The sequence below is a fragment of the Spermophilus citellus genome, assembly GCF_964194105.1.
Source record: "Spermophilus citellus genome assembly, chromosome: 13".
NCBI classification, from domain to species: domain Eukaryota; kingdom Metazoa; phylum Chordata; class Mammalia; order Rodentia; family Sciuridae; genus Spermophilus; species Spermophilus citellus.
Genome location: NC_138193.1, coordinates 107,779,523 through 107,846,679, shown reverse-complemented (window position 1 = coordinate 107,846,679; position 67,157 = coordinate 107,779,523). Strand labels below are relative to the sequence as shown.

Genomic DNA, 67,157 nt, shown 5'->3' with positions numbered 1-67,157 from the left:
TGGGATGTAGGAGAAGAACATTAACAAGCCTCTGTGAGTGAATTGCCTGTGGCTGGGTGATCTTAAGAAAGTCACTTTTTGGCCAGGTGCAGTGGCACACGCCCATAATCCTAGCAGCTCAGGAGACTGAGGCAGGAGGATGGTGGGTTCAAAGCCAGCCTCAGCAAAAGCAAGGCACTAAGCAACTCAGTGAGACCCCATCTCCAAATAGAATACAAAAGAGGGCTGGGGATGTGGCTCAGTGATCGAGAGTCCCTGAGTTCAATCTCTGGTACCTCCCCCCTGCAAAAATGAGTCACTTTCCTCTCTGAGCCTCTGTTCAGCTGTTTAGCAAGAATGATGATGAAAACCATTTATAAACTATAAATGCAAGTGCTAGGTCAGTCATGCATAATGTCCAGGCAAGTCTCTACTCTACATAAACAGCCATAGGGAAATGCAGTCCTTACTTTAATGAACTGACAAGCTGAAAATGGGAAGATGCAGAGATAATTTCAATAAAATATGGCATGGCTAAGATACAGATAAACTCATGGGAAAAACTCTTAGCTCAACACAGGATTTCCTGAAGGAGCTGGTACTCAAGATGAATCTTGTATGATCTGCAAGATTTATGGAGCTAAGAAGGATGTCTTCCAGCAAAGACCATGAACATTCGTCACTAGAGAACGTGATGCGTGGTACAGGGTCAGGAAATAAAGCCATATGTATAATAATTACAATATTAGTCATTCTTACTACAGCACCCATGTTTCACAAAAATATTTTTTAAAAAAAAGGATTTCTGGGAGAGCAAGTCCTGTGCTATAGCAGCTGCAGCTCATCTCTTCCCACTCTTATGACAACTATTGTGGCTATCTCCATGGGAGACTGTTAGCTATAAAATGTTAAATTTACCAGAACTGGGTGGAAAGCCATTCTGCTTTACCTGGATGCTCTTCTGCATTCAAATTCCTAAAGAAAACCAGTCAGCATCTTCATTCTTGGAGAAGCAGCGTTGCCTTCCATACCCTGATGAGGTTCTCCATGGTCTCTGTGCTACAGTTTGAAAAATGAGGGATGAACAAATTCTTTGTTGCCAAAGATGAAAGGGGCTTGAGTATCAGGAAACCTAATGCCCTTATTTCATAGACAATGTGATTGAGCTCTGGTAAGATCAATGAACTTGACCACAGATCCCTAGAAAAATATTGAGTGAAAACAGATATAAGGTGCCATGAATCACAGCTGAGGGCTCTCAAAAGACCTAGATGGATTCTCACCCTTTAGGACAGAGGTAATAATTTCCTAGACACGGCCCTTGTACCCATGGAGCTCCTGATTCATTGAGAGGCAAGTGAAGCTTTTTCAATGACAGAGGAATCAGAGTTCCCTATAAAAATATCATTGCCTGAGGCCATGCATATGAGGAAGGAGATGTTCCCTTAGCTGGACATACGAGAAGATGGAGGACCTGAGATTTATTCAGTCTGTTTAATAAATACCACCTCACTGTGATCGCTGCAGGAATCTTTCTTTCCCACTCCTCTGGGTAAGGCTTCCTGGAGGAACTGACTCACAAAGCAAGTCAGTGTGACCCTTCATTGTTGCCGTTGGCTGTGCAAAAATCAAACCCAGCTCTTACTGATGGGAAACAACCATCACTCTTTAGCTCATGACAGACAGCATGACTGAGGTCATCTGGTGGTGGCAGTTTGTCAGCTACTTGTGCTGTCGAGAGAGACAACACAGCTTCATTCTTGTGCCCAAAGCCTTTCCAGTTGGTTGGAAGGTTGGGTGGCACTGGACTCTCTCCTGTTCCACATACTCGTGGGGCCTTTCCCTGTGGTTACCCCAACAGGTTCGTTGGTTGGACTCATTGCATGCCAGGTCAGGACTCTAAAAGAGAAAGGCAGAAGCTTTCAGCTCCCCAACGCAAGATCTAGAACTTACCACATGCCATATGGTCCATTCTCATTGGTCCAAGCAGTCTCAGGCTAGTCCAGATTCCAGGGGATAGAATTAGCTCTACCTCCTAACAGGAAGCATTGAAGAGCTGTGGCCTCATCAACCTGGAACATTTCTCTCTCTACTTTGGGTCACTTCAAGTATTTAAGAAAATCATCTTGATTCATGACCCAAGAAATAATGTGATGGGAAAAGGAAAGAAAAAAATCTCAGATGAGAAAACAGTGTAGTACGCAAAAGCTGCCATGATACCATGAATTCATATAGGATCTGCTATCCTGTGCCAGCCCCTGGCACAGTGATTAGCACATAGAAGGTGATCAATCGGCAGAACTGAGCTAATTGACAAGAATTTCCTACTATATTTATTTTTATGTGAATGAATTTCTCACACTGAACCTCCCAGGAAAGGTGCCAGGGGAATCTTATTGCAAAACTAGCAGTTTATTGGGTTGACAAAGAACATTCAATTAAGGAGATTCTTTCAGAACAATGGAATCAATTTAGTTATGAAATGTGGACTTAAAAAGTCATCATTTAGGAATATCCTGCAAGCATTTGAAAACTGGCTGGCAGATGTAGCCCCTCTCACTCAGGCACAGACTGAGAGTCCTTGGTGGGCACAGAAGGGCAGAGGCACCTGCAGATCTGATTCAATCCCAGGATCCTTTAATCCCTGATCTGATTAAGCATCTGCAGATCTGATTCAATCCCAGTCCAAACTCTGTGTATGGCACCAGACGGCCAAAAGAACGTCATTCAGATCCTTTCATCCAACAAACAAAGATGACAACCAGCATGTGCCCGTCACCATCCTGAATACTGAGGGTATAGAGGGAAGGACTCAGAACTTCCTTATCTCCAGGTTAGGGCAATATGCCCATTCTTAGAGTCCAGGGCTATCCTGAGATGGTAGACTAAGATGGTGGAGGATAGAAAGACTCCTAGACATGGAGCAACCATGACAGACGAAAGAATACTTGAAGAATGTCAAAGGTGTGTCATGCCTCTCCATGTATGTCAACAATTTTTAGTTTTTTTTTTTCCTTTCCTGTTGAATGTAAGAATTTCCACCCTAAGATTCTGATAGGCCACCCTAAATAATGTTAGGGTAAGCAACTTTTGAAAATGGCTGCCCATGATCTCTGTCTTCCACCCTCTGTAGCGCCCTCTTGTTGCATTTGAAATGGCTCTGATCATTCATTTCCAATGAGTAGAGCGTGGCCAAAGTGATGTGGCTGCTAAAGACAGACTGCTGTCAGGCACAGACATGCTCCCTGGCTTTTCTCACAAGCTTGCTCTGCTGAAGCAAACTGCCATGTGGGGAGCAGCCTTATGCAGCAGCCCCTGTGGCTGGAAACGGAGGGTGCCCTCCTGTCAACCTCCATGGAGGAAATGAGACCCTTGGGTTCCATAACTTCAAAGGACCTGAGTCTAACCAGCAACTACACGAGCAGCCTTGGAAGTGGATCCTTCCCCATTTGAACCTTCATATAAAACCACAGGCCTGTCCTATACCATGATTATACACTTGTGAGTGGCCCTGAAGCAGAGGACTCAGTTCTGCTGAAGCATATCTAGATTCCTGATTCACAAATGTGATAAATCTGTGGTATGTTAAGTCAATAAATTTGGAGAGGTAATTTGTCATGCAGCAAAAGACAACTTATATGTGCATAAATGAGGAATAAAATTCTAAATAGTACAGCTACAAATGCCATGCAGTTTCTACTACACCATGTGATTCCTGGTCCATAAGAATCTCTCATCCAGGGGCCAGGGGGCCATCATCACATGGCCCTGTGATGGGTATAGCTTCCCCTTCCTGCAGTCTCTGCCTCAGGACTAAGCACAGGACCTCCTCTTACACATGTTCTTCTTTCAACCTGTCGGCTCAGATGCTTTCCTCGCTTCAGGTACTGATGAAAAGATTCTTCTACTTCTCTAAACACTCCAGATACACACATATATACATATACACACATTCCATATATTTGTATGTGTTTGTGTGTGTGAGTGTGTGTGTGTGTGTGTGTGTGTGTGTGTGTGTGTGTGTGGATTCCCACTGCTTTGCACCAAGGACTATTCTAAAGCATAAAATGATAAGTCCTGTGCCTTTATTTACTTTACATTTGATAACTGCAGTTTCTACAGTTTGATTGGTGGTAAGGTTAGTTGGTGTAAATCTTGTGCACCTCAACTCTATTATTAATTCTGAGGTCAGGGATACAGCCCTTTCTGTGATGAATATTATAATAAGGTCCCAAAGATGACAGCTCTCCATTGTGGACAGAACTGTGACCTCCTCAAAATTTGGACATTGAAACTCTCACCTTCAAAGTGACTGATTTTGGAGATAGACAGGACCTGTAAGGAGGTAATTGAGGTTAACATAGGTCATAAGCGTGGGTCCTAATCCAATAGGCTGGTGTCCTTCACGAAGAAAAAGAGATATGAGAAATGAAGAGAAGAGAGGAGAAGAGAAGAAAAAGAGAAAGAGAAGGAGATATGGGGATGCACAAGCACAGGGAAAAGACCAAGCAAACACCGAGAGAGAGAGAGAGAGAGAGAGAGAGAGAGAGAGAGAGAGAGAGGTGTACACGAGAACAAGCAGCCATCTGCAAGCCAAGGAGAAACCTACCCTGTCAACGCGCTGAACTTAGACTTTCAGCCTCCAGGACTGTGAGAATGTCTGTGTATGTTGTCATGGCACCTCAAGCTGACTAATGCACTGTCATTTGACGGGAACCCAGTCAGGCAGTGCCAGAGAGTGAGACCTGTGATGGTATGGAAAGGTCACGGGCAATGGGTTCAGACATGCCTGAGGTTGAATCCCAACTCTACCCTCTATTAGTTAACCAAAGCAATTCTTCCTGATGGAACCCCAGCTTTTCTTCTGCAAAATGGGGTCCATCTTCTCTATAATCCACTGTTACCTTAGGAAGATGTGAGGTAGTGTTTGCAAAGCGTTTGCCATGAACTAAATGCAGAAGAAGGTATTATTTCATTCCTTCTTTTCTTTTCTCCCCAGGGAGAGAAACAGGATGGGTAACAGAGCCCAACTGGTGATGCAGAGTCTGAAGCAACAGGATTCAATAGCACTGATTCATTCCTTCTTTAAAATCTGGAGACATTCTTTATCACAGATACTTTTAGCATTAAATTTTATTTTTAAAAGTTATCTTAAAAAATCTTATTGCCCTTAAATACTGGTTTGGGGGCTTTCCCTTAGAATTTTTGTGCCAGAAACAAGGGTTGCCCTCTCCATACCCACATCTGGACTCCTCAAGAAACCCTTTTTGGCCAGAGTGTAAAGCTGATATTCTTCTTAAATATCCCCAACTTCAAAATAGTCTTGTACCCTAAGTTATGGCAAACTGTGTATAGAACCCTTTGGTCTCCAATGCAAAATGATTTTCTAGTCATTTGGGTATTTACAGCATCTTATAGACAATCAGGGTAACATTTTTTTTTCCTGAAAAGAACTTGTATAAAGTGGCCCCAGCAAGAGAGGAGATAAACTAAATAAAGGGCTTCTGCAATGTGATCTTTGCCAGTTTAACCTGTGTTTTGCCTATTTCCTTGAGAAATTTTAGTGAATTTTGTGAAGGAATATGTCAGACACACCTGGATTTGACCCGACTTTGCAAATGGAACCCTGGAGAGACCCCTATTTTCCTTTCTTTTTAAAAGTTTTTATTAGTGCGTTGTAGTTATCCATAATGGAAAGGCTCATTTTGACACTGTCATAAATGCATTTAACATAATTTGCTCCAGTTTGAACCCTAGTTTGACTCCCTATTTTCTGGCTGGGAATCCCAGCTGCCACCCTTGTCTTATACACCAGAATGTTGAGGTTCCTGCCTCTCCCCACCAGGCTGAGAGCAGCAACAGAAAGACATGCAGCATCTTAGTATATATTTAACTTTCTTGCCTATCACAGCATCAGTGTGAAGAAGAAAAAGGAAAGATCCAGAGGGAGAAGCAGAGGGAAGAGGAGTGGAAAGGAGGAGAAGAAGGGAGAGGAGAAATTCATACCAGGAGCACTCGTGTTGGTTGTAGTGGTGGTAAGAACTGATGCCCACTACCATCCATGCACTGAACAGAGAGCTTCATGAACATGTTACGTAAGGCTTAGAACTCAATGAACTCCACATTATCATTGTGCCATTTTGGAAAAGCAGAAACTAAGGTCTAAAGATATTACATAGTTCACCTAAAGTCACAGAGCTGCTAGACTTCAGAGGAAGTACTCAGTCACCGATTCTTGGCCAACTTTTGCATTGCATTTTCCTAGATGCGTTGCCTCAGGGTCTATCAGGGATTAAGCCCTGGAGTCACTGAGTGGTGTGTCATTTAGAAAGCTGTTTACTTCCTGGAATCAAATCCCTTTTAAGTCATATTTGCTAGGACACTCTTTCTTTGATTGATATAAAATTTCATGTTGTCCCAAGTATGACAATTATACTTTTACATATTTCTTGTTGCCTAAGTGGAAAAAAATTATGCAAGCAGTAATTTGTTTACACTTTTTGCATTTTATTAACTGCAAAAGCACTTGAGTTTATTTGCATATTGAAAAGAGAATCAGACTTACTTCTGATTCCTTCCATAGTCCCCTGAGTAGATTGCCTCCTACAGAGCTGAGGGGCTATTCTGTACTTCCTATATTCCAAGCCCACCTGGGGATTCAGGGCTCACAGTTTATTCCAGAGTTATCCATAGTTTTTGTTTAGAGACATTTTCCTGTTTTTCAACTGTGAATACTGCACTTAAATGAAATCTTGTGCACAGGACCCCCACACATGACCTCCAGATTATCTTAAATTTAGAGTGGCTTTCAGAAGGTAATAGAAAGAGGGGGAAAGGGACAAAAGGCAAAAGGAAAGAGGACAAAGGGAAGTAGGGGGGAGAACTGTATCATCAAAGGATTGCAGGAAGTGCCAACAGAAGTCCTGGATGTGTGCTCCTGGGCTAGCAACCTCCTTCTACTAAGGATAGTAATGAAGCCACCTTGAAGATGTTCTTGTGAGGATTACATGAGACAAAATACAAGAGTGCTTTGTAGACTGGCCAGCCCAGTACATATGCTAAGCCTTATAAACCTTAATCTAGGCTCTTGGGGCTGTCATTGACTGTATTGGAACCAGAATGTGATGGATATTTCAATTCATCATGGTCCAGGCATTGATCCACCTGGGAGATGACGATTTTTTTTCCATACCAATATTTGGATTCTAAAAGGCGAATCTTTAGTGACCATTTGATGGAGCCTATTCCCTTTGTAAGGAAGGTCATCCCCATTCCATTTAAGAAGAAACGGAGGTGGGGAAGTCATTGCATTAGGCTCTGACACTTGAGAAGAGGATGATCTTGACCCAGGAAAATCTGCCCCCTAAAGTCTGTCTGTAGGCAGGGGTAAAAACACACACTAGATTTACCAGAACACCCTTCAGGCATAGCCTTTTTACAGTAACCTTGCTCTGTAGATATGTAAATTTCTAGGACTTCCTGGCTAGCTGGTTCCTCTTACCTGTTTTCATGTTTCTCTATTGACTGTTCAGCAATCCTCCACAGGATGGTAGACCATTTGCAGTAGCCAGAAAATTCTCATAGATTGGGGTTCCCACCCTCCTCTAATTGAAGAACAACAGAAATTCTCTTGCATCTCACTCAATTGCGAGCACTCCACAACTACTATTCCTACAGGAGAAGAGGTGTGAAACCAAAGCCTGGAAAAGAAATAGTTCAAACACAAAAATTTTTTCTGCATTTATAAATTTGTCCAAAGAGAAAAACTCATCCCCTAGCCAGCCATGGTAAAACCCACCAACAAACAGTCAAACACACACCAAGTGACTGGTGCACTAGGAATCAACTTGGAAATAAGAAGCAGCTTCCCAAACAAGAGCTGTTTAAGAAAAGAAAGAAAGAGAAAATGACCAAGGAAATCACCGTTATGGGAGGATTTTAAGTGGTCCTTAAGCCGAAGGCTTAGTCAATTCTAGAAAACCTGATGACAGGCAATGTGATGTAGTGAAATATCTTATAGTTTCAGAATCAACACCCTCTCCTGCTCCCCCTTCTCCCCAAAACACACACACACACACACACACACACACACACAGCCTCCAAGGCTGTTGAACATGGGTTAAGACCACGGAAAGAATCCATTACTCTTCTCTGGGTCCTTGTTCTTTCATCTGTACAGTGAGGATAACAATTTGAAGTGTTGCAGAAAAAACAGAGACAAAGACCTGACTGGTTCAGCACCCCAAAGGCAGAATTAACATCTCAGTATTACTGAAGTTAGTGAAGTTAGATCTCCAAACAAATGGATCGATTTGACTTGGAGCTAACAGAGCCAACATGGCCAAAGACTAGAAGCAGGACACAGGCCTCGTCACCACGTGAAATGCATCTTTTTTTTTTTTTTTTTTAAAGAGAGAGTGAGAGAGGAGGGAGAGAGAGAGATAGATAGAGAGAGAGAGAGAATTTTTAATATATTTTATTTTTTAGTTCTCGGCAGACACAACATCTTTGTTGGTATGTGGTGCTGAGGATCGAACCCGGGCCGCACGCATGCCAGGCGAGCGCGCTACCGTTTGAGCCACATCCCCAGCCCGTGAAATGCATCTTGATGTCTTGCCCCTCTGCGCAGCTCAGGGTTACTGTGGGCCTCACCAAGGGTAGTACTGCTGTGAAGGTGATGCACTCTTCCTTCAGCCTCTTTCAGCTTTTTCTTCATAGGTGGAGCAAAGAAACTTTTTCCAGAGTTACTACAAGGCTTAAGGAAGACAACAAGAGAGCATGAAAATCAATGTGACACTAATGGTAGAGCCCAAGGTGACAGTGAAGAGTTCAGTTTTAGACAGAGGAGCCTCCCAAAAAGTGTTACAGTGCTGGCTGTTAGAATGCTATCCTGCCTTGGTTTCCCACGGACCCACAAGTTCACTCTTGCCTGAATAAGTAGAATCACTTCCCTTCTAGCTGCCTTTACCTATTCGGGCACTAGGTTATCTTAGACTTCCTCATTGCCAGTATGTGGATTGTAACTCAGGCATTAATACCACAAACTTCTTCCTATTTACCATGCACACCCCCCAAGGCACCTTGATTTTAAACATGTGTTTAAAACTTCAGGAATCTGCAAAGCCAAATAAGAGAACTTGGAAAAATGCCCTTCATGTGCGGGAGTAAACAAGGTAAAGGGAACATCCTGGAAAGAATTCCAGGGAAATACGGAGTCACCAAACAAGGAAGAGAAAGGGAGCCACATCCCAGGCAAAGAGGGAGGCCTCTGGAGTGGCCAGAAGCTAGTAGGTGTGTAGCCAGAAAGAGTGAGAGGAGTCCTCGGGAAGTTCTGGAATTCCAGCCCAGTGACTTAAGCCCAAGGCTCCACGTATGGCCAAGAAGACTGCGGCTATGGCCTGGATGCCCAGGTCCCTCTGAAATTCATATGTTGAAAGTCTAATCCCACCACGATGGCATCAGTAAGTGGGGGCCTCTGAGAGGTGACTGGGTCAGAGGACAGAATGCTCATCAATGAGATCAGTGCCCTTACACAGCAGGCCCCAGAGAGCTGCCTTCCATCCTCCAGTCTGTGAGGACACAGGGTAAAGGCGCCATCTATAAACCAGAACTCCAGCCTTCACAAGTCACCGAACCTGCTAGAGCCTTGATCTTAGAATTTTCAGCCTCCAGAACTGTGAGAAATGAATTCACGCTGTTTATGAGCCACCCAGTTTATGATATTTTGTTATTGCAACCCCAATGGAAAAAGATGACTGCATTTTCTACAACTTCAGGGACGCCATCCACAGAGGCAGCTCAATGGGAATAGAGTAGTTGAGAGCTGAAGAGGCCATAATCTAAATATCAGCACAAGCACGCACATCAGGCTACTGACCTGAAGCAACTGGATTTGACTATCCTACTACAGAGTAGATTGCTTAAAAATGTATTTCTTTAGGGTTATATGATTCTCATTTTAATTACCACATATTTTCTCATAGTCACACACACACACAGTGGCAGACTCATCTTACTCAGGCCTGGATCTCTAACACCCAGCTCAAGGCCCAGCTTAAAAATTGTCCCTCCTCTTAACAACTTCCTCATTTCTTATTGATGTTAGACTCTTCCCCTTCTCCTTCTTCTTCTTCCATGTTGGATTGCATTCTGTGGATTGATTACAACAACCACAACACTAATGGCAACTATTTAGTTTCTATTTTGTACTGGTCACTATGCTGGTTGCTTTATTTGCATCTTCCATGATTTTCATGTTGGAAAAATTCTGATCATAACTCTACTCAATAGATTGAGATATTCTAAATAATCCAAGATCATATGGCTGAAAAGGGAATAAATGAAGATTGAAATTCACCTTTTTACCATATTTTTTTTTCAACTTGAGAAGATTTTCCGAGTCAAGAGGCAAAGCAAATTGCCTAGTATAAATTATCTCATTTATCTGGCTCTACAATAACTTCATGAATTTGATCAACCAGCATCGCACTCAGCCACAAATTTAGCCTGTAAGAAGGGGCAGGGTTACGGCGGCTGTATAATTTCATCAGAAGTAATAGATTCACTATCAATCATGGATAGCATCAGTCACAGATCACTGTCAACTTAACTTCATTTGTTCAGTTTAAGCTCCAGTACTTTCTTCCCTCGGAAGTACAGTGGTTATTAATGACATGTGACCCCAAGCATGATCTTCATAAAACCCCAATACAATCATGATACTTCCCATTTTAAAGTCAGGGTTGAGTCCACCTCTTCTGTACCATACATATATCCATCAGCCCCTTCCCAATCCAGTTTGTGGGCCACCTGCCTGGCCACTGCTATCATGCTATCAACAGTGAAGCTGGGTGAGTTACTACAAGTTCAGAACAGCCCACTCCTTTGCTTTTCACATTCCTTCTCTCTGCCTGAAATGCCAACAACCATCTCTTATTCATATTATTTTATGACTCACAGGACTATTTCAAGGTCCATGAAGAAAGGAAATATATTTTTTAAGTTGATGTATCTTCATATCCAGTGTTTGGCACATAGTAGGTTTCAATAAATATTTGCTCTGGATTAATTCAAGGTTAAACACACACACACACACACACACACACACACACACACACACACATTTTCTGGGAAAACTCCCTGAAGTCCAGGAAAAGTTGTCCCTCCTCTGTATTCCCTAGAGGCCCCGATATTCTAATTGCCACATTGTTATACAATGAATTATTTGTTCCCCACTCTTTCTCCAGGGCTAGACTCTGAGCTCTTGGGTGGCAGACTAATCTTACTCATGCCTGGATCTCTAACACCCAGCTCAAGGCCCAACTTAAAGTAAGCCCTCAGAGAGTTCCTGGTACTGCAAACACAATCATGAAACAATCATGTGAGGTGAGCCAGTCTGTTATGCTTCTCATTTTACACATTAGAAAAAAATATGTCGGGACTCAATTTCCATCTGAAATCAGAGGCCAGTACCAAAACATAGATCTCCCAAGCCCTTGACCAAGCTCTGTTGGTGGCCATCAAACTGAGACCAGGCACCTCTCTTTCTGTCCCATGAGCAGAGGTTGCCTGGGGGCTGTTGCTGGTGCTGGTCAAGTGTTCCCATGGGGTAGACTGGATTAAAGGCCCCAGCTCTTCTGTGGTCTCCACAAGAGCCTAAGGGAAACTATCTTTTCCCTGGGAATCAGGAATTGAGTCCTAGGCAGGTTTCTGGGCAGTAAGATGTAAGATGTGCCAGGAGGCATGGGGCCATCTTACCTACTTTACAAACTATGCTCTAGGATGCAGGCAGTGTCCTCCCTCCACCTCTGGCCCACCACCAGGAACTCTTGATCTCTGCAGGAACCCTGACGTCCCCGGTGGGTGGGCATAATTATAAATAGCTCTCTTTTTCATTCAAATGCATGCTTCTGTGGGCTATTAATTATGTGGTCCCTGTGCCATGAGAAGATGTCCAACGTGCATGCAAAAGCACAGAGGGCTCCCAGAGTTCTCTCAACACCCCTTTCCCAGGATTTGGCCTCTTTTTAAGTCCCCTCTAACTACATTGCTTCTTATATACCAGGATACATTAGGTAAATCTGGGGTGTCCAAAATCTGAACAGGCCCCTTCTCTTGTGTTCTTTCCCAAGCCAGTGGTCTGGAACCTTCCTAAAAAGTGAAAAATAGTCTGAGGGTGAAACTACAGCCTTCCCCTGATGACAGCATTGAATGTGTTTGTGGTCCACGTGCCGGGGCGTAGGAGGACTTCTGAAACTCAGCAATCTGGCTGGGAGCCAACAGCGTTCACTAGAGGTGTGGGTGCAAAGGTGGGTTTCCCTCCAAAGCACTCTGGGGACCGTCCAGGGAAGGAAGAATTACTGATTAAAAATTTTTAAGCCAAAAGGTGCTGAAAATATTCGAAGCTCAAGCTGGGGAGTTGGGGAGGGGTGGGAGGCGTTGACACAAACTAAAAGCCAGCAAGAGATTTCAGTTTAAATGAGGAGTGTTGGGGAGAGATAATGAAACTAATTCTTGATATCTCCGGCGACAATACTGGTGCAAGTACATTCTTAAGAAACTGAGGAGCTGCTCAGTGAGTGCAACATCGGAGCAGAGGGAGCTTGATGCTCAGAGGATGCCTGGCTTTTCGTGGAAAAAGCGGGGGATATGAACTGGATCTGGGGGAGGACCAAGGGTATCAGAGTCCAGGCATCTCCAGCCCAGCACCTTCAAACTAGTGCGCAGCAGAGCCAAGCGCGCGGCGGCACCCTGGGCCGCGGAAGGATATTGCACTTTGTTTACCTCGTCTGGGCAGCGCGAGGGAGCTGGAAGGCCAGCTCAGGCGCCCCCGACCGGGAGCTGCAATGGCTGTGGCAGCCGCCGCTCCGCCGACTGGCGCGTTAAGCCGCCCGAGGACTGGCAGCGGCGAGGCTGATTGATGGGCGCTGGGCTCAATGAGGGGACTCGGGCAGGGGCGGGGCGGGGCCGGCTCCGGGCCGAGCCAGTCGCGGGTGCGGCTGGGGGCGGGGGTGGGGGCTCCGTGGAAATGTGTCGGTGACATTGAATGGGGAGACCGAGCGCGAGCGAGGCGCGCGCGCGCGCACACACACGCGCACACATAGCCGGCTCGCTCCGAGATCCCCGGCCACGTAAGTAACTATTAATACCGCCTCGCCGGGAGATGCGGGCGTGCTGAGCGCCAGGATTGGCCTCGGGCACAGTCGGCCAGCCCCTTTAATTTTTAAATACACAGTCCTCTCTTACCTCTGGGTGGCAAGAAAAAAAAAAAGAAGAAGAAGAAGAAGAAGAAGAAGAAGAAGAAGAAGAAGAAGAAGAAGAAGAAGAAGAAGAAGAAGAAGAAAAGCCGTCAATTTTCTCCAAAACAAACCCCGCCGAGCAATTTGGGTTGAGGGCAGTGGGAGACGGAGTGGTTGCAAATTATTCCAAGGCTAGATCCAGTTCTCCAGCTGGAAAGGAACGCCGCGGGTTGGCAGAGCCGGGGAAGCTTTCCCTTCCAGTTCCCGCTGGACCCCCGGAAGCTGGTGCCTGGGAAATCGGAGACCATTGATCCTCCTTGGTCCCCGCCCGCACTTCTGGCTTCATTCGGAGGAAGATCCGGAACGCGGGCAAGTGGCGACAGCATGAGCCTGTTCTGACCTCCGCGCCGCGGGCCAAGCCCTGGGCTTTGTCGCGGTACCTGCGCCCGGCGGGGAGGCAACTCTGCCCAGCTTTTGCAATCTTTTGTTGGCAGCTCTGACCGCTCCAAGTTAAATGATCCCTTGCTATTTTTCTTTTTTTGTGTGTTTGTTTAATTTTTTGGAGAGCTCTTGCGATCTTGGAAAAGCCTGAGACGCCATCTACAGTTAAAACGTAGGTAACTGCCCTCTCCGGCACCCCCCCTTCCACGCCCCCCACCCTTTCCACCAAAAAAGGGGGTGCAGCGCGGATTCTGGCTGCCGTGCGTCGCGAGCCGGTAGACCCGTGCTTATTTCCTTTTTTCTTTTTGTTTGGTTTCTAACGCGTGGAGACTCAGCCTCCGCCGTGCGCTTCCCGAAGACTACACAAACTACAGCCGGGCTTCTCCGCCCCGTCTGCGATTCGGAAGGCTGCCTGGGGTTCGCTTCGGGAAACCCGGCGCTGCAGCTCTCCACCTTAACATTCCGGTTACTCATCTACATCCAGTTGGGAAAAGAGAGAGAAAAACTAAAAAGTGAGGCGATTCTGCACATCGCTGGCTGCTTTGGGGTAACAAAAGGACCCGGGTTGCCTTTCGACGGAGCACCCCCCCCCCCCCCGGGAGCCCGGCTCTGAGCTGACGAGGTGCTCGCGGAGCCCATCGGGGCTTCCAACTCTTTCTCCACATAACCCCTCTCCATCCCCTCCCCTCTGGTTCCTTTTTTTCTACCGGTGGCACCGAGGCGCCTGCAGCCGCACTCGCCTGCGACTCCTCTCTCCAGCGGGTTTTTTTGTTTGTCGTGTGCGATCCCCACACTCATGAACATACACAGGTCTACCCCCATCACAATAGCGAGATATGGGAGATCGCGGAACAAAACCCAGGATTTCGAAGAGTTGTCGTCTATAAGGTCCGCCGAACCCAGCCAGAGTTTCAGCCCGAACCTCGGCTCCCCGAGCCCGCCGGAGACTCCGAACTTGTCGCATTGCGTTTCTTGCATCGGAAAATACTTATTGTTGGAACCTCTGGAGGGAGACCACGTTTTTCGTGCTGTGCATCTGCACAGCGGAGAGGAACTGGTGTGCAAGGTAAAGAGCCCGGGGTTTGGTTTTGCTTTTTGTCTTTTTTTTTTTTTTTTTTTTTTTTTTTTTAAATTATTTTATTGTTGGTTGTTCATTGTCTTTTGAAAAGGTTTCCCGGCCCTTTGGAAGTGGCAGTCGGGGGCGGGAGGTCGCCAAGCCTTCGACCCTGGGGGAGGGAGATTCGCGGGATAATTATCCGTGGCCTCGTTAAATGGTTTTGTTTATTTATTTGTCCATGTTGGACTAGTTGAGAAGTTTTTAGACCATTGCAGACAATGGAGCGTGCTGCAGCGGGGGCGTTTTGGGGAGAGCCCGAGGTGGGGAGGGCGGCGAGACTGCGCGGGGGCACGGACGCGCGTGCTCCCCGAGGCTCGTGGAGCTCGGTGCGCGGGGCCGGCTGCAGCTGCCCAGGGGATTTCTCCCTCTGTCGATCCCCCTCCCCTCCCCACGCGAATAGGGAATCCCCCGCTCATTTAAGACACTGAGGACTTGGTTCCTTTAGCAGCCATTGTTCTTAGGAGCTTGCAGGTGTTAAACCTTTGTTCCAAAGGTGCCCTTTAAAAGCGACACAGAGAGGTGTCCCTTCTGGCTGAGCCCAGGGCCCCAGCGCGGAGAAGGAGTTTACAAAGATCTTTCTTTTGCCTGGAGCTTGGAAATGAGGATTGGGGTGGCAATCCAAGCCGCCTGCTCACCTTGGGTGAACAGTGAATCCTTTGGGTTGGTCTAGTCTTTTTTCCTCATCTCCAGACTATCTTGCCAGCACGTTTTCCTGATCCTTATTCCTCATCCCCCCTCCACACACCTTTGCCTGCAAGGTTTTGAGGCTAGCATTTGGAGCCCCTTGGAATTGGGGTGCTGATACAGAGATGGATACTTCAGTTTCCTTTTTGTCTTTGACCCTGAACAGTGACTGGCTTGTGTATGCATGTGTGTGTCTTTGTGTGCACTCAGGGCATCAGAGGAGGGATGAGAAGGGGAATTGTTGCAAAAAAAAAAAAAAAAATTTTTTTTTTTTAAAGACTCCAGTGGAGCATAATGCTACCCAGAATTGGACATAGATCAAGAATTCATTCTCACTTAATTTTGGATTTGCTCACTGTTTTTTTTTTTTTTTTCCTTCGGGTGGGGGTGTGCAGTGAGGATACCGTGCTGCTTTTGAAATGGGCGCTGTCCTGCACATCTGTGTTACAAATAATGCATCACACTTTTCCCATTAACCAGAGTCTGCTTTGTGGAATAACCTTATTTCGTACCGAACTGGAGTATTCCATAGCAAAAATTGAGTTAGTGGAGATCTCTAGTTAGTTTTGTGATTGTTCAGTTCAGACCTTAGGTGAAATCAGACTCTTTAAATATTGCTCTTTGCTTGTACCAAACATTTGGTATTTTGCATCTTTTCCGTTTTATACAGACTCACTGCAACTGTTCCCGGTTAAACAAAATTCAGTAGGTGGCTCAGAGCTGGATTGAATTCTCCAAGTCCTGCAAGGTTGCACAATAGGCTAGGCATCCTCTGAAATGAATGAATTCCACAGAGCTGCCACTCTGTTCTGAAATATGCACATCACCCAACAGTGAGTGTTTTCGCTCCTTTTGCTCAACTTCAGTGAGGCATTTTAATATTTTTCGAAGGCTGGAGATGCTTTGAAGTAAAGAGACTGTGCAGCCAAATTCTGCAGGAACTTCTTGCTGGTATTTCTTTGTTTAAAATCAGAGAAGTCTCTGGCCTCTGCTTGCTCTTTCTCCCTTCAGGTCCTTCAAGAGATATTTCACTGTAGGCTGACCTTTCAGTGTCATTTGCACACTTGCTCTCTGGCCTAAAACTGTCCTTAATCTGCTGGTTTAGTTATTGCAAAGATTGGATCAGCCCCTCACCAATTACAGTGTGGCTGCAAGTGGATTTAAGTGCAGTATCATTGTTCTGCTTGACAGAGGTCATCCCTGGGAGGCACAGCAGCGTCTGTTTTCCTGCCTTTCTACCAGAGGTGATGCGGGTGACTTCTGCAGACAGAGCTGTGTATATCCTAGGGAGCCAAGTGAGTTTTATAAAGCTGCATCTATGAACTGCCTTGAGAGACACATGGAGGGTTCTTAGATCACTTCAAGGCTCAGGGAAATCTAATCATTGAATCATATTCCTTTTGATGTTTCAGAACATGAGGTTCATGTTTCTTAGCTCTGTGCTGACCCAAGAAAAAAGTCTTTAAAAACAGAATGGAAAGGTGCTATTCACCACAGAGGACTACATAGAGAATTCTGTAGGACACTCTGGGGATAGGGATTCCAGGGACATTTAAACAAAATGATCCAGCCTGTTTATTGTCTCCCATGTGCCTACTTTGGCTAAGCAAGTGGAGGAAGGAGCTTTAGGGGGTCTTTAGCTGTATCATTTTCATAGAAATGCTGGTAGCTACTGTGCAGACTAACATAAGTACTGTCTTGGCAGAAAGAGCACTTTCTTTTTGCAAACATTATTAATGGTGGCCTAATCTCACAGCCTTATCTGAACTGTCATATTATATAACTAAGGTTCCAAATTAAACATTTGAAAGAAGCTGGCAACCAGGCTTAAGGCTTGATTTTGCACTTGAAGGTGATGGTTTAAATACCAATCCAAGCCCATAAATGCCTGTTACAGCCACTAATAAAAGTTTGGCTCCTTCCCATTGGGAAAGCATAAGTACTTCTTTTATTTTTCATTTCTGTCCACCATCTTGGAATTTGGTATCTTCTACAAAGGGTATAGCTGCATTTTGAAGCTGCCACTAATGTGTTAGATTGTTGTTTTCTTTTTTGAATTCTATGTCCATTCAGTTTTTCAGTATTGAGCAAGGATAATAGGCTAAACATGCTAAGTCAAAAGCACCTTTTATTTTTTAAAAAGGCAACTGGAAACAGGAAGTATATTGTAAATAACCATAACTCGAGGCCCTGGCAGCAAGATCCTGCAGCCTGGCTCTTCAGAGCAGATCAGGCTCATTATATAATACAGTGTCAGTAGCCCCTGCAAAGCGTTTATTCCTGTATGAATTTTCTGAGGCTTTCCCGCATTCTGTTGCCTGCAGTCTGGGTATTGAAGTTGACTCAAGCATTTCAGATCCTAATTGAACGGGCCTCTGAGGTCACTGCTCTGAGGTCATCATTTGACAGTATCAGGGTGTGATTTGTGGTCTCTGGAGAGGCTGAAGTATTCATTCTTAAATTCTAGGGTGCAGTGGCAGCAGCTGTGTGCTTTCCTCAGCGCCTCATTATGGTTCATTCACAAGGATGCTGTTAACTTTGCTTCCTCAGCCCCAGTTAGCACCAGCCCCCTTGAGGTTCTTATTGTCCCCGTTTGACTCACAGATTTTTTTTTTTTTAAATGCTTAGAGTGACTGAACTCTTGGATTCCTAAATGGCAGCCTCTGTCCCTGAATGAGCTCCAGAAGGCTTGGGATCCCTTTACAGGAAATCTAATATTGTGCATGTATTTGAGCTGGGTGCTGTCAGCCAAGAGGGGCAGTTTTAATCAGATTCCTGGGTGGAATCAGGATCCAGGAAAGGTTGATGGCATTTAAGTCGGCGTCTTCATTTGGTAGAGAGGGGGTGTCTAGTGACCCTGTGCTGGTGGCTGAGCCAGGATTAGTGTCCAGTGGTTCACACTCCTGTGTTTTCTCACCACATTGCAAAATGGTGATCATGGACAGTATGTTCTCACTTAATAAAGCCATTTAAGAAGCTCAGTGTTTGCAAACTGATAACATAAAGGGTGCTGTTGGCGTTCCTCCTGTGGATTCTCTTGAGCCATGATCCCTTTCACCTGCCCTCATTCGTTACACCCCTGGTACCCTCCTCTCACCCTGGTACCCTCTCTCTCACCTCTGTCCCTGTCCTGGGAAGCAAGGACAGCCAGGTCCAACCCAGGCACTTGTGCTGCTGATTTAACTCAGGTCTTGAATGAAAACTTCCTTTCCAACCTCGGAAATTCTCTGTAGTGTTCATTTCAGTTAGGTCTCTTTCGAAAGGTATTGATGGTACATTTTCTTTTTAAGCAACAATGAGGTGGCATTTCACAGGCTAATTCTGATTCATGGAAAATCATTGCATAACTGGTTCATTGAGTTAGATATCCGTGGAGGGAAGAGGGATGCAGTCGGCTTCTCCATTGACAAGGCCTGCGGCCTGTTCTCAGCTCTGCCACTGGGGGCACGAGTTTTGTCTTCTTTTTTGAGCCTCAATTTCCGCCTCTGCAAAATGAACATGCTGAATTTAGAAAACCATTAGGCATGGTAGGGGGTATTAGTTGTTGCGTTAGGATGCTTATTGATGTGCATTTCTTTATTTCTCTTTTCTTTGAAGGAAATAAGATATTGTCCATGCTTCTTGGGGTGTGTCACTTTCTGATCTTGCCTTAGTACTTGGAAAAGCAGAGGCAACTGGGCTAAAGGGGACAGTGATAAAACTTAACATTTGTATGCTGCCTTCGCTTTCTCTTATAATCCTCCCAACACCAAGTGAAGAGTGATTTGCTTATTTTTCACATGACAGCTTGGAGAATCAGATAAGTCAGAGCACTCACTTCTTCAGTGCCCCAGAGCTGACAGCAGACAGGTCTGATACGATCAGGGTCCGAGTTTGGTGTACTGTCATATTAAACACATGCCTGTGGGAGGTGTTAGTGTTGTGAGCTTCCGGGGTGTAGGAGGAGCCTCTGATTTGCTCTTGTTACTCCTGTTCTAGGTGTTTGAGATCAGCTGCTACCAGGAGTCCCTGGCCCCCTGCTTTTGCTTGTCTGCCCACAGCAACATCAACCAAATCACGGAGATCCTCCTGGGTGAGACCAAAGCCTATGTGTTCTTCGAGCGAAGCTATGGGGACATGCATTCCTTTGTGCGTACCTGCAAGAAGCTGAGGGAGGAGGAGGCAGCCAGACTGTTCTACCAGATCGCGTCGGCCGTGGCCCACTGTCACGACGGGGGCCTGGTGCTGCGGGACCTCAAGCTGCGGAAATTCATCTTCAAGGATGAAGAGCGGTAAGGCTCAGTCCTCTTCAGATGTGTGTGTGTGGGACCGGCTGCTCCTGGCAGTCACGGGAAAGGTTGCAATGAACACTTTTTTGCTGACTGAGGTCCGGGTGAGGGCAAGGAAACAGGAGGTCAGAGAGCAGAGCATGGCAGTGTTTAAGTGCCATCAGAAAATAAGTACCGCTGTTCTAAGGTGTCATTGAATGTGGGGTAGTCAGTGACCTGGCGAGTGTGTGTGGTTTCTTGTCATGAACTCTTCAGGTGCCGGCAAACCAGGGTGGCATTTTCAATGCCACCGAAGACAGGACTTTTAAAAAATGCTATACCCCCCAAACACTGCCTAGAATCGGTTGTTTGTAATTCAGTCACTCCTTCAATAGCTACTTCCAAGCCTGTATTATGTGTGAATCACAGTTCTCAGCATTATGAATAGCAGATGAATTAGAGCCACCTGCCTTCTGAGAGTGTTGCACCTCTTAACAGAGGTGAATTCCTGGATCCCATGGGAGCTGGGGTGGTGGGGGATGCCACTTTCAATTAGGAATTAAAGGGATAAGAGGGGTTTTGCAGAAGAGGAGGGTGACTGGGTTGCTAAGGCTTGCAAGGTGAACGTATCCCGTGCAGCGTGTTGAGGACCGCCCTCCAGGTGAGGAGACTGCAGTTGTAATGCGTGCCTGTGACATTTGCAGTGATTTCAGGAAGCAGCTGCACAGGACGCTGGGCATCTGGATTCCATTCATGGTTCTGCCATGAACTCATTACTTTCTATGTAGCAAACCCCACTGGGACTTTGCTTTCTCTTCCAGCTGACTTTGGTTGTAAAAACTCCTTTGAGTCACTTTTTTTTTTTTTATGAATATGCTTTTTTAGAAGGATGAAGGCCACAGAGTCATATGCATTGATCACTGTATTCTAAGAATTACTTTCTAAGTGGCTTTACTTACTGGTGTCATGGAGTCTTAGGACTGCCTTGAAAAAAGAGGTCAGTGGAATAGAGGACCCACCGTCACAGAGTCATCCTGGGACATAATGTGGATCATCTGATGGCGGGGCCAGTACCCTTGTTCTTTTAGTTACTCAGCAACATGCTTTGCTTGCCTTCCGTGGTTCAGGCACAGCCCTGTGATCAGAGCTTTCCAGTCGGGTGGCCATCGAGCCCAGTGGCCTGTGACAATTTCAGGCTATGGCTTAGAGAAGTCCAAGGACACCCAGATGAGTGAGATCCAGCAATGTGTGCCTTGTTATTTTAAATCATTATTATTTTTTATGTGCTTTTGAATCTCCGTCGTTTGAGCTAATTGAGAAGTTAGTGTTTGGCAAGCTCGTTGGTATGAACAAAGGGAGAGGGCCTGTGGTTACTCAACCCAAATGCCATTTTCATGGTGGTGATATTCCAGCTGCAGAGGCAAAGAGCAGAAGGCGTCTGTGCTTCCTGGGCTGCAGAAGGTGGCAATTTTTCCATGTTTTTATCCACAGAGGGGACTCATGGGCAGCTAGTATTCTGGTTATTGATTTTGATGCCTTTACCCTTATTGACACACTGAAGAAGGGAGACTCTTCTAAGATTCGCATGTGGGACCGACCCTCACATTTTCTGTTCTGCAGACTAGGCGTTTCTGCCCTTGGAACCTGGAGACCCAGGTCCTTACCCTGGTCTTGATTTTAATGGCCTTTGTGGCCTTGGACACCTCCCCAACACACACACACACACACACACACACACACACAACTTTCTCGTCCCTCTGTGTGGCTCTGCTCTCCTGGCTCTAAGTTCTTCTGCTGCTGAGCGCCGGCAGAATACCCATGAAGGTGTTCTCTTGCCGCTCTGTGTTACACCTCTCTGGAGATTTAATAACCTCACCTACAGAAACAGGAGATGATGTCTTTGGCCTCTTACTATACTGCTACACTTCAGCTTACTTGAGTCTGAAAGTTGGAGAGGCAGGTGTCCTTTGGTCCATGTTGGAGTGGAGCTCTGCAACACGGAGTGGGAGGTTTCACCTAGAAAGAGCAGAAGTGGGAGGAGGTTCTCCAGCAAGTCAGCGGCTGAGCTCTTGAGAAATCCATTTGCCTGGGGTGGGGGTGGGGGGCGTGTGCACACCCTAGCCAGGCCCTCCCTTAGATCTGCTCCTATAAGCCTCTCCTTTGACTGTCTCCTTGGAGAAGGGTTTCCAGACCTCAGTGAGTATGGCGTGGCCTGCCCAAGGATAGCAACTGTGTGTTCATGCAGTGAGCCGATGTCATAGAACACGGGAGCAGGCGAGGACCCCGAGGTTCCAGCACACCGTGCTTCCTCCGTCTCCTTTGGCTGTTTCCCTCAGTGTGGACAGCTAGCTGGAAGCAGGTGATGGCCTCAGGTCGGACTGCAGGGTCCCTATTGTGGGCTGTTCCCCTGGGCTCACTCCTCCTTTCTGAGAAGATTTGTAAGGGTGCTGAGGAGGAGTGTAGCAGAGCCGGAATCCTGATGACCCCTGGCCCAGAGAAGAAAGACCAAGGTGCAGGAGACTTCCTAACTGAGGACCAGGGTCCGTGACATTCAGTCCGGGGATGTGTTTGAACTGTGAAGGAGCTCACCACGTGTTCTGTGTGAGCGAGAAACCAGAGGAACCCAGTGGAGCAGACACGTGAGAGCAGAATATTAAACTTGAAGGGTAAAGAGCTTTCCACCATCAGGAACCAGTCACACGGAGACTGGCAGGAGAGCTCCTACAGCCACACAGCCCTGCAGCCTGAACAGTTGTCACAGCCCTGTGGGACCCTCATTAAGGATGGCATTCCCCATCTGACTGGTGAGGTTACTGGGCCGCACAGGGCTCCAGGTCACATCCAGTGTGTGGAGGCAGCCAGCCTGGAATCTCTCAGTCCCCCAGCACTGCCCCCATCATGCTGCGTTCCCAGTGGGCTTGCCGCTGGGCGAGGACACGTGTTTCTGTCTGGGCAGTTTTGCCAAGGTCACTTCTGTGTTCAAGGACACTCTAAGCGTTCTCATCAGTGGCTAATAGAAACTTCTCTCCTCATGCACCTATCAACTTTTTGTGAAAGGGGACTAATGCCTAGTCTCCTGTTTTCTTCTTATCATTGTTTTGTTTTGTAACCTCTTGATTTCAGAATGTGAAACGTCTGGTTCTGTCACTCAGCATATTTCTGCCTCTCTGTTTCCTGGCTTTGCTGAGTTTCGCAAAGGAGTCTGTGAGTTTATTTTGCCTGGAGAGTGGCCTGCACACAGCAGGTGCCCACGCTTCCCGAGGGGACTCCTGATCTCACTAGGGCCAGGGCACCAGGAGCTCTTGACACGCATCCTAATTGTGGCACCTTCAGTAGAGTTACCAGCTCTATTGGGTTGAATCTGAAAGAGTTTTGAAAACTTAAACCCTGGTGTCTGTGTCTATTTTCTGACGTCTGATTCATTCATGAGAAAAGTGTAGAGGCAGGTTGGCTGCGCAGCATCATCAGACACCTCACTGATATATCCGCCTTTTCTTTCAAGGACGTGCTCCTTGTCCTTCCGTGATCTTGAGCCCCATGAAAGATGGAGGAGCAGGTAGTGGAACCACCATTCGGAACAGGACTGCTCGTGAGCCGATGGCTCTTGCAAAAGCTGTACATTGCAGAAGTTCCTAGCTATGCCACCTGGGCCATCCCTGAGCACATCCTTAGGGATCTGGAGCAGCACCTTGGGTTCAGTCCACACCGTAGCTTTGGAAACATTGTTCTTGGGTGGCACAGGCAGTGCCCTTGTGCTGAATGGGCAGCAGCTCAGATTCTTCCACATCCGTTTTCCTGGGATCTGGGTTCTAGATTCAAATGCTGGCTCTACTACCTGTTGGTTGCCTGGGCTTGGACAAGTCTTTGAATATTTCTGAGCTGTGGTTTCCTCAAAGCAGAAATGATAATGACATCCCTGGAAAGTAGGTGTGAGTATTAACTGGGATGCTGCTGTGATTCATGGGTAGCACAGGCACCCTAAAGTGGCAGCTGTGTCTGGAGTCATTGAGAAACACCACCAGTAGAGATCACAGCCCTCGGGACTCCCTGAAGAACAAGGTCTCTCTGTGGCAGCCTTCTCTGTGAACCTCGTAAGCGTAGGTTCAGATTTAGGCCATACCCTCCTCCTTTCTGTTTAATTACAATCACTAAATCAATGCTAAGAGGTTGACCTGTGGGTCAAGTGCATCTGATGGGAGCCTGTTGCTCAGGAAGGCAGGAGAGTTGACCAGCTGCAAGGGGAGGGGGTGACAAGGATACTGTCCGGCCTGGACCGGCCTCTGTGTCTCGGGCTCTGGGCTGCTCCTCCTCTCCACCCCATGATGTTTCTGCATGGCAGAGCACCCCTACTTTGTTCTCATTGCTTAAAGGGTAAAATCTCACGATCCATAAGCATGGAGCAGCATTGTGAGAAAGTGGATCCCACCTCTGTGGAACTCACCCTGGGCACACTCTTCGCACCCACAGTTTCTGCAGTCAGATCTGAGATGGTGTGTGTGAGTGGCCAGGGTCAGCCTGCAGGGCAGGGCCCTGATTCTGATAGAAGGTAGAGTATTTCCCCAAATCTCCAAAGAGGGTACCCGATGCCCTCCTGCCTCGGTCTCCTATGGGGTTGGGATGATCTGCTGGCACAGCCTGATGTTAAGGGCCTGGAGTTTCAGTCTGGGCCTCAAGGGAAGGGCTGGGCTTGGGAGAAGGCCTGCTGCTTCCTGCAGAGTGAGAGCTGCCCAGTGGGTTCTGCTCCCTGCCCTTGCATACTACCTAACTCCTGTGCCAGACCTCCTCATGGGTAAAGTGGTAAAAAGAAGATGGTCGTAGAATTAAAGGAATTAACACAAGGAAACTCAGTGGTTGGACATAATCAGCTGTATGCTGACCTTAGTCTCCCCACTACCTCACATCTCCTTGTGGTGACAAAGGACTGGGTCTGTGTATGGCCAGTGGAGGATGGGAAGAGCCCCTTATTGGAGGCACACCCTTGGGCTGCCTAGGATGAGCTGGTGGGCCATTGTTCCCGCAGCAATCCTGCTTGGTTTTGTCCACTGGGTTTCTTCCTGGGGACAGGGCTTCTTGCCACTCCGCCCCCCAGTCTCGGATCAGTGTTGACATTTCCTCACACAGAAATGTCTCATGTGAACCGAGAAACATGCCTCTTTACATGTCTCTTCTTTGGTTAAAAGATCTTTATCTCTTGACATGGCAGGTTTCATTTTCTCTGCAGGGTGGAAGCCGGTCAGTGCCTGCCTCTGCCAAATGGCAGCTGGGAGCCTCCGCAGGAACTGAGGGCAGGGGCCTTTTGGTGTAATGAGTGCCCACTGGGCCTCCCTGAGGCTGGAGGCATTTCCACCTACCCCCAGCGAGGAGGTCAAGGCTGTCCTTCTCAGGAGTGGGTTTCTGCATGGGCTCTTCCTTAGATCTTCCAGTTGCCTCCCACGAGGCTTTAGTATCTCACCAAGTGCTGAGGGTGGAGGCGAGGAGCTCAATTCAGATATAGCCTTTCTTTCATTAAGAGCTGTACACATTTTTTCAAGTTGCAGGCAGCCCGTGTTTTAGGAAAACACCTTGCACTTTTTGCTTTGAAGGAACAGAGCTCCTGGGAAATTCCCTTCTCTATGTCGACTAACTGTCCTTGAGACATTGCCAGCCCTGGGGCCACTGCCCTGCCCCTGCTCCCCAGGGTAGGTAGGTGTCCTTCCCTCACAGCATCCCTTTGCCTCCGGGGTACCTCATGTCCTACTCTGCTCTCATGGTCCATGTGTGCATCTCTGGACTATCCTTGTCCCCTGCCCTGATGGACCAGGAGCTTCCTAGGACAGAGACTTTCATGGCACTTGGATCACAGTGGACATGGCTCTATGTTGACTCAATGAAAATCTCCTTTTTTGGGTAAGAGCCGCTCAGACTGGATTCTCATGACAGGAAGAGAGAGGCAGAGATGGAGATCATTTGCAAGTAGGTCCTTGCCTGGAGCTGGAGCCCAGAAAAGTGGAATCCCCATGGAGACATCTTTTCAAAGAGAGCTGTTTTCCAAGTCAGACGTCGAGTGAGAAATTAACCCATCAGTCTCATTTTGATTAAATGATTGATGCCTACGTGATATCTATTTAAGACACTGTTTTCGGTGTCTAAAGCAGGCTGTAATTTTATTTAGGAAGGGCTTTGCTGATCACAGAGAAGACTGAGCTTGCTCAGAAGATTGAGCTTGTTTAGAAATAGAGAAAACAGTGGCTACGCTGGCAGGATTTTTGGCCTGGCTGTTTGCTACTTGGTCGGTTAGCTGTGGACTCGTCTAGGGCCACTGGGAAACCAGGAAGAGCACACAGTGGTGAGATTCTTGATGCCTCCATTTAGCTCTAGGATCTTGGTCTAGTGCCTCTGAGGTCAGTGGGGATAATGCATATAAAGGGCATTGGAGGTTCTTAAGAATGCGGCTGTCACTGCTTTTAGTTGTCATCTTGTGGCTTCCAGCCTCATCCGTGGAGATTCATCTATTCATTCAATAATTACTTATTAAACACTGGTTGTGTGTCAGACACTATCCTAGATGCTGGAGATATGGCAGTGCTGAGCCAGACAGAAACCCTGCCCCCATAGGACCTACATGTCCGTGAAATAATATCCAGGCCTCACAAGCATCAGAGTGTACTTACTATAGCACTTAAATTAACTGATTAAATTCTAGGTGTTTTTGAATTACCCGATTTAAGCCCAGTGAGTGCTCTTATTATCACCGGTTTACAGATGAGGAAATTGAAGCCCCTGTTTTACAACCCCTGGATGGCATACCTGGGCTTTGTTACTCAGATAGATGGCCCTGAGCCCAGGCTGTCTAGTGAAAGAGTGTCTTCAGGAAAAAATACCCAAGTTAGATAATAAAAAACTGCATCTTGTTCCCAACCCTCAGAAAGAATGTTCCTAGGCAGTTGAGCACCGAGTTGCTCCAGGAGAACTGACCAGTGGAGTCCGCGTGGAGCAGATGGTTTTCTGAGCAGTCAGAACATCACTGGGTCCACCAGTCAGCCGACCCTGTGGGCAGTCCCCAGGTCTCATTCCAGTTTATGGGGTGGGTTTTATTTTCTTCACAGAACTGTGAGATGGGGTCCATCATCTTTCTACCACGCCTTGAATAGAACTCAGCATTGTCATTTGATGAAATGGATGTATGAGCAGCCCTCCTGCCCCCAAAGCAAAAATGTTATAGACTAGCCCCCCTCTCTACCATTAGCAGTGGAAGGCAGAGTGTGGAAATGCAGTCTGAAGGTCCTTTCCCCACCACTAGTGTGATTTTCTTCTAAGTGACAAAAACAGAATTTAGCCTATTCAGACTCTCTTCGGGCTGGGGGCATTGCAGTTCTTAAGCAGAGTCACCCTGAGGTGTCCTGAGCTACATCCAGGCAGAAGGTTGGAGCTGAGGGGAGGGGGCTCTTGCACACAGGATGCTAAATTGCAGACATTTATTAAGCACCTACTAGTCCTGTTCACAGCTAGTCCTTGCAGATGGAAGAAACCATGGGATAATTATTTCACAATTTCCCGCAGTGGAAGGGTGTGGAGGGAGGTCATATCAGGGGGGATGGGCTTCTGAGTCTGGTAGGACAGGGAGGTTCCTGTAAGTGAGCCAAGCCAAGCGGCAGGAAGGATCTGGTGCAGGAGGAAAGTGCCTCTGGAAGATCATCCAGGGGAGGAAAAGACTGGCAGGAAAGCCGTGGGCTAGGGCCTTGACTCTATTCATCCCCGACCTTGAACTTGACCTGAAGCCCTGGAGGAGCCACTGACAGGTTTTCTAGGACAGGGACAAGGTCAAGATCTTGATTCTGGAAGCTCATATGGGGGACTGACCAGGAATGGCCAGACAGGGAGCTCGGCCTCTATTTCAGGGTGATGCTGCTTGAACTGGAACCTTGACTATGGAGCTGGGGGGGGGGGGCGGGTGTGCAGGGAGTTGGACTCATCCCTTTTGTCTTTAGGTGTGAAAGTAATCAGGAGGGCAAGGTCCTTACTCAAGCTTCCAGATGTGTTGGGAGCAGCACTGGTTTTCGGACCCCCTGTAGGTGCGCTCCGGTTTGGGGCATCGTCCAGGTGGAGCATGCTGTCTGGCTGGAGAGCATACCTGCCCTTGCTGCCCTCCACGAGCCCTGTCCTCCCCACCTAGGAAGCTCAGTAGCAGCAGCAGCACCACCTCTGGATGCTCCTGTCTAGCTCTGAGCTGCAGTAACTTCAATGAGAGTCAAATGGATTTATTCTGGGGAGGAAGGAGCTGCTTCAAATGCAGGGAGCAAGTGGAGAATGGAGCATTGATGGGGAATTCCCACCAATGCTGCGCTGTCCTGGGTTTCCCCATCTGTTTCCATGGTGAGCAGCGTCCTGAAGGCCCTGAAGCGTGCAGGCTGCCCTGTGTGGAGTTTTCCTGGAGGGCTTCCAGGTGGAATGACCCCCTGTCGACCCAGTTAGCCACAGTCGTCAGAGATGTACTCCCCACACTGGGCTCCATGGAAGTTGGGCAGCTGGTGCTACAGAGGACACCTGGGTACTTGGCCCCAACAGGGTTTCTCATCCCAACTCTGCTGTTTCCCAGAAGTTTCTTTCATGTTTCTAACCTGCAAGGGTCCCCGCTGTGACCTGGTGCATCCTATCAGGGCAAAGACACCCATCTTCCGGGTTTGCAAGTAATGAGAGGCTTGTTCTTTGTTCCACCTCATAGAACCAGCCAGCTGCCTCCCTGGGAGCCCCTCTTTAGCAACTTCCTCCCTCCTCCCTGACTTCCCCAGGGCCTCCCTGCCCCCCTGAGCCACCTGAGATTGCAGGAGGGTGGATTCGCTGAATGCACAGGCCTCAGTGGCTCTTGGGGAAGTCCATGCAGGTATGAATCCAGATGAAAGGGGGGCACCTGGTTTTGCATAGTTAAGTGGTGTGTCCCTCTCCAGTGGGGGCCTCTGAGTCAGCAGGATGCTCCCCTCAGGCCCCTCTAGCAGCTGCCTCAGGAGGGCTTTGTACTGCCCAACTGGACTCGCCACCAAGGTCACATTTAAGAGTGAGATCAGGCCACACCTGGCTGCAGTTATTTTCCCCCTGGCCTTCCCGGATCCTAGACCTGAAACCTTCCATGACTTTCTGAATATCACTGACCTCAGGCCACAGGACTTTCCCTCCCTGCCAGCCCCTTTGTCTGCTGAACTCCAGCCTCAGCCCCACCCTGGCCCACCCTGTTCCCATCTCTTGCTGCCAAGGACTCAGGGTGAGGCTTAAAGGTTTAAAAGCAAAGCACAATTTGCTGTGGGGGCTGTTTTTGCTATTATGGGCAGAACTCTCAGCTGTGAGGCTAAAACCCTGGGTTCGAATCCTAGCTCCTTCCTCCCTCACCAGATGACCTTGTACAGGTGGCAGCAGCTTCCTGTCTTCATCTGGGAAGTGCACAGGTCCAGCCCTGTCTGTCCACATGGCAGCTATAACTTACAACTGTTGGGTTCAGTGGTTTTGATGCGACGGAGGCTGAATAAGTGGGGCCCCACACTTGTCCCCATCCATTCAGGGTCCCCTTGAAAGTTGCTCCTTTTTTGATACTAAGTAAATCTGTGCTGTTGGTGCCAGGCTGTATTTGGAGAGGACAATGGTGTTAGAATCCTTCCAGCATGGATTCAGAACCCCCCCCCTTTTTTTTCAGTTACCCTGTATATGGGTTAGACTATTCAATTCTCTGCCTAGGATTCCTTCTTTGTTAGGAAGTACATCCATATCATAATCCAGCCTGTCGGAATCCTAGTATCTCTTAAATTCTTCATACACAGCTATTGTTCTTGTAAATGTAACCATTATTGTGATTATAGAAGGCCACACAGAAGCATTGTAGTCCTGTTAGCTTAACAATTAAAGGAAACCTTAAAATCAGACATTTAGAAGCTAGAAGAGGCCTCTTTAGGGCCTTGTTGCTGTTTGTTCTTACGTTGGAGAAGGGAAGCTGATGGAGCCAGTGGTCACTGCTATTTGGACTTAGTGGTGCTGTGGTGGGTGGGGGGACGGGGCTTTCAGGGCCCACCCATGATGTCCTGCAGCTAATGGGAAAGGAACCACATGCTGCTGGTCCTGGCTTCCCCACCTGGCACACCGTCTGGTGATAGAAAGCCCAGCACTGGGCCAGGCCATCAGTGAATACTTAGTGTGCCACGAGGAGTCCTTGTTCATTCAGCTGGTCAGGAGCAAAGCAGATGTCTACTTCCTACCAGATTGCAAAAGGCACTCAGCAGCTCAGTTTCTCTGGCCAAATGCATCCTGCCCTGGGCTCCTGCCTGCACAGGGATGTCTTCTCCTTAGAAGAAAACCACCGCCGTTTATAGCTGTGTGGTCACGACCATTGCGCCACTCTCACTTGTCACTTTCCAGAATCTTCCTTCTTTGTAGACCTTCTCTGGTTCTACCTGCCCTGCACGTCCCAGTTCCTTCACTCAGGACTGAAGGGCACACAGGCTGGGGCGGGAGCCAGGACAGGAACACAGGAAGAGATGTGGTCACAGCATTCCTATCCACTTCCACCTGCCTGGGGCCTGCCATTTGTATTCTCCTCTGTCTTCCCCACAGGCTCTGAGGTTGAAGGTGGGGTCTTCAGTTTAGTAGTAGGATCCATAGAGTTACCACCATTTTTTACAGATCTGCCCTGCTGGGCTCTCAGGGGAGTTTGTCCTGCATTATTTCATGGAATCTTTACAAACTGAGAGTGTGGCTGTTATTTTATGAGTCATAGGTGCATCCCCAATGCCCACTTGAGGAGCTCAAGCAGAGTAAATGCTCGAGGAGCGTCTTTAAAGCCTGAATGATTAGTGGGACATTTGAATTCCTAGGTCCACGGGTGCTTCTGGTGATTTTTATGAAAATCAACTAATTTGCTTGGGAAAATTATCATCCCTGGGGGATGTTTAGGGGACATCAGAAGTTTCAAGACTGTCCGTTCATTTCTACTCTAGCTTGTAGCTGCACCAGCTAAGGTCCTTTCTGTACATGGTTTGTCCTGTGGGGCAGTGAGGCCAGCATCCCTGCAGTCACCCAGCGGGTCCTCTGGCTCCGGAGCTGGGAAGCAGCGCCTGCCTGGCCTCCCTCTGCTCCCCACTGGAAGGCCCATGTTTAAAGACAGAATCCAGACCCAGTGCGTCAACCCTTGCCTGCAAGTGATGTAAACAAGGTCAGGGTGTTCTGAGAAGGAGGCAAGGTCGGAAGGCGCCCGCCCGCGAGAGCTGCGTTTCCTCCCCAGCTTTTCTCCAGGCTACTCTTCCCCCTTTCCTGCCCTGTCTAGGGTGCAGACAGTCGGCTGGAAGTGGGAAAGGCTCCTGACCCCAAAGCTGGCCAGGGAACATGTGCTGCACACTTGGAACTTTCTCTGCCCAGCAACCCTGGTGTCATCTGCCGAGTCTGCTGGGTAGGCAGATGGGGGCCAGTGTGAGAGCGGGGAGCCCCTGGCCCTGCCCAGCCTTGCCTGCCACCCTAGGAGCTCACTCAGCCTCTCCAGGGATCGGGCTTGTCATCCACAAAAAGGAAGCATATACCCGCCTTGGAAGCTTACCTCATGTCCTTGAGGAGAGCATATAAATATATACACATGAGCCTCCCTGGGTTTGGAACGCAGATGATGTTTCTCACTTGGAACTTAGTAACATTTAAGGCTAGAACTTGACTGGTGCCACTTCTGTATGTGCTTTGCTCTCTAGACTGCCTTGTTCTGCAGCATCTGTGCTGGACCAAATGAGACAAGCAGCTCTAGCCCAGCGTGCTATCACCCCAGCCTCTAAGGGAAGGGGGGTGGAGTGCCCCCTAGGTCAGCTTACAGCAGCTGGACTTTGGCAGCATGGGGAACGGTCTTGTTAGTTCGTTCTTGAATTCTTGAAGAGGTCCACTCCACTTGGGTGTTCATGGATAAGACAGACCTTGACCATTTTCTAAGGCCCTGATCTATGATATGGAGAAGGCCTTGGGGACAGGGGGTCAGGATGCTTTCAGTGTAGGGGCACTGCTTCCTGGTGGCGGGAGGAGAAAGTCAGAATCTACAGTTGTGATCTGGAAGGGGACAAGCAGGAACAGGACCACAGGTTTGGCTTGGCTTCATGTGGGAGGTCTGTTGGTTACAGGGCAGAGCCAAGAGCAAGGTCAGTGCAGGACCGGCTCCTTTGTTCTCATGGTGAATGACTGCTCAGGTGTGTCCAGGTGCTCAAGGTACAGCAGCAGCGTGGTGCTGCTCTGCATCCAGAGTGACCTCATCCCCATATCCAGGAGCTCCTGAGGGGAGGAGGAAGGATCACCAGAAATGGCAGTCGCAATAACATAGAGTATGCATGCCAGCCCCGTAATTCACTCCGGGTGCCGCCTTTCCCAGGGAGGGGGGATTGGGGTGCAGCCCAGCATGCTACCACCCCAGCCTCTAAGGGAAGGAGGGTGGAGTGCCCCCCTAGGTCACCAGCAAGGCCTCTGCCACATTTACTTGAGTAGACTTCAAGGACAGACCTGAGCACAGCTGGGGAGGGGCATCCCAAGCAGCAGGACAAGGCAGAGGCCCCTGTAGGGCCTTTGAGGAGCATCAAGGAGACTGGGATGAACAGAGGGAGTGCATTGAAGGGGAATGCAGGGGGTCATCCCACAGCCTTGGCAAAGAAATTGATCTGCATATGGGTGAGACCATGCAGGGCTTCCACACCCCTGGAGTGTTTTGTCAGGAACAGGGCCCCAGATTCCAAGACTCATGTCCCTCCCACTGACCTGCCCTGGTTACACAGGTGGGAGGGCCTCTTGTCTCTGTTTTTACTGTTCCCATAGCCTCTCTGCTGCCAAGCCAGGGAAGAGCTGTAAGGGTGAGGCCGGCTGGGAGATGCTATTGAGAAACCCCCAGGCCTGTGGTTGGGGTCCCTGCTCCTTGCCTCTCCCCACCGCTCTGCCCTTGGTGGCACTGACCCATCTCCATGCATCTCTGAACATCTGGCAAGGCTGGCGGGTCAGCTTCCCCAGCCCCCTTAGATTAGGAGGAGCAAGAGGAAGACAGATTTGTTTTTAATCGGCTCAATTCCAGATTAGCACAGATAGACCCTCCTATTTTTATAGGGCATTAGCCGCAGGGGCAGGAGAAGCACGTGTCTACTCTAGATGATAATAGAATACGGGTGCTCACATCAAGAAAAGACATGTTGTTGTGTATCACAGAATCCCAGAATGATAGAGCTGGCAGAGACATTACGGTTGCCTTGTCCAGATGGTTGCATGACAATGTGAATCTATTTCATTGCTAGCGAACCAACTGTACACTTAACAATGATAAGATGGTAAATTTTATGTAATGTATATTTTGCCACATTAAAACCTTTTTTAAAGCATTGCCGTCTCTGGCGCTTGTCTTTAAGCCTGAGAGATGCAGTTTGAGTGACCTGGTCTTAGACTCAGCTGGGGAGAGAGTAGGTGCTTGGAAATGTGCCTTTTAGGTGCAGGGATCAGTGGTCCAGATGCTGTGGGCCTGGTTGTGCCTCTACGTCCTGCTTGTCACTGTCACCTTCACAGCAAGCCTTTGTGGGGCTGATGGGATGGGAGCAACCAGGTTTAAGGCACCTGAGAACTTCCGGAACTCTGCAGGGCAATGCTCTGGCCAGGAGAGTTGGGGGGGACTCTGTTTCTGCTCAAGCCAAACTTGGTCTTTCACTCAAAATAACTGCAAGGCAGGAAAAGGAGAGTGCCAAAGGAGGCTCCTGGGTAAGGTGAGAGGCTGTGCCAGGAGGGCACAGGCAGAGGGTGGCTCTCAGTGTAGCCTAAACAAGTCACTCTGCATCCTGGTTCTCAGATTCCTCAACAGTACATTAGGCATGATGAATTGTGAGATATCAGCTTACTTAAGAAAGTATTTGCCGAAGGGAGGGAAGGGGGTATGAGAACAGGAAAGACGGTGGAATGAGATGGACATCATTACCCTAGGTACAGGTATGACTGCACATACGGTGTGACGCTGCATCATGTGCAACCAGAGAAATGAGAAGTTGTGCTGCAACTGTGTACAATGAATCAAAATGCATTCTGCTGTCATATATGTCTAATTAAAATAAATTTTTTAAAAATAATGAAGCAAAAAGCATGCAATGGAGGAAGGATAGCATCTTCAACAAATGGTGCTGGGAAAACTGGAAATCCATATGCATCAAAATGAAACTGAATCCCTTTCTCTCACCATGCACAAAAGTTAACTCAAAATGGATCAAGGAGCTTGATATCAAATCAGAGACACAGCGTCTGATAGAAGAAAAAGTTGGCTACGATCTACATACTGTGGGGTCGGGCCCCAAATTCCTCAATAGGACACCCATAGCACAAGAGTTAATAACTAGAATCAACAAATGGGACTTACTCAAACTAAAAAGTTTTTTCTCAGCAAAAGAAACAATAAGAGAGGTAAATAGGGAGCCTACGTCCTGGGAACAAATCTTTACTCCTCACACTTCAGATAGAGCCCTAATATCCAGAGTATACAAAGAACTCAAAAAATTAGACAATAAGATAACAAATAACCCAATCAACAGATGGGCCAAGGACCTGAACAGACAATTCTCAGAGGAGGACATACAATCAATCAACAAGCACATGAAAAAATGCTCAGCATCGCTAGCAGTCAGAGAAATGCAAATCAAAACCACCCTAAGATACCATCTCACTCCAGTAAGATTGGCAGCCATTAGGAAGTCAAACAACAAGTGCTGGCAAGGGTACACTTGCTCATTGTTGGTGGGACTGCAGATTGGTGCAGCCAATTTGGAAAGCAGTATGGAGATTTCTTGGAAAGTTGGGAATGGAACCACCATTTGACCCAGCTATTCCCCTTCTCGGTCTATTCCCTAAAGACCTAAAAAGAGCATGCTACAGGGACACTACTACATCGATGTTCATAGCAGCACAATTCACAATAGCAAGACTGTGGAACCAACCTAGATGCCCTTCAATAGATGAATGGATAAAAAAAATGTGGCATCTATACACAATGGAGTATTACTCTGCATTAAAAAATGACAAAATCATAGAATTTGGAGGGAAATGGATGGCATTAGAGCAGATTATGCTAAGTGAAGCTAGCCAATCCCTAAAAAACAAATGCCAAATGTCCTCTTTGATATAAGGAGAGTAACTAAGAACAGAGTAGGGACAAAGAGCATGAGAAGAAGATTAACATTAAACAGGGATAAGAGGTGGGAGGGAAAGCGAGAGGGAAGGGAAATTGCATGGAAATGGAAGGAGACCCTCATGGTTATACAAAATTACATACAAGAGGAAGTGAGGGGAAAGGGAAAAATAATACAAGGGGGAGAAATGAATTACAGTAGAGGGGGGTAGAGAGAGAAGAGGGGAGGGGAGGGGAGGGGAGGGGGGATAGTAGAGGATAGGAAAGGCAGCAGAATACAACAGACACTAGAATGGCAATATGTAAATCAATGGAAGTGTAACTGATGTGATTCTGCAATCTGTATACGGGGTAAAAATGGGAGTTCATAAGCCACGTGAATCAAAATGTGAAATATGATATATCAAGATCTATGTAATGTTTTGAACAACCAACAATAAAAAAAATAATGAAGCAAAGAATAAAGATCAAAGCAACAGAAATCCAACATACCAATTTTATCAATAATTGCATTAAATGTGAATGGATTAACTATAGAGTATTATATTTAAAAAAAAAAAAAAGCTTTTACCAGAAGGACTTTTTTATTTTGTACTCAATGATGATGTGAGTCTTGCTGGGCTTCAGTATAAGGTGCAATTTCTCTACCTCTTTTCCCAGCACATCAAGGAAAGTCCACATTCCCGTTGATAGTCCTGCAATCCTTAAGCAGCAGGAGGTGATTGGGGGCAGAGTGAGTGGTGAGAGAAAGATCTCGGGGTCTTGCTGCCACTGTCACAAACTTACACACACCCAGAAGCACAGGTGTGTGGCATGGGCAGGAGACGGAGGTAGCCCGAGTCTACTAGAAGTATCAGGTCAAGAACCAGACCTTGGGAGAGTGGCAGGTGGGACAGGAGACACATCCGCAGGAAATCAGGGAATAAGATTGAACCGATAGGAGGGTCTCAGCCTTGGAGGGGACAAGGTGATGGTACCCAGTCTTGGAGGGGACAAGGTGATGGTACTCAGTCCTGCTCAAACTGTCCCTGTTTCTGTTTCCATCCTAAAGAGGCTATTGGCAGAACAGAAAGAGCAACAGGGTCAACTGAGCACAGAGTAAAGTCTTTATTTCCCAGCTAAAAGGCTGTGAGCCTTGTTATTTTGATCTGTGAAATGGAATACTAAAATCCATACCTGACGGCAAACACTGGTGAGGCCAAACCGCACGATGAATGTGCACTTTGCAGCCTGCATCCTACCTTGTCAGGAAGTCATAGGCAGAGCTTGCGTGGATTTCCCAGTTGGTTCAGTCTCAGTTCGAATCCTGTGAGACCTATCATGATTTTGAGAAAATCACTCTTTTTGTTCCCTCATCACCAAGTCAGGGGTAATTGTAATGTCGTTGATGATTTGCTTAGTTGCTAAAGATTTGAATTCCCGAATAGATGATCAGTTTCAAGAAATGACCTTGCCGGTCTTGTCTCCTGCTGTGTCCGCAGCCCTGGAATAGTGTCATGGGTGGGGAGGAGGAGCAGATGGATGAATGGATGGACACAAATGAGCGGCCTTGGGAACACAGGCCCGGGAGCTGGGTCACCGTGCCTCCCTCCTCTCTCAGCAGCTCATGTCTTCCTGTCTTCCCTGCAGGACTCGGGTGAAGCTGGAAAGTCTGGAAGATGCCTACATCCTTCGGGGAGACGATGACTCCCTGTCCGACAAGCACGGCTGCCCGGCCTACGTCAGCCCCGAGATCCTGAACACCAGCGGCAGCTACTCGGGCAAGGCCGCGGACGTGTGGAGCTTGGGAGTGATGCTGTACACCATGTTGGTGGGCCGCTACCCTTTCCATGACATTGAGCCCAGTTCCCTCTTCAGCAAGATCCGCCGTGGCCAGTTCAACATTCCAGAGACTCTGTCGCCCAAGGCCAAGTGCCTCATCCGAAGCATCCTGCGGAGGGAGCCCTCCGAGCGGCTGACCTCGCAGGAAATCCTGGACCACCCTTGGTTTTCTACAGATTTTAGTGTCTCGAATTCAGGCTATGGTGCTAAGGAGGCGTCGGACCAGCTGGTGCCGGACGTCAACATGGAAGAGAACTTGGACCCTTTCTTTAACTGAGCTCACGTCCCCCAGAGACTTAGCGGGTACCAGGAGCGAGAGGGCCCCAGCAAGGAGTTCTTCCAGGGAACGCGGGGCCTGGCTGGGCAGCATGAGGGACACTCACTCTCACCTGTTTCTTGGATCAGAGAAGGAAGCCTTCAAGGAGCTGGCTGAACATGTAGCACAGGGCAAGAGAGGCGGGCAGGGGTGGGGTCGGGTGGACAGGAGCCCCCCAGCTTCTCCCCCCGGTGTAGCCTGGGAGACCACCCCTTGCCCACTGGGCTGCTTCCAGCCAACCCCACTTTTCATTTTGTTCAGAAAGTAGTTGCCGATCTTGATAGAATCAAAACTCTCTGCCTCAAACACATCTTGGCATTGTACTGTTAGCATTTAACTTCTTGTTATGATTCAGGGAAGGAACGATTGGCCGAGGAGGGTTTTTTTTTTTTTCTTTTTTATTCTTCTAAACAAGCCAACCACCTATGTGATAATCAATGGGATTCTCTCAAAAAAAATAATTCGGTGCACACAGTCTGACCTGAAACCTGGGTGCTACACTAAAGGAAAGCAGAAGTCCAGTTGGTGTCTCTTAATCACTCTCCTCAACTCATTTCTTCTAAACAGACTCTTTTAATGTCCTGCTTAGGAAATGACATGTTAAGGCTTTGCTCCCTGAAGGGGAAAAATGTGTCCTCACGGGCTCTCCTGTTTTGTGTCAACTGGTTTGTGGCAGGAAGCTATTAGAAGTCCAGCTTCCAGACGCATGACACTAGGGTAGCCGAAAGGGGAAGAAGAAAGGAAAAGAGAAGTTCAACTCCTGTTTGGTTTGTGTCCTTTGAAGGGTTTGCCTCGCAGGTCCCCCTCTTTGCTGAGTGACAGCAAGGGCCCAAGAAGGCGGGAAGCTCCTGGAACCCGGCAGTTGTGCGACTCTCTGATCTCAACTACACATTTTGTCTTTGCTTTATGGGAAACTAGTGGAATGAAACAGGTTGTCCCCCATGTATAAAACACAGGGCAGCTATTTAATTTTCTTTATGAAGAATGATCCCTTTGGCTCGGAAGGCCCTCTGGTTTGGACGGAAAAAGTGGGAAGGATGATAAGCTGAAAGCTTGGATGATATAAATAAAACATCCCTCTATCCCAATGCGCACCTTTGTATTTTCAAAAACTCTTCTATTTATTAAGGAAAATGTCACATTGTGATGTATTAAGCCAGTACTTCAATTACGGGTCGACTTGGGATGACATGTTACATGCTGTAGTTAACATTGGTAATTTCTTTCTTTTTTTCTTGTTTGAGTATCTCTGTCCCTGAAATAACCTTTTATTTGGCTTTTCTAGATAGCTTTATTTGATTTCGAGTGGCAAAATGTTTTTTATTATGGCTTTTCTATTGCTGTATGATAAAGAACTCTTTTGGCATAAGTATCTGTGTTCCCAGTACCTCAGTTGTTTGGATTTTACGGCCTGTATATGTTTTGTGAAATGGTCCTGTTTCGGGGTAGGTAACATGTGGACTCTAGTATGTAAATGTTACTTGAATCTGTGCTTCATGATAGTATGTGGCATGTATGTGCAGACTCTTGGATGCTTTCTGCCTGCTCAGCAGGAGCCCCTGTCCCCAGGAGGGCGGCTTCACGGTTCACAATCAGGAGACAAGGCGGCCATCGATTTGCCCTCGATTCTATTTTGATAATGGAGGTTAGAGAGGAGAGGCTTTTTTACCTTCGGAAGATGGTGCTGTGTCAAGAGGATCTTTTTTCTTCCCTCTCCCCTATTTTTTAAGTACCTTGTAGGAAGAAGGATTGGCGACGTGCATGGTGGGGATCGATGGCCTCTGGTGCTTTGTCCTGTATTTGGTTTAATGTTTTTGTCCTAATCTCTTCAATCAATAAAATTGTGCGTATTTAACTAAAATCCTGAGGCTCGGGAAGTGATGATTTTCTGGAAACCCCCTGATTGGTGGCACCAAACACCAACCCGGAGCTTGTATGTTCTCTAAGGTGTTCGCTCTGCAGGGAGGGGAACCACAGTCACTGTGGGTAAAAGCTGCCTTTGATCCTTTTGGGGCATCTGCTGGCCATGCAGGTGTAACAGCTCAGTGAATTAACCAGCCTCCCGAGGGATGAGTTACTTCCCATTACAGATTTGGAAATAAGCCCAGGAAGGTGCGTACCTGTCCAGGGTAAAACAGCCTTGAGGTGGCAGAACCAGGACTGCACACAGTCCATGTCATCCCAAGCTTGTTGACTTGATGACATTAGGGCACAGAGGTTCTCAGAGAGTCTAAAAGCAGCTCTGAAGCTGGGTGTGCTCGCCATGCCTCTAATCCTAGCAGCTCAGGAGGCTGAGGCAGGAGGATTGCATGTTCAAAGCCAGCCTCAGTAACAGGGAGGCGCTAAGCAGCCCAGTGAGACCCTGTCTCTAAATAAAATACCAAATAAGGCTGGGATGTGCCTCAGTGGTCATGTGCCCCTGAATTCAATCCCTGGCACCCCCTAAAAAAAGAAATAAAAAATAAACAGCTCTGAGTAACCAGGTTTACCTAGAGCACAGGTCATCCGGGTTTCCATGTTGATTGTCCAGGAGAAGTAACACTTAGACACACTGGATTGGAGATGTCCAAGAGGGACCACCAGCTCCACCACCTGGCGTCTTCCCTATCTGAGACATACAGCATCTCAGGGATGGACAGACACTACAGAGATGCCTTTTCTGGTGGACCTCATTTTACCGTGGCACAGAGAGGCCCAGTTTCATCCTGGAACACCTGGTAAGCATCTGCCATTTCAGTGCAGGTGGGGAGTCAGACAGAAGCAGTAACTGGGAAGGAGGGAGGGGTAAACCCAGGACTCACAGAAGCTCGCTTTGCATGATAGGCACCCCTCCTGTCTAGGTCTGTCCAGAGGTATCCTGGAAAGTGTAGCTTCTGACCGAAAAGAATCTAGGTAATGAGGTAAGAGAAACAGCAGCTGTCCTCTATGCAGAGGGAACCGTGTGTGTGTGTGAAGTACTGAGCTGGGCCCAAATTGGCTCCATTGATGCCAGCCTGTGGGTGGAGCTCATCAAAGTCCAGCCAGGACACGGCTGAGGCAGAGGCTCGGTAGCCTGTTGGACCAGTCCTCTAAATCCCTGGAGTGCTTTTTTATTGAGGAACATCACCTCTGTATCCCAGCACCTGACCCAGCAGCTGGCACGTGACCCAGGGCCTGGCACACGGGGTGTGTTTCGGAAATAACTGTTCATTGATGTGTCGTTGGTGCCACAGCCACAGGGACTCTGCACTGCTGCCTCCTTCCAGCCCCAGGTTTCTCAGCTCACGTCACATAAAACAGCCCTTGCCGTATGGAAGCCGACCAGTGGCATTTGTTGGGGCACACGTCGGCGGACCCAGTTCTGCTGCTCTTTCCCTGCCTGATTAAGCAGCAGTGGGCCTGTTGCCCGAGGAGAACACCTTCTGGAACTGTGTTCTGTCAGACCTGTGCATGTGCCGTGGCTGGGGCACACACACTCCAAGCCGGTACATCACGAGCTTCCACCTGGGTGAGGACCCAGACTTGGCAAGCCCTCCCCTGCCCCACAAATGTCTCAGAATTAGCCAGTAGAAAGCTTTTAATTTCTAATCCCTTTGGGAGTAGATACTGCACCCCCTTCCTGCCATTCGACGTGGTACAGGGCAAAGCAGCCTGGGCAGAGGGGAGTGAGAGGCCTGAGCTCTGAATCCCTGCTCTCCTGATGGCTGTGACTCTGCAAATCTCTTTAACCTTTATGAGGACTAAGGACCAGTGTAGGTCCACTGAATTAAGGTGTGTTGTAGGCTTAGTACTAGGCCAGGATAGAATAGTGACTGTGACATTTTCAGACAAGGGGATAATAGGGAAGGGTTTGTATGGCCAGGGAGTCACACTGGAATTGAGAATTTGTTAGGAGCCGTCAAGGAACCCACTGAGATCCTTCCCTGCTGTAAACAAATGGACCCACTTGTATTAATTTGACGTATGATTCTAATGCAGAGTTACTGGAGGAAAATGAAGACTTTGCTTCCACACATGCCCTATGACCTGAATGTTCATGTCCCTCAAATCCCTATGTTGCAATCAAATGCTCAATATGATGGTCTTACGAGGCGGGGCCTCATGGGAGGTGACTGAGTCACCAGAGGTCCTCCCTCAAGAACAAGAGTGGTGCTCTTATCAAGAAGTTGAACGGAGGCACCATGCAGGGACATGGCGAGAGGTGCCATCTTGAAGCAGACTGTGAGCCCCCACCAGACACAGGGTCTGTTGGCACCTTGTTTTGGGACTCCCCATCCTCCTGAACTGTGAGAAATAAATTATTATTATTTATGAATTAGAGTCTAAAATATTTGTTATAGCAGCTGAACAGATAATGTTTCAAAAACATTGATCACGTCCAACTCTAACATCTTTGGATAAAGCAATGAAGATCCAGAGAAGGAAAATAGCCCAGAAAGGACCAGCGTCCTCCAGAGAGTAGGGGATGGAGTGTGAAGGGGGAGATGGAGTGTGTAGGGACTGAGGGGACAGCTCTCCATAAACTCCAGGGATTCTTGTTATTAGCCCAACTATTTCCACCAGAATCCAAGGTCCACTCCACCATGGCTTTGCCCATGACCCAACCCAAACTCTTCCGTGACAAGCTTTGGGGCAATCTATAATGGCATCTGATAGTAATCTGTAATAAATATGAATTACTAGTTATCTGTAAATGCCTTAAAGTGTTCATTATCTGTGACTTTAATTTTTAAAAAAATTTTTTTGTGGGTACCAGGGATCAAACCCAAGGCCTTGCAAATACTACCAAGCATGATAACAGCTGAGCTCCATCCTCACCCGTCTGTGACTTTTTGCCTCCGTGTATGTAAGTCAGATAATTAATTGTCCAGGGTCCCACCAGGGAAGAAAGGCTGGGAGATTCCGTTTTGCAGTTTGAATCTCACACTGGGCTCAGAACATCCCTTGTCAGGTGTGGGTCTCGTGCACATGGAAATGCCCAGGTATAAGTGGTATACGGCACAAAAGCAAACTCTGAAACAAAGAGCCGGCCAGCAGAGAGAGAGAGGCAAAGAGGAACCAACGTCTGTCTCATGCAGGCAGCAGTCTTTCAAGGTAGAAGCCAGTTTTACAAATGGGTTAGGGGAGCCTTAAAGATCAGAGTGAACTGAGGGAGGCCATCCAGCTAAGGAATGGGAAACCCTCTCCTGGACACCAGGATCCCAGTCCCCAAGGCCGTCCCACCCAGACTCTCTCAGCGGAGACCAAAGAACTAAAACATGGGACCTGTTGCCAGGGCCGCTCCTTCCCTTCTCACACCCATTCCGAGAATGTTTTCTTCAGCTTCCAGATGCGAGGGAACAGAGAGGAACTGGGCCATCACTGAGGCTAAATGTGTCTTTCACCTCTCCCTGAACTTGGGTGCCATTCAGCCAGATTTGGATGGAAGTCTTAAAACACCTGACTCTTCTCCCTTCCTCCAAAGAGAGACTCCTCTTCATTCAGACAGTTGAAGTGCTTAAAGTTGAGCACCCCCTTCATCTGCTTGGGCTGCTCTAACACCATGGACAGGGGGCTGAAAGAATATCTTACCCCTCAGTTCTGGAGCCCAGGAAGGGCAGGATTAGGTGCAGGTGGAGTCAGCCTCTGTTGGAGGCCCACAGCCTGGCTTTTACACAGCTGTCATTTTGCTGAGCTCTCAAATAAAGGAGAAAGGGAGAGCAAAAAGTTCTCTTGTCTCTTATAAGGGCACCAATCCATTCATGAGGGCTCCACCTTCCTGACCCAATCCTGTCTCATGGCTTCCACCCTCAACATCACCATGGGAATTTGGGTTTCAGCGTATGAACTCTGAGAGAAGCATCTGGGAGGAATGAGGGTTGGAATGAGAAGACCTGGGTTCAGTGCCCTATTGGGCCTCTTATTTTCGGTGTGACCGTGGGTGTCACTTCACCCCTTGAGTCTCCATTTTCTCAAGTGTGAATTAGGAGCCAAGGGTCACTGTGAAGGTAAGGAATTTCTTGCAAGTGATGACGCTGCATAAACTGTAAAGTCGTCTATAAACGCCATTACAAGGACATATGGCCTCAGAAGTGCTACAGGTCTTAGGTACTAAAAGGATGATTTTAAGTTGGATTCAAGGATGAACTAGGATTGCTGCAGGTGTGTGGCAGTAGGACATTGCCTCAGGCGCCCGCCCCAAGGTGCAGGGCTGCACTAATGAGCAGATTGCATCAAACCTGGATTCCATCCCACCATGGATCCTGATCTAAGAAACCAGGCTCCAGGATCACCCTGAGAGGTCGAGATGGAGGGAGGGCCCACAAAGAAAAGCGCCTCAGGAGAACTCACGTCCTTGGCAGTCAATGTCATTCACAGGGAGTGATACTGACAGGTGAAACAGAAGACGGTGGAATCCCAGCCATGGTACTGCCAGGGCCCAGGTGTCCAGAAGCAGGTCAGTCCCGGTGCAAGCACTCTCTTCCCCTGACCTCGCCAGCTGCTCCTGGCACGAGACCTCCTGTCCTCTCCCTCCTACCTTCTCCTAGGATGTCATGTGGCTGCGGCTTTTATTACTGTTTTCTGAATATTGCTGGGCTGTTCTTATGCCCTAATGTTCATAGAGTCGAGGTCCCACTTTACAGGCACTAGGGAGTGCTTGAGGATGGGAATTTCCATTCCTGCAAACTCAGGTGCACTCACTCACTCTTCAGCTGAGTTCTTGGTGTATCTGGCTTTTATAGCTATAAAAATTGAAACACTCCAGTGTTTTGCAGCTGTATCTCCTTTGTTCGTCTCTTTGTAAGATCTTTAAAAAAATAATCTTATTGAGGTTCCATTGACATAATAAACTGCACGTGCTTACCGTATACATTTGAATAAGCTTGGCACGGGAATACGTTTGTGACACTGTTAAATTTTGTATTTGATCTTGTCCTCTGACGTCTTATTAAACTTACACAGTCTAGGATCTTGCAAGATTCCATATGGTTTTCTACATGGATGATCGTGTTATCCATGGACAGTTTTGCTTCTTTTCAATGTGGCTGCCTTGAATTTCTTTCTTTTTTCTTTCCTGTTGCATTGGCTTATGACCTCCAGAATGATTTTGAACAGATAAGGCCAGAGCAAATAGCATTTATCTGCTTGCTGACATTCAGTGTACTTGTATCAATAATCCAGAAATATGGAAATCTTCACCCTCAAAGGCTTCGGGACTCTGGAAAGCTAAAATATTTTGGAGAATCTACCAAGATATATCAGGGACCCAGATTTTCCCAGCCATTCCGTTTATTTAAATTTCTGTTTTTTTATAAGTCGCCCAGTTGAAAATAGTTTTATAACTGCATATCAAAAGGGCCAACACAGTCACTGTACTAGATAAGAACTTTCTTGTAAACTACTCAAGGGACCCTCTGTTCTTCACTCTGAGTTCTCAATTACGACTGCCCTCAAGGTCTCATTATCACCTGGATAGAAACACAATCTCATTGTTCCATGCATTGTGCTCCCATACTTTTCAAATTCTGGAATCCACGTGTTGTCCAGGGCATATCTCTTTACCAGAACATTCTCTTGTAGTTACCACTGGTAGAAGTTTTAGAAATTGGAGCACCCTTTGTTCTAGGGACTAACCATGTTTTGCATAGCACTTGGCATGGGGCCCTCATCACCAGTTGAGCCATGGGTGACTCAACCCCTTGTACTCATTTCACCACCTACTTTCTTGGACCACCCTACTTCTGGTGTTACTATCACTGGGTTTTCTCCAAGAAGAATCAAAGTTGGACTCACACATGCAGGAGGTCTACTGGAAGAAAAATACCTGAGAAAGGAAACCAGAGGAAGCCAGATTGGGTGGCTTAATGCAGAACTGGCACAGCCTTGGGCTACCCAACAAGGAGCTTCATAGCAAATATTGCCCATGCCAGGGTAGATCACTGTACCATCATCTCACTTCGCCACTGGCTGGCCCGTTGAGAGGAGCTGAGATGAACCCAAAAGAGTTAAACTTCTGGATGCTGCCAACTGGTCACCCTGTCTTGAGGAGGGATTCCAGCTGCGCTTCCCTGGGGCATCACCCTGATTAAACAATTCTGGAATATGTCCCCCATTGAGGGAAATGAAAATCCTACCCTGAAGATTTGTTTTCCCAATTTGAATATGACCCAGTCTCTCCTTTGACAGATTGGCGTGACGGAGGACTCGTATTCTCAGGGCGCTTATGAGTTAGATGAAGAGACACTAGTTTAAGGCATTACATTTCCAGATCCAATGGGAGTCCAAGTCCTGTCACTTCTCATTAAAAAAAGTAAATAAATTACGATTTCAAAGGGAAGTTCACATCCTTCCTGGAACAACCCAGCCCATGGGAAGCAGCAACAATGGGTTGCATCCCTGGGCTAGCGCTTCCTCCCCCGGGAGGGAAGAGCAAAGTCTGTGGGCCTGGCAGGAACCAGAGGCTCCAGAAGCTCCCTCCACCCTGGCTGCCTCGGCAGTGGCTGGGGTCCTAGACAAGGGTGGCCTGGGGACAACTTCCTGGGGACAGGCCTGGAAGGGGTGCAGGAGGAGGAGAAGCAGGCACTTCCTGTAGTAGTGCTGGTGTCCAGTCTCTTTGGCCAGCAAGACTCCTATCCCGTGGTGTCCTGGGAAGTTGAGACAGGGAGAAGAAGAGCTGTGCCCTGCAATCCTGCCACTCCTGTGCTATCTTCTGTCCATCAGCCTTTCCCAAGAAGACAGAGAGCCTGGGTCAGGTGCCAGGTTGTTTTTTTTTTTGTTTGTTTTTGGTACTGAGGAATGAACCCAGGGGTGCTTAACCCACTGAACCACATCCCCAGCTCTTCTTATATTTTATTTAGAGACAGAGTCTTGCTAAGTTGTGTAGGACCTCCCTAAGTTTCTGAGGCTGGTTTTGAACTTGCTATCCTCCTGCCTCAGCCTTCCAAACTACTGGGATTACAGGCATGCGCCAAGCTGCCTGGCTGAAAATGAATTTTAAATAGTCTGCTTACAAACTAAAAAACCGTCACTTAGGTCTTCTATGTACCTTGCTAAATAATTCATGTCTTTCAATATTCTCCACTTGCCAAAGAAGTCCAAGACTTACCCAGTTTGGGTTGTGTTTGTCTGGATGAGGACAAGGTCAGGGAAGGGCAGGTACATCACACTGTTCTCACGTCATCATCCCTCCCACAGCTCTGGGTCCACATCTTCCACAAAGTCAGGCCTGAGTGCATCTCTGTCCCCCAGTGATCCATGTGGGTCCTGGGACAGTCAGTCTTCATCAAGTGTGTACTGAATGAGTGAGGACAAACCAGAGGCATGCTTAGAGTCACACCAGGAAAGCACATAGCACATCCAACTCAGAGCTCAGGAGTCTGGTAGGAATCTCGCAGGAAGAGGAGGGAGGCACAAGAGCCACACAGAAGGAAGACAGGGAACCACTGGTGAGCTGGAGAAAGCAACCTTTCTAGAAATTACCCAAGTCGTTCGTCATTACAGAGGAGACTGTGGCTTTTAATACCTTCAACCCAGCTGGCAGCTGGGGTGGATACAAAGCTGTAGACACATACTGAAGCATAAGCCATGATCCCATTGAATGTCTAAGCTCTTTTCACTAGTTAAGGGACTGAAATGTAGAACATCTGAGTTTCTTGAGCAGATACCATGTAACATTTGCCCCTGGAGTTTCATGTAGGATCTACTCAATGGCTGTCAATCAACAAATATTTGTGGAAAGAACCAACACTAGGTTTAACCAACTATTGCATCTTCATAAAACCAAAAAACAGCTAGATACCTTTTTGCTAGCATATTATTTTGAATAATGTGGATGACATCTCAATGTGATTATGATGCCTTCATATGATATTTACTGTGTCCACCAGTCCTTAGAGTAATGGCCTGGACAGCTCCAGGTCACTAAATCTCCCTTTGGACAAGTGTCCCCATGGATAAGTTTGACCATCTCTGAACTTCACCCATTTAGCTTACATTTCCTAGTATCTTCTCCAAGAGTTTATTTTTTAACTTATTGTCACCATGAGGGGAGTTTTGTTAAACTTTGTGTTCTGTAGTTTGAATTTTTTTAGACTGTACATTTCTCCTTTTCCAAATATAAACTGTCTTTGTTATTTAACATACTTTTTAAAGCTACACACATGTCATCTCCCCAAGATGAGATGCTAGCATTGCCCCGTGGGAAATGTCTCTAAGTCGCAACCCTCGGGATCAGCATAGCATAGCATAGCATGGGACTCAATGACCCATGGTATTGGGTCCCACAGAGGTTTTGGGAATCCTTGGTGAATCAAGGCAGCATGATGCACATAGACCATGTGTTTTAAAATGGGGAAAAAGAGGGTTCAAATTCCAACACAGTTTTCTCCATATGTGAGCCTGGCTGTCACTTAGACTCTCTGAGCCCAATTGTCATTTACAAAATCTTGCTGATTTCTAAAATAAGCTGCTGATAAAACTGGCCTTGTGGAAGCAGTGGATGAGAACTGTGATATAGAAGTGCCTGAGAGACAACTGGCCCTGTCTTGTCCCCGGGGACAATCTCAAAGGCCTCAACATTCCCACTGGTTTGCAAATACCTTTCCCAGGGAGAGAGGCGGAGAAGTTGTATCTCAGCAAGACACAGCTTTTCTGTCCCTGTCCATGAAGGCCGTTGATTCAGTTTCCCTGGGACTCACTCACTTGTCAACAATAGTTCCCTCTTCTCCTGTAGAGGCACAAGCAATTCACTCCCATGAATGGTGAGTCCTGAGCTTGGCAAAATGGTCAGTCATGTTTAATATTAAGGCTGAGTCGCTCCACAGAAATATTATCCATATTTGTGAATTAGCTTACGTTACCTGACTTCTTTCTTGACAATGTAATTATATACAGCTTCAAGAATAGAAATCCAGTACTAAGGACGTAGCTTAGTGGTAGAGAGCAGTTAACCCTGGGTTCAATCCACAGCACGACAAAAATAAAATAAATAGAAATCCAAGATCAAAAGGTCACAGGGGGAAAAGTAAGAAAGCATGTCACTTAAAAATCTAATGGTAATCTTGAGGCGGGGACATAAATCTGTCTCTTCTCCACCCATCTTCATTTCTACTGTTGTTCTCTTCTTTTGTCTCCCTTCCTTTCTTCCTTCCTTTGAGATGAACAGCAAATATTCCTGAGAAACTTTTCTGTATGACACACTGTGCAGGAAATACACATGTGCAGGACACAAAATTTCTCACCCCAGGAGGTCCGGGCATCATGAGTAAGCTGAGAAGCCGGACAACCATCCCATGAGCTTGCTAGGATTTAGTTAAGCCCAGGAGTTATGGGGGACTGGATTAGTCAGTGTTTTGTTGCTGTGACAAAAGTATCTAAGAATAACAATTTAAGAAGAGGAAAGATTTATTCTGGCTCTGCTCCTTCAGAGTTTCCAGTTGTCAGCTGGACCCATTGCTCTGAGGGCAAGGTGAGTCAAAGCATCATGGGAAAGAGAGCAAGGCTCAGCTCATGGCAGCCAGAAACCAGAGAGAGAGAGAGGGGAGAGAGAGAGAGTGAGGAAGGGCCACGCTCCAGGGACCCACTTCCTCCAACTACACTTACCACCTGTAGTTTCCACCAGTTCCCAATAATGCCATCTAGTGTGAAACCCTCCATGGACTGACCACTGACGAGGTCAAGCCCTCCTGAACCAAATCTCCACCTGCACACTGCTGCCCTGGGGGCCAGGTCTCCAACACATGAGCTTTTGTGGAACATTCCAGATGCAAATCATTGCAGGGACTTAATCCAGCCTAAGGGGAGATAAAGGATGGTCCTGGGACAGACTGGCCACAGAGTCCTGAAGGAGGGGTGAGTGTGTGAGACCCAGCGGGGAATTTTTAGGTGGAGGTATGCGGACGCACACAGGTACAGGACTGTGGTAATCTCCCAGCAGCTGCTAAAACAGCTTGTTGTTAAAAGACCATGTTTCAGTAAATGAAAAATTATTCATTAGTCAGGAAAAACATGTCTTCCTGTCACTGAACTCCGAATTTGTGTTCCCTCGGGGATTATCAAGAGCAGAGAGCTTGCCTATGTGATATGTAATGATAAACAACGTTCTCAGATTCAATTTGTCACAGATACAGATGCAGAGTTTACCCAATTACATCTTACAGTTCTTTAAAAGTCCTAAAGAGCATATTCTGAACATCAAATTGAGGGACTCAACATGCCAGAGATGTATAAGCCTAACAAAGCAGAAGTTCCATGAGGATGGGAACTATCTGGGAGGGCTCTGGTGGAAAGCCCTCTCTAGGTTTGAGCCCTGATTAATTCCCTGCGATTAACATTCTGCCCAAAGGGGTTATGCATGGCTCTGGTTGCTGGGTGTGCTGTATACTGGGCCTCAACCTTTAGGCAGGGTGTGTTGTAGAACAGCTCAGATTAGGCAGAATCAATGAGGGGCACTTAGTATGAATTCCCCCTCAAATCACCATCTTAGGTAGCTAAATAGAACTTTGTCCACCAGGGCCATTGTCCTTCTGAATGCCAGGCATAACAGACCTGCTTTTCACCTAGACAGAGTTTACCTTGCCAGAATTGTATTTGAAGAAACTATTTGAAGAAAATAGTTTCACCCTTGAAAAAAACAATGACGACATCAATTACTATCTCATATATACCAGAGAAAAACATGCTCATTCACATAATCACAACTGCAAAGGGCTGGTTATTTATGTTCCTCCTCCCAAATTCATATGTTGAAACCCTAACTCCCCGAGTGCTGGTAGAAGGAGGTGAGCCCTCGGGAGGTGAATGGGATTTCTGCCCATAAACATGACCAGAGAGATCTTGGCCCCCTTCAGCTCTGTGAGGTTACAACAAGAAAAGAGTTGTCTCTGGGGAAGCCAGCCCTCACTTGACAGGGAGTCCGCTTCCCCTGGATCTTGGATTTCCAGTCTCCAGAACCGTGAGAAATCAAATTTTGCTGTTTCTATGATCCATTTGACCATAGCTGCCCAGGGGCCTAAAACAGGAGTGTATGTGTAAGATGCTCTTCATCTGAATTATGGTTCCACCTGTTGAAGCTGAATCATGTTAAATAAGTGACTTAACTTCTCTTTGGTTTGGTTGGATGTTGTTTGGTTTGATGTTGCCTACTTCATATGACAATTGTGATGTTTGCATGGGATAATACACACAAGGGGTGTGATAATGGTTTGATATTATTATTATTATTATTATTATTATTATTATTAGATGTCCAGTTTCAGTAAATCTTAATTTGCTTCCTATGAATCCTAGGAACCTCTGGGATAGACATGTGCTTAGAAGAGAAGAAGAGGAAGCCTGACTACAAACTGGCTGCAGATGAGCCCACAACTGCCCTTGGAGGCCTTTGGAAGGAAGTCCTATGTTCCCTGTACCCAACAGGCCCCTCTGCACCAAAATGCAAAGTGTGTGCTAGGCTGGGTGAGGCCGGGCTGGGGCCAGAGGTGACCTCAGGTGTCCCCAGCGTAGCAGCTAACTTACTCAGGAGAGTGCCTATGGAAACTGGGATGGGATGCCAGGAGGTGTTGCAATATTATTTTAGAGGATTCATCTGCTTAGTATTATGCTTCCCCTTATTTAACCCTCGGAGGTTTTGGACTCTGTCTGGTGTGAAAATTTTTTTCTGTTTAGAAAGAGTTCCGCTCATTACTTTAGCAGACTGCACATGGGGAGAACTTGTTTATCCTGCTGAATGAGTCATCAATATCCTGCTCTATACTAAGACATGGAATGGGGGACTTGGAAGGGATCTCAGGGCTCACCCAGCTCATTTTGCCAGTGGGGAAGTGGAGACCCTGAGAAGAGAGGGACCTGCAGAGCTGACCCTGGAGGACTAGCCTCCTGATTCCAAGTCTTGTGTGCATCTATCAATGCAACAGCCACCTGCAGAACTTCAAAGTGACAGGGAGCTAGAGGGAGCCATGCCTGATGCCATCCATTGTGTGCTCCAGTTTCACCTTCAGCACCACTGGAAATGATTATTTTAAAATAAAAGACATTTAGTTAAGGAGCCAGATAGAAACAAGCCCACCGTTCTTCCTACCTAAAAGGAATCTGTGCACAGTCACTGTGTTGGGAGGCAGGAGGAGAACAGGACAGGCACTAGAGGTGCCCTACAGTCTGTGCCACACAGGCTGTTTTTAAAGTGGTTACTTGAAGCACTAGGTCCCCCAGAGATGTCTCTGGTCTACTTGGAGGCTGCACTGGAGATCAAGCCAGGTTACACTCTCCTCCCATCTGCCCCTTCAATCTCCGTCTGTACTGGAATTCAAATTTCATTTGAGGACAAGATCTTGTTGGATAACATATTAAGCTGCTTCATACTGTGTCTTTGTATCATTCAGAAGATCTTAAGTTGTAAGGGCAACAACTCTACTCATGTTATCTTTGACAACAGATAATAAAAGCTATTGGAAATATTTGGATACGTTGGATCTTAGGCTTAGATCAGGGGGCTCAACTTCTGATACAGCTCTCTTCCTCTGGCTTCAAAAACGCTTGGATTTTCTCTCTCTTCTTTCTGCATTCTGCTTATCTTCACTTGGCTTCATTAGTGATGAGCAGCTATTGGCAGCCCCAGAATACAACCTTCTAGCAGAAAGAAGATTTTCTTCTGCTTATATCTATGCAGAAATCCCAGGGGAGAAGAGAAGAAAGCTGTTGGTTCTCCGTGGTCTCTTTTTTAGCTCTGAATGAATCACTGAAGCCAAGCATGTAGGGACACTCTTCCTGGTCAGCCAGTGTTCAAATGTCAACCCCTAAGATGGGAACAGGTCACTATGATTGAAAGTGTTTGTTTTTTTTTTTTTTTTCTGTTTAGAAAGAGTTCCACTCATTACTTTAGCAGTCTACACAAGGGGAGATTAAAGAGATTAACAGAATAATTTTCTGGAAAGACAAGAGGAGAAGGTTATACTATACTCTTTATTTCTCTTTAAAGATGTGATTCCCTGATAACTGCTGTGGCTTGAATATACTTTTCCTCTTTGAAACTCATGTGGAATTTAATCCCCATTATGAGATATTAAATGATGGAACTACTTGGGACCTTCAAGAGGAGATCAAGGCTCTGCTTTCTTGAATGGGTTAATCCATTCAAGTGATTAATGGATTATTTTGAGAGTGGGTTATTTTGAGTGTGAGTCTGCTACAAAAATCAGTTTGGCTTGGTCTCTAGAGCATTCCCTGTCTTGACATGTGATGTCCTGCACTGTCTTGGGACTCTGCCAAGAAAGTCATTGCCAGTCACAACCCCTTGATCGTGAACCAGAATTGTGCACCCCAATAAACCTCTTTTCTTTATAATTCACCCAATCTATGGTATTGGATGATTAGCAAAAGAAAATGGAATAAGACAAGAACTTATGATCTTATTCTACTTAATGTGGACTTTTCCCCCCAATACCTACTAATTACAAAGATGATTCTAGGCAGCTCAAAATAAAGCAAGAAAGATAAAAATTAAACCCCTGATTCCAAAGTAAAAGACAAAAATGAAGCCATCATCACACTATTCTTAGATGCCCTAGCTGGGGAAAGACATCAATGTGAAGCTGGAAAACTTAGCCTTCGGGTTTCTGGCTCCCCGGGGAGGCAGAGGGAAGAAGGAGAGCATACTTTTCATTGTCTAATCTTAGAAGCTAGTTGCCAGGGAGCAGCAGCCCTTTTCTAATGCTCAGATCTGAGTGTAGTTTGCCATAGACATTTTTGTCTATGAGACGTCCGTGTGCTTTTTAAAACCAGCAGAGAGTCTTCCCACTCAGCCTCTCAGCCCTCCCTGGCTCTCTCATCTGCCCTTTGTGGATGGTCGATACATCCAGGGTTCTTTCAGGATGCTGTTCAAGTGACAGGGCCACACTCTAGAGAGAGCTGATGCTGAGGAGCAAGGGACCAAGCATAGCCCTCAGGAGGACCAGCAGCAACCGCCTTCCCATCAAGAGAATGTCCCCTTCCCCAGCTCCATGAGAGGACAGGAACCACATGAGAACTCATAGTCAATATGCTCCACTTAATTGAGAAAGTCACTGCAAAGAAGTAGCCTCTAGAAAAATTTGACATCCTACCGCAGAGATGCCTCAGTGCTGCATTACCATTCAGCAAGTAGGAAGTGCAAGGTGATCCCCTTAATGAACTTTATGTTTGCAGTCTGGGTAGAGAACACAAGAACATGTACCCTTTCTAGGAGGAGGCGAAAGAGCCTGGTTCAGAACTGTGATCCCAGGAGGAGTATCCTGAAAGTTGGAAGCCCTGCATGCTCTTTCTGACTTAGCAGTTATTTGCTGTGTGGTCTTGTCAAAATTCCTCCTATTTATTTATTTATTTTGGTACCAGAAATTGAATGCAGAGGTGCTGAACCAGTGAGCCACATCCCCAGCTCCCCACCCGCCTTTTAAAATATATTTTATTTAGAGAAAGGGTCTCACTGAGTTGCATTAGGACCTTGCTAAGTTGTTGAGGCTGGATTTGAACTTGCAATCCTCCTGCCTTAGCCTCCTGAGCTGCTGGGATTACAGGCTGCACCACTGTGTCTGGCATTCCTTCCTTATTTGCACTTTGCATTTACAAATTTATGAAATAACCTGGCGAGGTAACTCATGCCTATAATCCCCGTGGCTTGGGAGGCTGAGGCAGGAGGATCATGTGTTCAAAGCAGCCTCAGCAACAGTGAGGTGCTTAGCAACTCAGTGAGACCCTGTCTCTAAATAAAAAACAAAATAGGTCTGGGGATGTGGATCAGTGGTTGAGTGTCCCTGAGTTCAATCCCCAGTACAAAAAAAAAATCTATGAAATACAAATCCTGGTTTTATGATTACTGGATACATTTTTACTCTAAATATCTATATCTAGATCACATTTTAATAATACAGATTCTAGGAAACTATGCCTATTTGATTAAGTGACAATATTTTTTTCATATAAAATTGGTCTTAATTGATAACAAAATCTTTTATTTCCAAAATATTCTTCTTTCTGGTTTTCTTTTTAAAAAAATCTTGCATTTTACTGGAGAAGACTTTGACGATCCCTCACTTCTAATGGTTTGCTCTTTGTGAATAATCATATTCTTCAATATATAAAAAAAATAATGAAAGATTCAATGTGTTCTTGAAGTTCTCATTCTTGGAGCTTCTCTTTGTGACTTGCGCTAGAGCATGTCATTGTTAAATCAGCCTGCACCTCCTGACTTGCCTCATAAGAGCATCGCAGAGTCAAGGCTGGTTTTCCCCAGCTTCGGAGGAAGGGCCAGAGGTCCTTACATAAGAAGAAGGCTTAATGTTTCACAGTGACTCTTCCACCAGCACAAGGGTGCAACGGTTGAAAACCAGGAACAAAAGTCTGACTTTCTTCTCTCAGTTCTTCCACGAGGCTAGATAAATGTGGAAGTATTGATGATGGGCTAGGTGGCATATGCTTGTAATCCCAGCAGCTCAGGAGGCTGATGAGGATCTCAAGTTCAAAGCCAGCCTTAGCAACGTAGCAAGGCCATAAGTAACTTAGTGAAATCCTGTCTCTAAATAAAAGAATAAAAAGGGCTGGCGGTGTGGCTCAGTACACTATTCTGCAGTTTACAATACCCTTCCATACATAGGGTTTCATGTGACCTTTGCAAATAACTCCAGAAGTGGGCAGTGTTCATTGTGTTTCTTAGATGAGTCAGTGGAGCCCCAGATGGTGGCTCTGAAGTGCCAAGACAGCTAATAAGAAGGGAGGGACCCAGGGCCAGGGTCCAGCTCTCACCAACCCATTGCAAGGGTTTGGGCAGTAGCCCCAGGACTCAGTAGCTCACAGGTAAACCAGGAGCCACAACCCCAGTCTACCTAATTCACAGGTATGAGAGTGTTCTGAGAAAACACAAATGCCATTCATTTATTACTGACTAACCTCCAAGTCTATTTCAATAGCTCAGAAACATGGTCAAATGTCAAAGACCTGAATTTAGCAATGCCCAAAGTCAAAACAAACCAAGTGCCACACAAACTCTGCCTTCTGTTCAGAACAAGGTGGTAGTATTAAGCCCAAGCCCTACCTAGGAGTCTGTCCAGTGGGACCAGAGAGGGAGAAATGAACTTTATGTTTGCAGTTCTGGTGTGGTTTGGAGAGGCCATTTGTAAAAAAGAAGTTACTTACGATGGGGGAGGAACATTTTTTGTGGACACAAAAACTGAAGACAAAACAGAAAAAAAAATCACAGATTTGAAACCCATACAAAAATAACAAATGAATAATTTACAGCTTTGCCTTCACTTATTGAAAAACACTGGAACATGTTCTTGCCCAGTACAACTCTTGAGCTCTCCTCCTGCTGCTATTACTCACTTAGTCATCTATCTTTCTTTCTTCCCTTCGTCTCTCCCTCCCTCCCTCCCTCCCTCCCTCCCTTCCTTCCTTCCTTCCTTCCTTCCTTCCTCTCTCCCTCCCTCCCTCCCACCCACCCTCCTTCCTTCCTTCCTTTCTTTCTTTCTTTCTTTCTTTCTTTCTTTCTTTCTTTCTTTCTTTCTTTCTTTCTTTCCTTCTTTCCTTCTTTCTTTCTATTTGAAGACTGTTGCTCTTGGCTTTTTCTAAGACACAATCAGGCAAACGCAGATGTGAGCCCCTGGCTCTAGACTTACCATCCAAGCCCTCAGCCTTCTCTAAGAGGAGTGCAGTCTTGTCTCTGCTGACTCTGAGATGACCTCGTAGCCTCTAGCCCACATCTGGGAATGCCTAGCCTCAGATCTTTATTAATTCACCTTAATCCATGGTGCCCTTTAAAAATTCCTAGCTCTTATTCCTCTGACTCAGACTGCCCGAGGCCTGACATTTATTGATCCCTTTGATTTACATAGGGTTGTCATATTTAGCAGATAAAAATATAAGATACACAGTTAAATTTGAATTTCAGGTAAGTAAATAATTTTTAGGGTTGGTACTTTCTGTGCATACCTGGGGTCCTACACTCGTGAGAGAACAGAGCAGTCTCTAATATTTCTAGTCCACAGAGTAGGTCACTGAACTCCACGGGGTTAATGAAACGGTTTAAGATAATGCAGCCCCGAGGAAGGGACATTGCTGGCATTTGAACTGTGGGTGGCTGACCTGGGAGCCTCAGCTTTTCCCAGGCAATTTGCTGCCTCTATTAAAGTAACAGTGTATCTCCAGCACTCCACAGTTTTCAAAACACTTTCAGATGCATGAACTTAATTAATCTTCACAGGAACCCTCTGAGCTAGGTGCCATGTTCCATTTTTCTAAGACACCTTTTTCTTTTTAACGCTGCAACGTCTCTGACTTCAGGATGCATTTTATTGTCAAGCGTGTCAGCCTAATTGACAGCGCTGTGTTTTCTTTCTTAGTGCTGCATAAAATAATGATATCTTGGATTCGATTCAATGGAACATTGTTATGTACTTTCTACAGCTGGGGAGCCAATCTCTGAGAAGGCTGGTCTCTTTCCTGGTGGGAGACACTGTCATTAACCTACGCCTTTTCCGCCTCCTACTACCTGTGGGCTGATAAGAAATGATAGACCTTTCCCCCGACACACAACAGAGGTGGGAGATGCAGTGAGCTCTGCTAGGTATCCAACTCTGCTTCAGACAGGTAGGTGGCATTTCATGTCCCCTCTTTCCCAAGGACCCATTTAAGCCGAGATACCATGAAGTTTTAGCAAGTGAAATGAAGAATCTGGTAAGGAACACCGTGTTTTCTTCATCTCCATCTTGGAGGGGAACTACACAAGATATCAAAGCTAGTGTCATATGAATGAAAGGCTGGAGAGAGGGAGGTGGCCATTCGCCTTGGTAAAGTCATCCTGTGCCTGGCCCGCCAGCCGGAGGTGCTCCTCACAGCCAGCAGGCTGCTTGCTCCAAGCCTGTGACTCAGGCTGTGCTCCACCTCCTCCCCTCAGAGCCCGTCTCAGTCTAGACTGTGCTGGAGGTGGTCACTCTTGACACAGGGCCCAAACTTCTCAGCATGTATTTACAGAACCTCTTTCCAAGTGCTAGATTTTTGGGCTCTAAACAGCTAATATCAGGAAGAAGCCTCCCTTAGAAAAGAGAAACACATTTTATTTTATTTTATTTTTCCAGGAAAAAGAACAAGGAGAAGAAAAAGTAAGGCATTGATCACAAGCAGACAGATGGGTAACTAGATTGATTTGCACTTTCAGAGCCTAAGGGCAAGGGTCATCTTCCTGAAAGATGATTATTTCCCAAGAGACGGTTTGAGGACTACAGAATGAAAGGCCTGTCAGGCGGCAGCCCTTTAAAATAACCTGGATTCCCCCAGATTAGAATCGAATCTGCAGACTGTTCTTTGTGCTGGTCAGGACTGGATACATTGCACTTCTCTAAGCTCTAATAAAGCTGTAATAAATCACATCACTTGAGTCTCGCAGCACGCCTACGGGGTCAACGCTAATGTTCTCGTTTTAGAGACAAAGAAGGAGGTTCACAGACCTCGGCAACCCTGCTCAAGTTGACAGGCTGTTACTGGCTGAGTTGGGAGCTGAATCCAGAGCTTCTGACTTTGTTCTCCTCACTGGTCATACCTGCAATTGTTGGCACCTCAGGGTGGTGAGAACAGAGATCAAGTTTTATGGGGGGAAAGTTGGGAGAGAGTGAGGTACAATGGAGGGGGTGGGTTGGAGCCAGAAGAGGCTTAAGAGTCTGCACTGCGTCCAGTCGGTACTGACCTGATGGGGACTTTGGAATGTGTAGAAATAGAAAGAGCTCAGCGACATCAGAAAAGCCACAGTCTAAATCTAAGCCGAGGGCTGGGGATGTGGCTCAAGCGGTAGCGCGCTCGCCTGGCATGCGTGCGGCCTGGGTTCGATCCTCAGCACCACATACCAACAAAGATGTTGTGTCCGCCGAGAACTAAAAAAATAAATATTAAAAATTCTCTCTCTCTCTCTCTCTCTCTCTCTCTCTCTCTCTCTCTCTCTCTCTCTCTCTCCTCTCTCACTCTCTCTTAAAAAAATAAATAAATAAATCTAAGCCGAAGGTTTAGATTAGCCTAGGGAGGAGGTGTCAAGATCACAGGTCTTTGAGGATTATAAAGAGGATTCTTATCTCCTGGCTCCTAAGGCAGGAAATAGTCCAGTTATTGTTCTGGTTTTTATTTTATTGTTTTGGTTTTTATTTTATTGCTTTGTTTTTAAATAGCATCATCCTTTCCCCAGTGCAGCTGTTTGCTCAAGATGGGGGCCTGGGAAGAGAATGGTCTTTTGACTCGCACTCAGCGGGGTCCAGTGCAGGCAGCCCAGTTGGAGTCTTCACCTGAGTCAGTCTCCGGCTCCGTGTCAGTGTCCTCTTCTTCGTCTCCAAGGCGGAGGGGAGAGTGCTGTCCCAGAGGCTTTCCCGGGATGCCCCAGGTGAAGCTGATCTGCTCCTCCTCCCGGAGCTTCCTGCGTCTATGCCTGTTCTGCTTGGGCCTCGCACACAGGACTCCGGGTCTTTCCTTCTCTGTCTCTTCTTGCACTCTCGGCACCATGGAGGTTTCACGTCATTGAAGCTCCAGCTCTTGCTTCAGAGTCTGGCAGGGAAGAGCCTCTTGACGTTTCCCAAGAGGAGCGCCGGGCAACGTGAAGGAGGAGGGATGGGAAAGAAGGGACTCGGATGAACAAGAAATCTAGACCTGTTCCCTGTACTCTGAGACCTTCAGCCTTCTCTCTCCTAGCCTTTCACACCCCTGTCACAACCCCTGCTCCACCCTACTTGCATGTGACAACTGAAAAGATGCAATCAACCAGATGTGTTTCCACAGGGTTAGTAAGCTATGGTGACCAGGCGGTGTTTTGCAGGTGACAAAGCTCTTTCACTTCCATTACCATCTTTTTGGAATGGAGTAGCGTGTCTCCATGGTTGGGTGGGCAGCCCGTGCTCTTCTCATTGTACAGATAAGGAAACTGAGAGTCAGAGAGGTCAAGATCAAAGTTCAAGGTCACACGGTTACTAGGGACCAAGTGAGAATGTCAGGCCAAACTGTCTGACCCCCCCCCACCCCTACCCCCTGTTTCATGCCTCTCTAGGGCTTCCTCTCTCTGAAGTGATGCAAAGTTAATAAGGCTAAAAATAATGAGAGGAGAGAGTCGCATTGACATCTCGGATGTGAGCTGGCGCTCCAGAGCCTCAGATGGGAGCGCCACCCAGCCCACACTTCCTGCTCACTCAGGAGACAGGCCCTGAGTCCTGGAGGAGAGTGGGCCCTGCACAGCAGAAAGGGAGCTGAGTCACGGCAAGCCCGACTGTCTGAGCAGAAAGAATGTCGTGGGTGGTCGCATCCCAGACAGAAGACGCTGGGCCAGATGGAGATGCGCCTGTGGACGGGGATCCACTGGGCCTGCTGCCCATCCCCAGGCTGCTCTCTTTTGACTGTTGGGGTGGCAGCAGCCAGGGCCACAGGCAGCTCAAGGAGGCCTCGGACCTCTCAAGTCGGGACACGTCTGAGGGTGATCGGAGGCCACAGAGGGCCACAGTGAGAGACTGGGGCACCCAGAAGAGCAGGCACAGCCGCGTTCTGGTAAGGAAGCTGGGGCAGTGACAACAGTGTGGCCCAGATGCTATTTATACAGCACCCATCTGGTGAGCGTTCTGGGTGCTTCCTGTCAGGCACACACTGAGACGTGGAGGTGCTCAGGCCAAGGGAAAGGATTCAAGGATTTGCTGCACTGATGCCGAATGACCCGCACAAGTCCTATCCAAAGTCACCCACTGGCATGGAGGATCATTCCGCTCTGTAATAATCACCAGGGCAGCTGCGAGATTCTGTGCCCTGTGTCAGGCATTTCTAATCTTGAGAACAATCCAGCTACGTGGGTATCTTCATATCCATCAAGATGTGAGGAAATGGGGATTTTGAAAGATGAAGTAATTCATTCCAGGTGGACCTGGGCACTGAGGCTGGCTGACCCACTAATGGCTGGGATCGCACAGGGTGGGTGGCGGGCTGTGCTTCATACCCTGCATTCCCACTTGCTATCTCCTTCCTGCTCCGATCCTCACTTCCTGGGGGGAAAGAGCCCCGGAAATTCATCTCAGAGAGAAAGCCAAGATGACTGCTGCTCTCACTGGCCCACCACTGAGATTTTATATGGCTCCAGTCCCCGGAATTTGTAGGCAAATGTTATCCTTTTGTCTTTGGCAAACCCCAGCACACATTCCATATTCACAGAGTTGGGACGCAGAGGACTGGGGACACAGAGGCCTGGGGACACAGAGGCCTGGGAACTCCTCTCCTGCCACCTCCGACTTCCTCCGCTCTTTCTCTGCCTGCCCTATTCTTCCTCATGAGCACACCCAGGCTGCCTATGTGACACTGCCGGGTCTGCAGCCTGACAAGGAGCTGGGTTCTCTGCCCTCCTCCCAAAAGTCTGTGGGTGATCGTCAGGATTTCATCTGTCCAGATCAGCCTTCCACACTGCCTTGGATGGCAGACAAAGAGGGACAGAAGAAGGTCTCAGAGGTCCCTTGGGAGCATCTGTACACACAAATGAGGGAGAATGTTACAGATCCACCAATCTAACCATATCTGGCAGAATCCCTGGAAACCCAGCACTGAGTGTTTGCAACTTTAATCTATCTGAGAGGAAGGAAGGAAGGAAGGAACAGAGAGAGAGAAGGGGAAGAAAGTAATGCAAGCGATTAGCATTTGCTGACTACTCCTGGGTGCCTCCGCCGGTGGTGGGTGCCTGGAGACCAGAGTGAGAGACAGAATGTTTTCAGTTCAGATTCGTCATGAAACAATGTGTGACTCTTGGCAATCATCTCCCTCCCTGGTCTTGCTTTTTTTTTTTTTAAAGTGCATTCTAAACTTCCATCTGGGCTGAGCACCTAGAGATACAGTCTTCCTAGGCCAGTGCTTCCTGAGCCGTGTTCAACCCTCCTCAGTTCACACTCAGGAGCGGAAGTTCCAGGCTGAGTTTGCCCTGGAGCTTGGTGCTGGTGCAGATGGGGAAGGCCTCTGGTCTTCTCCTTCTGGCCCAGTGTTCTTTGTTCTTAAGCAGGACAAGGACCCAGTGAGGTATGGGTTAGTGTTGGCCACTAGACTGGGCAGGCGGCCATATGATAATTGGTAGATCTGAGCCATCAGCAAAGACAGGGGAACTCAGTGGGTGAGTGGAGTGACCAGAGAAGAGGCCGAGAGGCAGAGGGAGGAGACGTGATGTGCAGGGAGGCTGAGGAGGACACTTTCAGAGCTGTGTCTGTGTGGAAGGTCTTCAGCCAAGTCTCTTGATATGGCCAGCTTGCTTACTTTAGAGCAAGAGTATTTGGCTGAGGGCAATGGAATGAGGTGGTTATTACGTTCTGGGGATTTCCATTCTAGTCCTGATTCAGCCACTAAGGGACTCATACCTTTCCCTTTCTCTGCTCCTCTGCACAATCAGGCCTGGGCAGGGGCCTGGTCAATGATGCTCTTCCACAGTAGCATTGTGCTCACTGACCTTGGCACTCTGCAGCAAGCCTGGGATCCCTTATGGTCCAACTTGCTTTGCCATGATGATTGCAATACCTCTGGGCTACCTTTCAGGACCCAAGTAGTTTTCAACAAAGGAAGCTAGCCTGGAGCTGGCTACTTGCTCTCAGCCTCCACTTACCAGATGGCCTGGGTACGTGCTAAACTGCCTGGTTCCCTGCTGAGGGTTTCAATATGGTTTGTACCCACTAAAATTCATGCAGAATCTTGGTTCTTAATGTGATGGTGAGAGGAGGCAGGGTCTTTGAGAGGTGAGGAAATGAGGTTCCCACTCCTGTGAATGGATTTCTCCAGGACTGGATTATTTCCTTCCCAAGTGTGGTTGTAAAGCACACTCTGCCTCATCTCGGCCCCCCTCCACACACTCACACTCACACACTCCTCTTAGCACCAGCGTCTTGTCCTGCTTTCTTTGCCCTGAGACAAAGTAGCATTAGAAACTCATCAGATATGGCCTCCTGATCTTGGACTTTGCAGCCTACAGAACTGTGTCTGAGCCAAATAAATTCCTGTTCTTTATCAATAATCCACTTTCAGGATTTTTTTTTCCTTAGTGACAACACAAACTGAACTAAGATATCAAACTGAGATCGTCTCTGCCAGTGCCCACTGTCATTTGTCCACGGCCTTGAGAACCACCTAATTGGGAATTGACCTGATTCTCTGAGGTTGTCCCTAATCCTGAGAGGCTCGAAACTCTTCTAGAATCATCAGGAAGGTACATAGGAGAGAGAGCAGGACATGGCTTACATGGCTGCAAGGAAAGCAAGATCTTTAGGATCTCTAAGAAAACAATGATGACCAGGCCTTCTTCTTTTAAAAGCTTGTGCCTTGTAAGCTGGGCTTGGTGGTGCACACCTGCAATCCCAGCCATTTGGGAAGCTAGGACAGGAGAATTCCAAGTTTGAAGCCAGCCTTAGCAACTTGGTGAGGTCCTACAAAACTTAATGAGACTTGCCTCAAAGTAAAAAAAGGGCTGAAAATGTGGCTTAGGGGTTGCGCACCCTTGGGTTCAAACCCTAGTATTAAAACAAACAAACAACACAACAAAAAAACTTGTGCAGTGTGTATACAGAATGCTGTATTTGTGCAGTATTAGAAGGCAAGAAAGAAAAAAAGAAAAGGAGAAAAGAGAGAGAAGGAAAAAATGAAAGAAGAAAGAACTTGAGGGAAGAAAGTGAAAAGATGGAGGAAGGCAAGCAAGGGTGGAAGGAGGGAAGGAAGGATACGGCTGGAGACAGAGGGTGTCAACGGGGACACGGTGGCCCTCCTGTGGGCTCCCTGTCAGCAGCAGGTGCTCAGGCGGTGTCCAGGCCACTCAGTCGCGCTGCCCCCTCGCACAGGCTCCACGGGGTGATGCGGCCTCCGTGGGGGAAGTCTCCTAACCTTGGAGCTGGTCACCCACCGTCTTTTAGCACACAGTGGCCCTGTCTCTGGAGGATGCTGGAAATGCAATAATGGCCACAGGTTCCCCTTCCAGTACTGCACCAGGAAAACCCACCAGTGTGGTTCACTGTTCCATCACTGGCCTCTTGTCCTGCCCAAGGGCTTGAACTTCTCAGCAACATGGAGACCCCGGCGGAGGAGGGCCCAAGTGCACACTCCCAGCACATCTCCCAATGAGGCCAAAGAGGCCAGGTGCGGTGGCTAATGCCTGTAATCCTGGTGGCTTGGGAGGCTGAGGCAGGAGGATTGAGAGTTCAAAGCCAGCCTCAGCAGTGGTGAGGCACTAAGCAACTCAGTGAGACCCTGTCTGTAAATGAAATACAAAATAGGGCTGTGGATGCGGCTCGGTGGTCAAGTGCCCCTGGGTTCAATCCCTAGTACCAAAAATAAAAATAAAAAATAAAAATAGCCCCAAACAACCCAAAACATGGCAGGGAAGTAGAGACTGCGGAATGATGAGCAGAGCCCGCACAAAGTTCTTTCAAAATTTCTACAATTTTGTTTAAATTACCATAATGAACCTCTTTTAAAATAATAGGATCCTGAGTTTCAGCATCACACAAATACAAATGAAAATCTAGCTTCATCACTTCATCTTGAGCAAGTAATTTCACCTTTCAGAGCCTCAGTCTTCCTACTGGGCAGTGGGGATAACACTGAGAATCTTGCACAACTGGTGGGAGGAGGCAAGAGGGACAGGTGCTCATTTCCTCATCACCATTCAGCGAGGTGCACTGAGACATATAGAGTTCTAGGAAATGATCAGTTACTTTAGAAAGAAAAGGAAAAAAAAGCATGTTTTATGTGCCAAATACACTTGGAAGGAGGTAGAAATAATTGCAGTCAAGGAGCCTCCAAGATGCTGATTAATTGGCTGGGAAGTGTGTGGCATCTTGGTAGCCTCTCTTCCCTACAAGTCCTCTGGTCACTTAGGAAAGGTCACTACCACTGTCACAAGTGGCAGATCACTCAAGGCCTTCCTTTCACCTGGCTGGAGGCTTGTCACTCTGGAACCTCCAGGCGTGTGACTTCTCTGAACACATCCAAGTGTAATCCTTATGATCTGCTTTCATAATGTGTAGTCTTTACTCTCTTCTGCACATTTTTTGTTTCCTTCCCTGAAACATTGAGAAGTATTTTTGTATTCTTCTATTTCCTGCCTTTTTTTAAAACCAATTTTTCTAGGGATAATCAGCTGTTCCTACCATCTGGCCATAGTCTCGAGAATTAGAGAAGAGTTTTTAGTGATAGAAGTTTTAGAGCACTTGTCAGGTACGCAGGCAGGGATCCAGGGGCCAGTGGGCTCCACACTTGGCCCTGTTGGGTTGAGGTGTTGTTTAACATAGGACAGGAAGTGAAAATAGGGTCATACAGCTACTTGCACAGGGTGGACACACTCACACAGGTGCACACAACCAGCCAGAAGTACCACACAGACTACGAAGGAGGCCGGCCAGGCTTCTAATTCCATTTCTACCACTAACCTGCAGGGACATACTAGAATAATTACACAATCCAAGAAAGTGGATTATATTATTCCAATTTTAGAAATGAGAACACTGAGGGGCAGAATTATTTTTGCTCTGAACACCACATTTCTATTATCTTGAATAGCAGATATTCAAATTCAGCCCCCACCCCTACCCTCGCCCATCTCCAATTTAACACTCAAACTTACATTTGAAGGGAGGAACATTCATATGGCTGTCTTTCACTCCACACCTGGGCTCTTACACCCCTGACCCCTTTACCCCATCCTCCCTGCTCCTCTGGTATGCACCTGGTCATCAGAAAAGAGAAGTCTGGCTTGTCTACTTCATTGATACATTCCACCTGTAGGTATTCACCTCGCCTTTCATACGAGATCTCTAATCAAATGTATTTAGAGTTAACCCTGTACCAGGCCTAACTTGGTACACTTGGGTTTAAAAAGATAAAATTTCTGCACATCATGAATTTACAGTGTCATGGGCATTTGGGAGAAACGGAACATAAACAGACCATTCAAGAAGATAAATTCAGATAAATTCATATTATAATATCAAGTAAATAAATGGTGGATGTGATTCACAATAGCATTAGGGATAGAGGGTGGGGAAATTATTTTGATAACTTGCTTATGAAAAAATTTCTCAAATGATAACAGCCAAAGTGGAGGTTGAAAGATTAGGAAGAGTGAATAGGGGAAGAGACTGGAACAGTGGTCCAGGAAGTGGACAAAGCAAGAACAGAGCCTGGAGAAGGGAAGGAAGGACTTCCATTCAGAGGAAGAATAAAGCACCCTGTGCTGCTGGACCTTGGTGAATGGGGGTGAGGGTGGGGAAACAGCGATGCTGGAGGGGTCATATAGGCCTATAGACAGGGTGAAGGGCAGGGTTTCAATTACATTTTAAATGTAATGGGATGATAGGAAGTTATAAAGTCCAAGACGTGAAAGATCTGATTTGTGCGATTGGACACACCCACTGTGACTGCTGTGTGAGGACTTCTCAGGGACAAGGAGAAAGCAGAGAGATGTTTGGAAGGTACTGCAGACAGCAAAGGGAGGCTGGTGGCTTGGGAGGGGCAGGAGAGGCTGGGGACCTCGAGGGCTGGCTGCAAGGTGCATTTTAGAGGAATTCCACAGGATAGGTGGACTGGACATGGGGAATGGCCCAATCTTCCCATAAAGATCTCAGTGAAAGGTGCAAGTAGATTAAGATGCACAACCATGGCAAGGTGGTCTGAAGGGGTGGGGCATGGAAGGGCTCTGTAAAAGGGACTGAGGGCAAACCATGAGGAGGGAGACCAGGAGGGGCAGGGGTCACAAAAGAACAGAGAGGCGGAGGAATGGCCAACTGCATCCGAGGACACTGGATGGTGCAAAGCGGGAGCGAGTGGTTTGGATGAAGGAGGAGGGGTGAAGACAGTTCTGCTCTGCTAAGCAAAAGTGCAATGGAGAGGGGTCCTCAGAGAGTGGGGACCGTGAGGAGCTTGGTTTTGAAGGGAAGGGGGTGAGTGTGGCAAGGAGAGGAGGCCCAGGGCCTGGGCAGGAGGACCCAGCGTGGCGTCAGAGCCGAGTTCCAGAGGAGGTGACCACCTGGCAAATGGGCTGGAGAGAAGCGGTGGACGGACTGTCTCCTGATGCTCAGGAACCGGAATCCCAGCACTACCGGCCTCTCCTCCTGGGAACATCTATTCTCCCTCTGATGTCTTTGCACCCTTCCCTCCTTCCTCTCCTCCCTCCCTCCCTCCTTCTCACCTCCTTTGTCATCAGACTCTGTTGTTTGAAGTGATTGCCCAAGGCCAGGTGTGGGAAGGAGGCACCTGATTAAATCAAGGTGCCCTCAAGTGCTGGTGGTGGAGACTCCACATGCTTCCTGGGGTGTTAGTACTCAAAGAGGGCCTATCAGTAAACCAGCACTCTAATAAATCGTGGGTTCTTGAGATGCTGTGAGAAGGAGTTATGAAATATCTAGCAGGGAGGGCAGGGTGATCCTGAGTGATGGATGACCAGAGCATATCTGAGATGGAGTTTGCAATCTGCCTCCAGGCACATCCGCAGTGCTGGCCAACTCCCAGCCTAGGCCTCTCATTTTAAAAGCTGCTTCCAGAGATTCCTTAACCACAAAAGGTGTCTTTAACACTGGAAGGATCTCACCCAATATGTATTTGATCCAGTATTCTGGATTATTATTATTATTATTCTGCATTCTTAAAAAGTAGGGATGGGGAGGGAGGGTCCAAAAGCAATACCAGGAAGCCTTACATGAGAAACAGGAGGATTCCATTAGGAAAGAGCTCAGTATCACCCCCCTGGGACAGCACTGCCTCATTCTTGCAGGAGATTCCATCTTTGAAATATCTTCTGCACCAAACTCCCTCTCACTGCCCTCCCCTGAAATTTCACAGCTGTGAGACAGAGGGACTTTGAAGGGCGGAAAGACAAGGGGATGTTTTCCCCCTTCCTTCATGGTCATGTTAACCACAATTTCCCAAATGGTATTAATAAACCTTTAAACTTCAAAATCCTAACTTGACATTTCTATATCCTTTCCATTGTTTTCATGTTTTTGTTTTATGAAACGTCTTGCCCAAATGATTTCTGTGATACATGCGGGGCTCAAATGGGTTTTCAGAAATGTGTATGTGTGCTTGAGTTCAGTAGGTGCCCTGGAAGTATTGGGGTGCTGCTTTTTATTCTAGAGATGGGCATCTAAGGGTGTGAGTCCAAGGTTGGAACTTTGACTCCAAGATCAGGACATCAGAAGAATTGAATAACAGTATGCACAGTTCCAGGAAGGGAAAGAGGAGGATC

At 47.2% G+C, this 67,157-nt stretch overlaps 1 protein-coding gene and 1 long non-coding RNA gene across 2 annotated transcripts; one reads left to right on the top strand and one right to left on the bottom strand.

The window, feature by feature from the left end:
* Positions 1–6,490: 6,490 nt before the first annotated feature.
* LOC308632522 lies at positions 6,491–13,266 on the bottom strand. The gene is made up of 3 exons (XR_014018552.1): positions 13,225–13,266; positions 8,562–8,734; positions 6,491–8,346 (listed from the first exon to the last, which is right to left on the bottom strand). It is a non-coding gene; the product is annotated as an uncharacterized lncRNA (long non-coding RNA).
* A 35-nt stretch (positions 13,267–13,301) lies between these two features.
* On the top strand, positions 13,302–38,830 carry TRIB2 (tribbles pseudokinase 2). The gene is made up of 3 exons (XM_081264670.1): positions 13,302–14,724; positions 19,438–19,730; positions 36,460–38,830. The coding sequence occupies exons 1-3, from the start codon at positions 14,455–14,457 to the stop codon at positions 36,926–36,928; spliced, it is 1,032 nt and encodes a 343-aa protein (XP_081120796.1). The 5' UTR covers positions 13,302–14,454; the 3' UTR covers positions 36,929–38,830.
* Positions 38,831–67,157: the final 28,327 nt, after the last annotated feature.

What these genes read in the sequence shown, in the direction of transcription:
- TRIB2 (XM_081264670.1), top strand. Translation starts at nt 14,455, where the DNA reads ATGAACATACACAGGTCTACCCCCATCACAATAGCGAGATATGGGAGA. An exon ending in GAGAGGAACTGGTGTGCAAG is followed by an intron (nt 14,725 to 19,437) that starts GTAAAGAGCCCG and finishes CTCCTGTTCTAG; the next exon opens with GTGTTTGAGATCAGCTGCTA. An exon ending in ATCTTCAAGGATGAAGAGCG is followed by an intron (nt 19,731 to 36,459) that starts GTAAGGCTCAGT and finishes TCTTCCCTGCAG; the next exon opens with GACTCGGGTGAAGCTGGAAA.